We start from the raw sequence: 72,089 nt of genomic DNA on the forward strand, positions 1-72,089 counted from the left end.
CTCGTCTTATCCATGCTTTTTCTACAGTTTATTCGTTGCACATTTGAGAATTACCTGTTTTTGGTTTTCCACTCTCATTTTAACAAACAGATTAGATAGATAAGATTGTCTAACATTAATGATTTTTGAGACTTGAATCACCTACGCTTGGCCTCACAAGTATATGGATGAAACTGATTTGCACATCACCTTACCAAGTGTCTTCTAAAGATATTAATAGCTTTGCTATATTAAAATTTGGATGCAAATTGCATATATTACTGTAACTTATAAAATGGAACATAGAAAAAGTGTCATTCCGGCGTGCCAAGGTTGGGACTTATAATGTGTAAGACCCGTATCCTAGCCTGTACTATTCCGTAGGCTTCCGTAGTCATCCCGGTCGAATTCCGGCGACCTGCGATCGGTTATCGGCGTTTGCGCGCGACCCTGAGATGTGTCCTGTATGTCTGAGTCGGCTCGACCCGAGACTTATACCAGTGCAACCGCGCCGTTGCCGCGGTTCCGACGCCGCATCTCGCTCGCTGAGGCGATACCCATGCCAGGATATGTGGGCCTGCGTTCAGTTAGAGGAAAACGCCGCGCGTTGCAATCCCGAGAATCCGTCACATCAATCCCATCAATCACATCAATCAAGTACACATCACTCCCATCACTCACACCCATCCCCAAGTACAACCACCCCCCTTAAAGTCAACCCTCTCCCTTACACAAGTACACCTCATCACCATCACTTCTCTCTAACTCTCTCTCTCATTTTCCCAAGCATGGAACCATCCATGGCATTCCATGGGAGAAAAACTAGTGTGGCCCCCCTTCCTACCACCCAATCCAACCCTTGGATCATCATCTCAACCGTCGAAACTGTTCCCTTGGGGTTCTAAATTGCATAGGCGGAAGAAGGAATAGAAGATCAAAGGTGGGTGCTTCCTTCTCTTCCTCTCTCTCCCTCTCTCTATCATTTTGTGTGATGATGTGGCCATGTGGCCCACCCGGATGGATCCCATCATGAAGCATGTATTCTATCCAAGCCATATGTAGGTGGGATCCACTTTATATATGTGTTATATCCACAACATCCAGCCATTTGGTGGCCCCCATGTGGCACATTTGTAGGTGGGGTCCACCTTATATGTATGTGTTTCCCAAACCGTCGCTAGACGTGGCTGAAGAGTGAAGTGTGAACCGACGGGTACCGTCCAACCAATGAAAATACACATTAAATTTTGAATGTAAACTTTAGGGTGGGTTGCTCATGCAGGCCCCACCTTAAGGTAGGGCTTTGATCCACTCTGTCCATCATGTTTCCCACCTCATTTTAGGTGTTGAGCTGAAAAATGAGGCCAAACTGACTTACTGATGGGCCATACCATATCAAACAGTGTCTTTCACCGTTTAAATTCACTCGATTTTTCTTACACGCCAGAAGATGTCCAATATTGACTTGATGGACTTGTCATGGGCTGTAGAAATCAATGGGCGGGGTGGATTTTTCCGATGTGGGCCCCATGTATGAAAAACCTCGGAAAAATGAGATTTTCAAAAAAAAAAAAAAAAAAAGGGTGCAGCGCCTGCTGCTGCTGTGCAGCAGACGCTGCTGGCGTCAGCGTGAAAACGGGCAGGGACCCTATATTTGTCATCCAACCCGCTCATATGGTGGGCCACTTCCAACAGCGGGCCCCCTCTAAAAATCAGACTCATCCAATGCTCAGGTGGCCCACGTCAGAGAAAACAGTGGGATTGCACGTATACTATTGAAACCCATTTTGGGTCCACAGATGTTTTGGAATCAATATGAAATTCGTTTTTTTTTTACTCTTCATACAGTCTGTGGACCTTATCAACGGGTGGGATGGCGTATAGACGTTATAGTGGGCCCCATGTGGAACCGGTGATGTATATGTTTTGCTTTCACTGTCCACACCTGGACGGTGGGACCACCCCACGTGTGGGGCTGATGTGTGTGTGTGTGTATATATATATATATATATTATATTGTATATATTATAAATTTTGTATATAGATTTTATATTATATTATATTATATGTACATGATTGTGGGCCTTCATGGGACCCACCATAATGCATGTGTTGCATCCAAGCTGTCCATCCATTTTGAAAGCTCATTTCATGGCGTGAGCTAAAGAATGAGTCAGATCCATAGCTCATGTGGACCCCACCCTTGATGCATGTGTTGCATCCAAACCGTCCAACTATTTGGCAAGCTTGTCTTAACAGGCTTGAGACTAAAAAAAAAAAAAAAAGTCAGATCTAAAGTTTAAGTGGACCCCACCATTCAAGGTAGTGGACAATGACGTCCACCGCACAAAATTTCTAAGGGCCATAGGAGTTTCCTATTAAGCTGATATTTGTTCCACTTCATCTATCATTACGATAAATTATGAACATGTTGGATGGGAAACATATGTTATGGTGGACATTAGGAACTTAAATGGTGGAAATCATTACCACCACTTTTATTTGGGTGTGGCCCGTTTGATATACATGGGGCCCATTGGTGTGGCCCATTTGATGTACGTATGACCATGTGAGGGGGAGGCCATCTTGATGTGTTGTGGCCCGTCCAGTGGGGGCCCACCTTAATGTATAGGAGGCCCATGTTATGAGGCCCACTTTGATGTATTTTGTGGCCCAATTGTCGGGCCCACTTTGATGTATTTTGTGGCCCAATTGTCGGGCCCACTTTGATGTATTTTGTGGCCCATTTGTCGGGCCCACTTTGATGTATTCTGTGGCCCAATTGTCGGGCCCACTGTGATGTATTTTGTGGCCCATTTGTCGGGCCCACTTTGATGTATTTTGTGGTCCATTCGAGGTGCCCATCTTGATGCATGCACTCCTTATTCACATCGTCCAGCAGATACTGGACAGTGGGGCCCTCCCTATTATTCGTTTATTATATGTGTTGTATAAGCATACCGTCCATATGCAGTATGAGCCAGCACGATGTATTTATTTATCCACACCGCCCAAATCTCTGGACGTGGGATGTGGAACCCGTGCAACATATGTATTTCATTTCCTACATTCCATCTGTGTAAGGTCCACCTTGATGCATCCGTTGTACTCATGGATCCCTCATGATATATATAAGTTTTTATATCCATACTGTCCAACTATTTGGACGGGATGCACCAAGATGTATTTTTATCCACGTCATCCAGGGTAGGCAGCCCATTATGATATATATCAGGGCCCATGGGTTGAGGCCCATTGAGATGTATTCAAGGCCCTTGGGTTAAGGCCCATCGAAATGTATTTAGAGCCCATGAGCAGAGCCCACCTTATATATATTCCATCCTAACCGTCCAGATCATAGAGGACTAGCTTCGATGTATGTTTTGTCCACACCGTCTGTGGGACGAGTGACCCACTAGATGCATGCATGCTATATCCACACTAACCATCTAGTGGGGCCCATCTGCTGCATGTACAGGGCCTACCTATTGTGCATTTGTGCGACCATTTGATGCAACCCACTTGATGTGTACGAGGCCCATTAGTGCGGCCCATTGATGCAAGGCCTATTGAGACATGTATTGGGCCCATGACGCGTGATCCATTTGATGCGTATAAGACCCATGGGTAGGGCCCGCATGTTATGTATTTGAAGCCCATGAGCAGGACCCACCTGAGGTTTATATATGGGCCCCATTAATGTGGCCCACTTGTATTTGAGGCCCACGGGTTGCGGCCCATGGGTCGTGGCCCATTGTTATGTATACTCGGCCCATACGTCGTGGCCCATTGAGATGTGTTTTCGACCCATTTAGTAAGGCCATTGTGAAATGTTCCTGCTCATGTGATGAGGCCCATCGAGACGTATTTCTGGCTCATATGATGCGGCCCATAGCGATGTGCATTACGCCCATGTGATGCGACCCACTTGATTTATGAGACCATTCTGTAAGGTCATGGGCCTACTATATGTTTGGGCCTATGTGGGCCACTCGTTGGGAGCAATATTGATTAGATGTCCACACTGTGACCTTCCCTTAGGGCTTGATCGGCCGATTGCCTAATACCGATCGAGGCTGATTATTAATCGAGGCTGATTATCGATTCTGATTTGATCGGCCGATTGCATAATACCGATCGAGGCCGATTATGATTCGATGACGGTTATCGTGGCCGATTGACCGATTACCGATCGAGGCCGATTATTGTGGCCGATTACCGATTATGATTGTTGTGGTCGATTGACCGATTACCGATCGAGGCCGATTCCGATTATGATTGTCATGGCCGATTGACTGATTATCAATCGAGGCTGATTATCATGACCGATTACCGATTATGATTGTCATGGCCGATTGACCGATTATCGATCGAGGATGGTTATCGTGGCTGATTGACTGATTACCGATCGAGGCCGATTATTGTGGCCGATTACCGATTATGATTGTTGTGGTCGATTGACCGATTACCGATCGAGGCCGATTCCGATTATGATTATCATGGCCGATTGACTGATTATCAATCGAGGCTGATTATCGTGGCCGATTATTGATTATGATTGTCGCGGCTGATTGACCGATTATCGATCGAGGTCAATCATCGTGGCCGATTGTGGATTCCGATTGTGATGTATATTCTACCCGTGTTTGCGGCCCAATGTAATGTATATGTGGCTCGTATTTGAGGCCTGTTATAATGTGTATTTTGCTCGTGTTTAAGGCCTAATATGATGTATATGATGCCTATGCGATGAGGCCCATTGGGGTGCATTTGAAGACCAGGCTATGGAGCCCATTAGATGTATGTTATGCCCATGAGAAAGGCCCATTGTGATGTATTCATGGCCCAGGATGCCTGGCCCATTTGATGTATTCGAGACCCATGTGTAGGGCCCACACGTCATGTATTTGAGGCCCATGATCAGGGCCCGCCTGTTGTGTATATGTGGCCCTTGAGTAAGGCCCACTGTGTTGTATATCAGGCCTTTGTGTGAGGCCGTGGGCCCATTATGTGTTTGGCTCTATGTGGGTCATTCCTTAGGAGTAATGTTGGTTAAATGTCTACATTGTCGAGGTCGATTGTCGATGCCGGTTGTTAACACCGATTATGAGTATGTGACAGCATAGCATCATCATACATGCCCATACGCATCATCTGCATGTTTGTTATGAGATGTGGTTGACCATTGCATATATCATTGGACAGATTGTTATGAGACTCCCTGATAGGCGGAGGTTATCTCACATGAGTGCACAGTATGCGTACGATTGATGCATGACTGGATTGTATGACTCATGCATCTTGCATTGTGTGCCCTAGTGACATCAGGGCCGTAGCCTCCACAGACATATCATGGATGGTCAGATGGGACACCGGAAATATTTGGTTCTAACATACGAGCGTCATAGATATCTCTGGGTGAAAATTCCTAAACCTCCGAGGCCAGGAGACGCCCCAACGTCAAGACCGAGTGGATACATAAGCGCCTGAGTGCCGAATACCAGGAGGCTGCGTCTCCCACTGTGTCGTGGTCGGTTGGGAGGGGGTGTGGCCTTACCCGCCCGAGGGTAGGGGGCATTACTAGGCTGAGTTTGACCAGCTCGTGCATGGGTCCGCTATCGACATACCGGATAGGTATTGGCAGACTATTGGCCAGGCGGATAGTGAGGTTTCTTACGCTTACTTGGACTATGCTACTAGGAGAGAGACAGTGCCATTTGGAGCGTACTAAACCCCGGTGATGATCCCAGAGATGAACTGTACTGATATGTGGATTTAGTGAGTAGGAGTTGCATACTCATTCATGCATTCATTCATTCACTATCCACTCGGGTTGGTGGTGCGCAACTATTTGTTACGTGTGCCTTCGCAATGGCCAGGATTTCGGTTGGGGCACGCGACTAACTTGAGATCAGGAGTTTATCACATTGAGTCTGACTATCCAAATTTAGGTATGGGACTGGTTTGGATAGAAGTCCCTTGTGATGGACCCCAGAGCCTACGATACTACGTACTATCATCCCGACCTCACACTCCGGCATGGTCATTTCATTCACACCGCATATGGCATTTTGGGTTACTGCGTTTCTACATTTATATGGTCTAGATATGGCTGACGTTATTCATGAACTCTTCAGGAATTGTATATTGCATCGCATTCTTGGCATCTGACATTTGGCTTTTTATGACTCCTTATTTGCATAGCTATTCTATATTGCTTACTCTGTTATCGTATGATTTATGATCTTGTCAGTATTTCCGCTTACTTCGATAATTCATGATCTTGTCAATCTTTCTGCTTACTCTGGTAATGTACGATTTATGGATTACCACTATTTTCGGCATTGTATTGAATATTGGGCACTTACCTTGTGCACACACTTACACCACCCTCTAAGCTTTCTATAAGCTTATGTACGATAGATGCGTGCAGATGATGATATGTTGCAGCAGCATTGAGCTTGGGCATGCAGCGAACCTCTGGAGCTTCGATTTTTGATATATGTATCTTCCTTTCAGTATTGTACTCAACTGATTATATTAATGGATATGTGATGATGATGTTGCCTTTGTGATTTGGGTATGCTTGTGGTTATGCTTATTACGAGTTGAATGTACAAAAAAAAAAAAACCCTTCCTTGTAGCATTCCAGGATCGGAATCTAGCGTATGGACGCTAGGAGTCGAGAATGGGGTACTGCGGAGGCTGTCAGCACCAGATTCGGTGATCGAAAATTTTGTGAGCCTGGTTTTCGAGTTTGGGGCGTGACACAATGAAAAGGACAAAACCGTTGTTTCAATCTTATTCTCATGACTTTTTTTAGGGGTCGTTTGGATGCATGTAAAATCCTTAAGTTGCAAAAGGATTACAATTAACCATATTGCAGAGACTGTCCTGATACCTTTATTTGCCTGTAAAGGCTTTACAAGCTGTAAACACCGACAAAAAGCTATGTTTTAGATTATGGGTAAAGTTTTTAAGATTTGAAGATTTGAAAGTCATTAATGAAGATATCGGAGATGAGAGTCGAATCCACAAAATAGTTGATATACACTCATGGTATGTGGGGCCCACCTTAATGTGTATGGTACATCTAATATGAATATCAAGTGCTTCCCTTAATGCTCTCCTATGGCCTTAAAATTTTTTGTTGATTATCAAATGGATCACACGAGGCAAGGATGGGATGTCCATCATTAAAAACTTTCATGTTGCATTTGAGACCCTATAATATGGGTGGAGGACATTCAATCCATCCAGTGTGTGCATGCTTTAATGCTTTCTTAGGGCTTAAAAAAATCAAGTCATGCTTATAAAATTTGCAGATTTTGAAAAGTTTTATTGCCCAACCTCTGACATGAATGTCTACTTTATCCATTGTAAACATTTTACAAGCTAGCCAAACATATAATATATTTACTTATAAATAGATTATCATTTAAAGGTCAAATGAAATAACATATAAACCATTTACACCTAAAACTCTTATTTATTTATTTTCGTGTAAAGTGTTTACTACTTTAAACTTTTCACACATCCAAATGAGATTTCTGTCAACATAAGTTGCAGGCAATTCACCTCCTCGTGGTTCTCACAGCTCCACTTATTTCACAGCATAGATGCATGGAAATCTGAACTGTCCAAGTATCTGATGCAACTGTGAATCCAACATAATCCAAAAACTATGCTTAGCTGACCATTTACTATTTCCCTTCCAATTTGAACCACTGACTTTTACTGTTAACCCTTTATTTGATCATAGCCATCAATTGGAAGGTTAGGATTTCTCAATTAGTTTCATTTTAGAGATTGTTCCATCCACAATGTAACTTGTATTTGGAGCGCAAAAGCAACCTCAGAAACAAATCACACAATAATAGATAAATGCAATTAAAGCAGCCATAAAAAACACATGATTTTACATGAAAATATTACTTTCAGGAAAAAAAGTCATGGCGTAATGATGAGCTATCCACTATAAAAACGAATTAGAAGAGAGAATCAACTTATAAATGCAAAATTTTAAAATATCTCTTAAAAACCATAGCTCCTCTCTCCCTCTCATGTCCAAAACAACTCTTGTACATGATTTACCATAATTCTCATTGTTACAAACCCTTATATAGAGTTACAAATGAATTAGGAAACAAAATAGGTACTCACGCAAAATTGTACAAAACCGTTGATTGAACCTTTGATCGAACAAGACCGATCGACAGATTTTTAATCGATCGATGACATATGTTCAATCAATAAAACATACCAAAAAATATTCAAAGAGTAAGCATGTGTTTTCTGAATATGCTTGATCAATTGAGCTATGATGTTTGATCACTCGAACATGTCCAAAATTGATTGTTCAGAGACTTAACTAGAAAATTCAAAATTTGCTTGATCAATTGAGCAAGAGTTCAATTAATCAAACTCTCCTTTGCCAGTACAAATTAAAGACACCAATTTTCAACAACCCAAAATTTGAATGGCATGGATAGCTGCACAATATTACCCTATAATGTGATGCATCACCACTATTTCTTAAATGTGCTGAACTAGCATCGGACTGGAATGATATACAACAAGTGATCTGGTAGAGCATTCCCCATGGAAACTCTCCTACAACTTTTCTTATCATGGTGGGTGGGAGTACCAATGTAGTAGCATATGGCCAATTTGGTCGATGGGAATTAAATGGTATGGAATTGTATTAAATGTGATTAACACTATTATTGCACAATGATTGTATATCTTGAAATACCATGGCATTTGGGTCATCCAATCCCCATGTTTGGAATAAAATTCTTGCCATGGGAAAAGCATTGGATTAAGCAAATTTTTGTTTGGTGGATGATAGAATTGTAATCAATGAACCAAATTCACAGTGGATATTAGTCACTTGTACATGTATATAATTAGAATGTCGCGTGTAAAGGACATATATGATGAAAGGCATGGATAAAACACATGCATCAATGTGGGGCCCGTTGAGTGTAAAAAATTATATATTTTTCCCTCTTTATACATTGGTTTTATAAATATGATAGTGCTTAATCGATTTAATTATACATGTTTTCATGTACGAGGTGATTTTGAGAGCTTAAGGTAAAATTAATGTCAAAATGAAGATTCATACTCAAAAGATTACTAAATGAAGATTTGGAAATTTGAAAGTCATTAATGAAAAATTCACATGCCAAAGATCCAAGAAAACCAAGTAAGAAATGAAGAGAATTAAAGATTTGAAGTGAAGAAAATGAATCTTAAAATTGTCCTAAAAAAGCATATTCTGAAACTCTGAGTTTATTTTGAAAAACTGCACAGAGTGCGTAAATTTAAGGCGATTTAAACTCTGAGTTTATTTTGAAAAACTGCGCAGAGTACGTAAATTTGAGGCGTTTTTTAGATTTTTCCAACTCGGTGTGAAAGTTGGAATTCCATAACTATAAATAGGACTCCCTAAGATGCTCCAAAGCATCTTCTAGAGTTTGAAAAGGTCTCAAGGAACATATATAAGGGTGAAGCAGCCATCAAATAGTTTTTATTCTTCTCTAGTCTATTTTTCATGTTTTGTTTAAGAGATTTGGTTTCAATAATGTATATGGTTGGTTAAACCTTTTAACTAAGGCTAAGAGGAGAAGTTTGTAGCGTGTTTGGATGTTTATTTTGTTTTGATTATTGTTCTTATTGAACTTTATTGATTTCTAATTTAATATTAAGAGAATATTTTCAGTTTTCTATAATTTATTGTAACTTAAATTACAATAGATGTTGTGATAACTTTGTATATCTTCTTTTTCCTGTTTTGAAATATTGAGATTAGTAAATTCTGTTGTTCACCATCGTCTCCTAGACATAGTAGGGTGATGGAATCCCTTCCAATCATCACAATTCTTCCCCATTGAGAATTAGGTCAATTAAAAGTTCAGAATTGATTTAAATTGCTTTATCTTCCAATTTGATAGGATAAAACTCTAATTCCAATTGTGTTTCTTGAATCAAGTAAGGTAGCATCTTGATAGTTACAAGTAAATCCTTGGCACCATAGTTCCTACCTTTAAATTCATAAGTTTTAATCAACATTATTTATCATTACTTTTAATTATTCAGATTTCAATTTAGATCTTTTTTTAGTTTTAGTTCTAATTATTTTCAGAATACGTGTAAGTTTAATCCCTGTAGATTCGACATCGTTCTTGCCGAGTTATTACTACATCGCGACCCTACACTTGGGGATGTGAACAGGGCCCACATATATAGTGGATTTCAAAATTAACATGAGGATTGTTTAGCGCATGATATTATATGGGTTTAAGTGGTATGAGATAAAAAAAGTATAATTATTACATTTGACAAAGATTGTTTCTTATTACCATGGGATAACATGGCATAAATACAACTCCATGCCTTATTTGTATCATGGTGGTATTCCGTTGTTAGTTTGTTACCCATCAATTAAATATATCAATTATCATTTGGAATTACTGAGAATAGCATAAATGTGTTATATTCATTTATTTTGCAACTTCTTTTTATGGTATGGGCCAAAAAATGAGGCGAATCCAAAGTTTATGTGGACCACAACATAGAAAATAGTGGGATAATGACACCCACTGTTGAAATCTTCCTAGGGTCTACCGTCATATTTATTTGTCATCGAACTTGTTCATAAGGTCAAAAAGACTTAGATGAAGGGAAAACACAAATATTAGCTTGAACTAAAACTTCAGTAGTTCCCAAGAAGTTTCCAATGATAGGCGTTCAATCGCCACTGCTTTCTATGGTGAGGTCTACTTGAGCTTTAGATATACTTGATTTTTGGATCTCAAAAAATAGGTGGACAATATGGATATAGTCCATACATCATGGCGAGACCTACATAACTTGTTCACATGTACAAAAATTTTCAAAAAATTGGATGGAAGTTATCCTAATCCAATAGGGACCAAATGCAAATCTATTTAACTTAATTCTAGTCTTTCTCATTCTCCCCAAATGTAAGATGGAATTTACATGGTATCAAATGCAATTCCATCCCACTTAATACTCATCCCATCCTCCCAAATGTTGGATGGAATTTGCACCGACCAAATGTAATTCCATCCCAACTAATTCCATCTAATACTATGTGCAAACAAACTTACCCAGCCATCCCAACCTCTCTTTTCTACTATTCTAGCATCAACTTTGACTTTTTACTAGTCTTTTCTTTAATCATCAAAGCACGAATCACTCGATGGATGACTCTGATCACTGTCCTCGTGACACATGAGCAGTAGAAGGTAAGTTGATTGGTCCACCCACTAAAATTAAAATGAAATAGAATAAGATATTTTAGCATCTTGCAGTTTCATGTTTTCAGTTAATGAAAGAAAAAATTAGCACAGTAAATGCTTGGTTTTTATACATTTTTATTTTTGAACGGACAAAAACTTACGTTACAAAAGTAGATTTTTCAAGTATAAAAAGAAGATTTTGGACAAAAATACTCTTGATTTCCAGATAAAAGTAGTTGAAAAAGTAGGAATTTTTTTACGCGAGTAGAGATCTAGATTAGTAAGTATATTTTGTTAGGATAAAAAAGGAAGGTGGATGGAAGGACGCGTGTATGGTAAAAAATTAGCCGTCATGAAAAGAGGGGCCCATATTTCGGCCAGCGTAACCATTGAGAGCAGACCACTGAACCAGACCTTCTTAACCGTCTATCTGTAGGCTATTAATCGAAAGTTCGAGAATATTCTGTTAGTAGAATTTTGTGACTTAGTCCATCCACGGTAAGGCATGATAATCCAACGATCTGGATTATCTAATAATGGGCCCCACTTATCAGAAATAAGAACGCGTGTATAGATTATCCCTGGATTTCTCACTGCGATTTGCCGTTGTCCCATATACAAATCTCCGCAGTAACTGAGATTCTGTGGAATGAAGAGAGAGAGAGAGAGGAGAGAGAGAGAGATGCTTTCTTCTTCTTCTCCAACTCTTCCATGTCATCTTCCTCAGACCTTCTGCAAAAAGCAGAGGCTCTTCAATTCCCTTCCTTTGAAGAAACCATCGACCTCCTCCTGTTTGAGAATTGGAGTCCAAGAAATTGCAGAAATCGCCCAAAACAAGGCAAAATCCACCAAATCCATTTCCAAATATCCATAGAAGATTAGAAAAAAAATAACCCATTTTCTGATTTTCTTTCTCCGGGTTCTCGTTCTGAAGCTTTTGTTGAATTTCTATATCTGCAGGTCTTGGTTGCAGCTACTGTTGCTTCTGCAATTGGGCAACTATCCAAGCCTTTCACATCTGCTCTTTATGGCAATGGCGTCGATTTTAAGGCCGCTGTTCGGTCTGGCGGAATGCCATCAACCCATTCTGCTGTACTCTCAAAGCTCCCCTTTTCATTTCTACTTCTAGTTTGTTTTTGAATTTCATATTTTGTATGATTAGTTTCTTATAATTTATCTAATTGACTTGAAAGAGATAATGAATTTTGTGATTTGTGGTCTGGATCTTTGCACTGTATACACATATTTTCAATGCTGATAAGTGGGGCCAATGGTTTGGTATTCCAGACCATTGGTATGTCGATCCTACTGTGGATGGAGAATTGCATAAAAATACCCCACATTGGAAGATTCTGACGATTGTGGCAGAGGCCATCCACAGGGAGAGACATCTGACCGTTGGTTTGGATTGCTGAACCTTACTGCCCAACTTGTCCAAATTGAAAACCTGTAGACATTATCGAAGTATAATTTCCGCCAGAGAAATATTTTTTAGTCGGAAGGGGACAATTAATTACATTTAGATAGAAATTAGATTTCAATTGCTTAAGTTTATATAGCATCATTAGAGTGTGCACAAAGGATTAGAGAAGAAGAATTTATCCAGGTATCTTGTATAGAGGTTCTTCCCCTTGAATTGTCGTATATCAATGATACCTTTTTTTTCGATATTTATTTTGTATTCACATCAACCCTAGGGCCTATTACGAAGAAACGATGTGAAAAGAAAACAATTTCCCTTGATTTCACATTTTTTTCTCTTTCTGATTTGCAAAGAAAAGTGGATTCCACAGTCATCATTAACCTTTCCTACATTTGCTTCTTCTTTTTTTTCTGGCATGAGGTATGTGGTGACAGTTGTCTAATGAATATGGGATTTCAAATGAGTTTTCATTGCGAATCAAACATGACTTACCTTCTCATTATGAATACTAGATGATGTCTTTACTTGGGTCATTTCATCTTGATTAAACCAAGTGTTCGCAATTCAATTCACGTGCACATCCAAACGCATCCTTATCTCTAATTGATTTGCAATTTTAATGTACTAATCAATTTTGGGTTTTGATTGTTGGTATTTTTTGTCTTATTTCTTTGGACTGTTAGGGGGTTGTGGCAGCTGCAACTTCCCTTGGCCTAGAAAGGTAAGCAAAACTGTTCTTTCAAAGTTTTTAAGCATGGTTATGCTGTTTTGTAACGTATAAAAGCATTGTTATTGAGTATTTTTCGTGGTTGATGAATTGGTAAAAAGTGTAAATTTGTAAATTCTTTTGGTTGTATTGAATTATGGCTTCCACTAAAATGCAGGGGATTCTCGGACTCAATTTTCGGGATGTCTGTTGTTTTTGCTGCCATTGTCATGTATGATGCTCAGGTATATATATGATTTTTACTATATCTCCACGGGCAACACTATTTTCAGTTTCTTGCTCAGCTGAATACTGAGTTTGGTGACATGCCCATTTCTATCCTTGATAATGGGAATCTCAGCCCAGTTACTTCAGCCCTCTCTTCCAGTCTAGATGGACAATGAAGCCAAAAATAGAGAGAGAGAGAGAGAGAGAGAGAGAGAGAGAGGGCCCTTGCGAGTTGCAGCACTAACCTATCAAACTTTCCGAGCTACCGCAAAGTTGACCCCAAATATATGGGATGAGGCTAATGATGATGATGTGTGTTCTGTAGAATGGATAGGAAGTTGGAGTGAGAGTAAAAGGGGAGGAGCTACCGCAAAGTTGACCCCAAATATATGGGATGAGGCTAATGATGATGATGTGTGTTATGTAGAATAGATGGGAATTTGGAGTGAGAGTAAAAGGGGAGGAAAAGCCAAACTCCACCTGCTAGCAACTGCACCAGCTGGTCCCTTGCCCAAAGAAAGGAGGTTAGATGGCAAGTGGCACTATGATCAAGGAACTTTTGCCAAGCTACCATGAAGCAGACTCCAAATAGCTGGGACAATGATGATGATTCCTTGCAACAAATAGAAAGTTTGGAGTGAGCCAAGAAGAATATTCTTACTCAAAAATTTTGACTTCTCTTCTAAAAGAGAACGAAGGGAGAAGAAAAGGGGAAGTGAAATTTTTTATTTTCTTACCTCTTAGGGTGTCCATTTTGATTTGGAGAAGTTTGTTTGTAACCATGGCCTATTTATGATTTCTCCAAACTCGTGGATGCCATGTGTGTGTGTGTGTGCAGTCTATATACATCTTGCCAATTTCAATACAAGTGTCACTGTTTCTACCTCCCAAGAACCTTTGTCATCTCTCTATGTCCGAGCATCCAGCCACTCCAGTGATTTATTTCCCATCAGGCATCAATTCACATCAATCAACCAGACCTATTTCAAAAGTAATCAACTAGTTTCAGGAAATCTCTTTGATTTTGTGGATCTCTGATTAATGGCCGAAGAATTAGAGTTTCATATAATTCTTGAGAAGTCGCGCAAGTTTTTTGTCCGATCTTTTTATAGATATCTTGCCTCTAAGGGTGCAATTGTGGATCCGTGCCCTTCGAGTTTTGTTTGTGGTTATGGCGCTTCTCCTAAGCTGGCGGCTTTCGCGTGGTTGGTTAAGTAAGAACCTGATGGTCACCATCGACAATCTTCAAGAGAGGCCAATGTGCATCCCCGACATGTGCATGTGCTCCATGTGTTTTAGCAACACAAAATTGGTAAACCACTTGTTTATACATTGTCCAATAGCTAGATCCATTTGAGAGGGCTTCTTGGAGGTGTCCAAAATCCAGTGGGTTATGTTGGGCACTATTAAGGATATTTTCCTCGCTTGACATGGAGGTGGAATCGGAAGAGATGGAAAGAAGCTTTGGAGGCTATCCCTGTTGGTGGTTCTATGGTCTATTTGGGGAGAAAGAAACAATGTTGCTTTAGGGATAAGAACATTCCCATTTCCTTTTTAATTGGGAGGGCTCTGTCCTATGTTAAAGAGTGAGCTACTGGTCTGAATATTTTTGCAGATTGTATTCCCTAATTGGATTGGGGTTTATTTGTATCTTGGCACCTTTTGCACTCTGTTTTTAATAAAATCTTTGTTGCCTTTCATATATATATATATATATATATATAGTACTATGCGCTCGGCCTCACGATAAGCTCCCGTGAGGTCGAGCTGTGTGGGCCCCACCGTGATGTGTGTCGACCATCAACACCGTGCATTTGATGGGTCCCCTCCAAATTATGGGATATCCCAAAAATCAGCCGTATACGGAACTCAGGTGGGCCATACCATCTAAAATCATGTGAAGACACCGTTAAAACATATAAAAGCACTTGGTGCGACGCACATGAGTTTTGAATGTTGCTGAAACTTGGTCTGAACCCTCATCCAAGTGGGACTCACATAATGGATGGGCTGGATTTGCAAACCACATCTCAGTGGGTCCAAAAAATGATTATGAATGTTTTAATGGTGCACGGCCCCTCCCCACTTCTGTGTGTGGTGTGGCCCACACAAGTCATGGATTGACTTGATTTTTGAGACCTAGGCCCACGTTGGAATGGTGCATCTGACTGATGGGGTAGATGTTCAAAACGCATCATGGTGGGGCCCACACAGCTCGACCTCATGGGACGGTCTTGTCAGCTCGAGCACATAGTACCTTTTCCCTATATATATATATATATATATATATATATACACACACACACACACACACACACACACACACACACACACATATATATATGTAGCCAATTTAGGGATAATCGGGTAATCATTGCTTTGCTTGCCTTTCTGTCCACTTTTGCTCCAAGGAACCTACCATGTCTTTGCTTTGGATCAAATACAATTCCCAGAGAGTTTGGGTTTTAAGATAACTCAGCAAGGCAATATCTTAATTCACCACGATTTCAGAAAATCTGTGATAGTTCAGAACTGATTTTTGAAATGTTTGGACGTGGCCTAATTTTGAAATGATTGTTTCCCTTTTGGGTTGTGTTATAACTTGCAGGGGGTGAGAAGGGAAGTGGGCATCCATGCAAAGGTACTCAACACCATACTACTAAGGAACCAAGAGAACCCGACTCCCTGTAATATGGAAGAAGAGGTTCTTGCTCCTCTCCTCCCTCTATCAGAGAAGACAGGTTCCTATAAGCCTAATTCTATGGCTCCTTCCCCTCCGATCCATAGATTGAAAGATGCTACAAGTAAACCCAGTATGGTCTCATCTAGTCTAGTGGCAGATGGCAAAGAGGGGTTGAAGAAGGCTAACGACGATTATTTTCCATTGAAAGAGTCTGTGGGGCATACAGAGGTACAAGTTTTAGTTGGGGCCTTGTTAGGTTTTCTTGTAAGCTTAATAGTTGATGTAATATTGTAATTTATAATTATTATCTAAGTTTCAATGTAATCAATATTCATTACGAAATCAAGATCAATTTAAAAAAAAAAAAAAGAGAGAGAGAAAATCTAGAATGCTGAATGCATGTCGCCTCTTTCACTTTAACTGTTAGTCTCTTTTTGTACATTTGGTGAATGCGTGCAGGATCCGAATGCAGGGCAGACCTCTGGTTGTCCATCCCTCTTAAACGACAATTTAAAATCAGATTATTTAAAATCAGATTATTCTAGTCATTTGATCAATGAATAGGATAATAAAGGGTCTGTATGGATCATAATAGAGGTCCAATAATGCATGTTGGGAGAAAGATGAAGGGTTGAGAGAGATGAGTAAAGGTCAAAGAAAGGGATGTCAGGGGAGTTATATGAATAATGCATCATGTTGTATTATTTTTTCCAGATGCACATTGGAACCACATTGTAAAAAGAAAAAGAAAAAGATTTTAAAAAAAAAAAAGAAGAAAAGAAGACAACAGTGTCATTAGGAAAAATATTTTCAGACAAAATTAGATTTCTGAAACTTAGTTTTCATAATTTACTTTCTATAGAAATCTTTTTCAAATAGATGACTGGCTCCCGAACATGGCTTTGCCAGATACATACAGCTTTGGGGGTGAAGCCTGTAAAATTACTAGATGGCTTGGATCTTCCATATATCAGCCAAATGTTTGAAAATCCGGTCATTGGAAGGGAAAGAAAATGACTTCAGTTTGTTTTGCCCACATTTTTTTTTTTTTTTTCTATCTTCTGAAATACATGGGAGTTTTAAACGTTGAAACGGCTACAAGAGCTCTTTTTGGTCTTTTGTTTTTTTTTTTTTTTTTTTATGTTAACATCGTTTTGCTGGTCATAGTTACAAAGAAGCAAAAGACTATATAGTGGCCTAAATGTTGAACTGGGAGACCGATTCAAGTCTGCCATTGCGTGTCTAGTGGCAATCACCAATTTAGAGCCGGGCATCGAGTTGAGTCTGACCGAGTTAGGGCTGATCCGACCCAATTTAGTTTTGAAATAGACCTGACCCGAACTCGACCCGACTCAGTACCAAGTCCAACATGCCTGACCTAATCCGAGTCCAGGTCTGGCCTGGACTAATCTGGACTGAGTACAACCTGGTCACAAGTACCAGGTCGGGTCAAGTCGGCACCGAGTCGAGTCAGGTCAGTGCAACGGGTATCCACAGGCTGAAATCACAACTTAAAACCTAGGTGAACCTGCTGCCTCTCCATCAACTACACGACATCTCATATCTAAAACGTCAAATTTATGGTTTATATACGAGTCGGGTTTCGGATCGAGTCGAGTCAGTACTGTACATTGAGCCGAGTCGAGTCAAGGTAGGTCAAGCTTGGCTTGGCTCGTCCATGCTCTCCTTGAGCTCAAGCTTGGCCTCGAGCTTACCATCGGAGCTTGGCTTGTTTGTCAAACCTTTTGAGTCGAGCTTAAGGCGAGCTAGTGGATCGAGTTGAGGTGAGCTTACCTCGAGTCGAGTCGAGTCTGCTCCCAACCCGCACCTAACTCAACCCAGCACCCAACCTACACCTGACTCAACCTAGCAATCCGACTGTTCACAACCCCAAGTGTAGGGTCGCGATGTAATAATAATCTCAATAAGACCGAGGTCGAATCCACAGGGACTGAAACTAGTACGTTTCTGAAATTAACTAGAAGAAGATGTGAAACTAATTCTGAAGTATTTGAGAGAGTAATTGTAAATAGAGTAATTAAAACTAAGAATTTAAAGGTGGGAACTAGGGTGCCAAGGATTCACTTGTAGTGATCAGGGAGCCCTCTTACTTGATTCAAGTAACATAATTGGAATTGGAGTCTTATCTTATCTAATTGGATAATATATCCATAAAACCAAATCTGAACTTTCATTGATCTAATTCTCAGAGGAGAATTGTGATACTTGAAAGGGATTCTATCACCAAACCATGCCCATGGAACGATGGCCGATAATAAGATTTACCAATCCCACAATATCAAAGTAAGGAAAAGAAGATACTCAAACCTATTGCATATCTACTGTAATTTAAGTCACAATAAATCATTAAAAACTGAAAGTATTCCTTTAAAATCAAATTAGAATCAAAGAAGGTTCAACATAAACATGAATTAAATCAAGAGAAACATCCCATCACGCTACAAGCTTCACCTCTTAGCCCTAGCCAAGAGGTTTAGTCAACCATAGACATGATTGGACTAAAGTCTCTTAAGAAAAACATGAAAACTACTAATGAAGAAGAAGAAAAACTCTTAGCGACGGCTTCTCCACCCTTTTGCTCCACTCCTTAAACCCTAGAAGATGCCTAGGAACATCCTAGGGAGTCCAATTTATAGTTGTGGAACTCCAACTTTCACAACTAGTTGGAAAACTCTTGAAACTGCCTCAAATTTACGCAATTTGCTAAAATAGACTTCACTCTGCGTAGTTTTCCAAAATAGACTTCACTCTGCGCAATTTCACAAAATGACCCAGAGTTTTAGAATATGCTTTTTCAGGACGATTTCATGATTCTTTTTCTTCATTTTAAATCTTTGATTCTCTTTATTCCTCACTTGATTTTCTTGGATCTTTGACATGTGAATTCTTCAATCTTGATCTCCTAAGATTCATCCATTACCTTAGTGATTCTTGGGCATCAAATTCATGCTCTTAACACCCTTTTCAATCCAAGCTCTTAAATTCACCTTACAACATAAACATGAGTAAAATAGAACATTAAGCATTATCATGTTCATAAAACCAAGATATAAATGGATAATAATATGCAATATTTAACCCTCAACACAATTCCCAACCCGCATTTTGCTAGTCCCAAGCAAAGTATGCGAAAAATATTTCGAAAACCACAGGATAATTTCTATAAGCTCAAGTGGTTTAAAAAAACAATACAGATAATAGAATTCTAAAATACATCAATGTTGTGCATTACCTTCTCCTAAACTCTAGCACTCGGTAATTTTCATAATCAAGTTCAAATCATTAATCCTCCAATTAGAACAATTCCAAACATTGAGTTTCATGCGTGAAGGTTCAATTCTTCACTTTCATGATAACATTGATAATTAAAAGAGCATTTAGGACAACCAAAACCTAAACCGAAACTTGCCTTACAGTTCATCTTTTAATTCCCTCTTTTATTCCTCCAGCTTTTGATTTTTCTATCTATAGCTTTCACATTATGTCAACCTTTTTAAAGATCTTTAATAGGTGGCCTTTTCGAAGACAGCTATTTTTTAACTGGGTATTATTATTATTTAAAAAAAAAAAACGTGATGGACAAATTCCCCAGGTGGGTTCCTTTCATGTTAAATAATCACCAAGTTAACAATTCAATGTTAATCGAAGCTTTAATGTGACTGCTAGATGTGGCATATGAAATCATAACTCGATCAATGTTTAAAACTTGTACTCATGGATTAATAACTCGAACATAAGTTTGAAATCTTCGAGTAATTGAATCTAAGGGATATAAATCATCAACATTAAGCATCTTATACTTCTATTTTTAAAAAAAATTAATTTTCTGTACTTCTTTTTTCCGTAATTTTTTCTCAAAGACTAAGAGAACAACTGATTAGGTAACCTAATCCCCCATCCCCAACATAAAATTTACATTATCCTCGATGTAAAAGAAATGAGCATATAATGCAAGAGAGGCAACGAAAAGAAAAAAGCAAGTGATGGAAAGATAGTACTTGAAGAAGGAATTTTAAGGCTTTTCCAATGATCTCAGTATGAAAATGAGTTATCACAAAAGACTCAAACAAATAATAAGCAAACTATCCTAAACAGCGAAAAACAGTAAACCTAACTACACCTCCGTCAGACTAGAAAGTCAATCCTGGTAAACAGGATCATTTAGAGGTATGGACGTCCTGTGAATCAAAATTTCAACAAATGGCTTTAAACGGTGTCCATGCACTTTAAAATCATTGTCATTGTTAGGATTCTGAATCTCGATAGCCCCATGAGGATAGACATTAGTAACAATGAAAGGGTCAGTCCAACGAGATCTGAATTTACTCGGAAAGAGATATAATCGAGAATTGTACAAAGGACCTTCTGACCTGGTGTGAATGATTTCTGAATAATGTATTAGTCATGAAACACCTTCATTCTGTCCTTGTAAATTCTCAAGTTCTCGTATGCATCGTTTCGGATTTCCTCAAGTTCATTCAATTGAAGTTTGCGCAGCGAACCAGCATTGTTCAAATTAAAGTTCAGATTTTTAATCGCCCAATAGGCCCTATGTTCCAACTCCACAGGTAAGTGGCAAGTCTTCTTATAGACAAGTCTAAAGGGAGATATTCCAATAGGAGTCTTAAATGTAGTACGGTGAGCCCATAAAGCATCGGTCAAACGGATTAACCAATCCTTGCGGTCAGGGTTAACCGTTTTTTCCAGTATGTGTTTAATTTTCCTATTGAAAATCTTAGCTTGTCCACTTGTTTGTGAGTGGTATGGAGTGCTCACTTTATGAGAAATGCTATATTTCTTCATTAAATTTGTGAATGACTTATTGCAAAAGTATGATCCTCCATCACTAATGATAGCTTGAGACGTTCCGAACCAGGAAAGGATGTTTTCTTTTAACAATTTAATGACGGTTTGATGGTCATTGTTCCGGCATGGGATCGCTTTGACCCATTTAGTAACAGTCTACTGCTAGCAAAATATATAAATTTCCGAATGATTGGGGGAATGGTCCCATGAAATCGATGCACCAGCAATCAAATGATTCTATAATAAGAATGGGGTTTAAAGGCATCATATTTCTACGGGACAATGCTCTCAATTTCTGACAACGCTCACAAACTTTGCAAAACTCACAAGTATCCCTAAATATAGTGGGCCAATAAAAGCCGCACTGCAGAATTTTGGCCGTGGTCTTTTTAGCAGAAAAGTGACCACCACAAGCCTGCGAGTGACGAAAGGAGATAACACTTTGGTGTTCATTGTTTGGCACACATCTCCTTAAGATTTGGTCTAGGCAATATTTGAATAAATATGGATCATCTCAGAAGAATTTACGTACCTCAGCAAAGAATTTCTTTTCATCTTGCGCAATCCAATGTATCGGCGTAGAACCTGTGGCAAGATAATTAGTAATATCCTGGAACCAAGGTGATTGAGAGACTAAACAATTGTTCGTCAAGGAACATATCATTTATACATGTCGTCTCAAGGGAATCAGAGAGATCAAGGCGGGAAAGGTAGTTAGCCACTACATTTGCTACTCTCTTTTTATCTTTTATTCCTAAATCAAATTCCTGGAGTAAAAAGATTCATCTTATCAAGCGGTGCTTAGCATCATTCTTAGAAAGAAGATACTTAAGTGTCGTATGATCTGTGTAGATGATGATCTTGGATCCAATCAGGTAGGACCTAAATTTGTCCAAAGCAAATACTACGGCTAAGAGTTCATTTTCCGTAATAGTATAATTCACTTAGGCATGATTTAAATTTCTACTTGCATAATGTATAACGTAAGACCTCTTATCTTTTCTCTGAGCTAATACCGCCCCAAGAGCATACTTGGATGCATCATACATTAGTTCAAAAGGGATGCTCTACTCGGGTGTTTGCATGATAGCAGTACACCAAAATCGTCATTTAGGAACGGTTTGAAATAGTTCCTAAATGCTTCAGAACGGTTTATAACTGTTCCTAAATGAGGCGTCGCAAAAAACAGGAACGGTTCAGAACCGTTTTGGGTACCGTTTCAAATTTTAGAGACAATTTAGGAACGGTTTTAAACCTTTCTTAATGTTGCCAATGGTCAACTTTTAGGACAATTTTAGGAATAATTTTAAACCCTTTGAATGATTACTTGTATGAGAGAGAGTGGGGTATGTAATCTACTTGTATTGCATGCCAGATAATTTCACAAATAGAAGAAAGAGAATAGAATGATTCACACTAATCTTTTCCCTCGTCTCTCTTTTCAAGTACACACTTCAATTTCAATTTCAATTTCCAATTTCAATCCAACCTCATTTCATTTCTAGGCTTCTATAATCCAACAATTCCTGTTTTGAGTCCTAGGAACCCACTAAAGCTACAATCCTTGCTCTTTTGCAAACCCAAGCTACATGCAAAGCAAAGGCTCCTCCCTCTCTTCAATCACTCAGCTGGCTGCTCGTATGAAGGTGGGCTGATGCACAACTCCAAGTTAAGGTACGGGCACCGGTGCGACTGCTCTTGGCTCATGGATCAGTCGGTGGGTGGAGGGATCACCTCCACGGCTAAACAACTTCCTCTTAATATGCTTGTTCCATCCTCCCTGGAAGCCTTCCTACTATCAGTGACCACCTGTTCCAACAGACCATAATCAATCTCCAGCTGGGCCTTAATGGATAAAAGAAGAAGATATCTACAGCTAGAGTACCACTACAAGCATACATATTTTAATGGATGGTTACCAATTGATAGATTAAGGTGATTTTAGATATATGCTTCATTCACAATCGGACACACAATTTGGATGGTTTAGATATATGCTTCCATAACTTGTCATGCTTGGGTTAAGAGATTGGATCGTGCGTCCTGTTTCTAAGCTCACACGTGGGGCCTATGGTTCATTGATCACCAATCAGTCAATTAAAAATTCCTAAGGTTGGAATCATTCTGTCAGATTGATATTTGGAGTATGCTCCATTCCCAATTGGGCTAATCTGTATTGATGCAATATTGCCAAGAATGTATCCATACTTAATTGACTATTCAAGTATACACAGTAATCTGTGGAGGAAAAATAAACAGTTCTAATAACTGCAAGGTCACCCACCTGTCTAATGATGTCATTGAGACCGGTACAGAGCCCTCCACAAGTAACAATTCCAGCTTATACTTCTTCAGGCTCAAAGTATATTTGCTTACGTGGTCCGGCACTGTGGACCCTAGTGTAAGATGAGAATCACTAATCAATAGCAGAGCAGAACATAAGACTAACCAAAACAATAAATGATATCATGAATTTCAGTGAGAATGCTCCACCATTCTACCTAATCAAAACAAAAGGGTAGTTCACTGCACATTATATGGTACTAAACCATTCACAGAAAGCATAGTTTAAAAGCCCGAAAACTCGACTCCATTTGATGTTCATTCAGGTCAGATCAACTCAAGACTCAACCCAACTCAACTCAGTATTTAATTATTATAAACTATTATATTCATAATTATAAATAATATTTTAAATAGAGTTTAATATAAGTATTATAAAATAAGAAATCTAACAACATTAGAGGGTGTTATCTGTCACAGAGGTCATGAATTCAATTTTCGTCCCCCGTGTATTTTTAGTTTCCAACAACCTCCACAGCCGAGTGACTCAGCTCGAAACCTCACCTAACTGAGTTGGCTCAGCTAAGTTACATGCTGGGCCTGGGGCAGAGCCATCAACCCTACCTCCACTTCACAGGGTGCCCTGAAAAAGTCATACTGATGGGATCATCTACAGAAAATTCTGATGGCAATGAGTCCAAATGCAACTAGGTGCTTGAAAGTGTTTCTGTATACTTGGCCTGGGAGATCATTTCTTGCATTGCAAACTGTAAAATAGGAGTTTCCAGCACAATTTTTAGGCTTCCCCTACTTTATGGTGGAAAGTATCTTGGACAGCTAAACAATATTAACCTCCCATAGCTCTTGCCTACAGCAGTAGAAAAGTTTCCAAGAGTAATTTCACATAGAGAACTGCTAAACTAGCATGTAGGCTTAATCTAAATCTCATGACAATCCATACAATGAAAGGGTTGACCTACCAGAGATGAACTTGTTCCAACCACAAAGCTTTGATCCATTACGCTGCATAACAGACCCAGAGACAATAAGAACCAATTGTGGAGATGTTCTTCACTGAAACATTGAATTCATTACAGACTTAACAGTAATCACAAATAAATAAGATGATTTTCTTTATTTTACCACTATTGCTCCTATTCTTTGCAAAAAGGAGTGCAATGTTCCTGCAAAAGCAACCTGTATTGAGAATTCCAACAGAAAATTTAAGCAAAATAACACACCATCTGTTTTGGAAACAAAGATCTAAATATGTTAGATGCAATACTTAAGCCAATTTTTTAACTCATAAAATAACAAAAAACCGCCTGAAATGCATTATCAGGCCAGCTGTAGAAGAACTTAGCAAGAGGCCCAACATTGACTGTCAGAGGTGGCCTAAGTGAAATGGTTGGAGCAGGAAGCCAAACAAGCATAAAATCTGCAATATGGCTATTACCTAAGAAGCGTCACTAAGAAAAACTGAATAACATATTAAAAGCGATGTAACCTTTGATGATCCTAAATATAGCAGATGGTAGTGAGAATATGCCAATGGACTTTGTGTATCAGGTGTTATCGAAGTTGACAAATAGAAGAGCATGTCCTGATTAGAAAGACTATTGCAAGATCAATCAGCAAGATGGGAGAAGCACCTGCATGACTTGCATGCAGCATTCAACTTTCTAGAAAATTTGTAATTTGCCCTTAGTTGTTGTAACTCAACTTTAAGTCCATGGACATACATCTATGTGCATGTGATGTAAGACAAATTAAAAAGTCAAACATTGTCATTACCTGAGAACTTTGGAGCATCAAAGTCGGTTGTTGCTTAGGGAACTGAGTTGGAAGGAGAAAGTGCACCTACAATAATAACACAAAATGTTGCTCAAAGGAACATTAAAAGCCAGGATAACAGGTCAACATGACTGCTTATGGATCAAAAGGCACAGAGATGAAAATTTCAGATTAAAAGTACAGGAAAACACCACTAGCAAAGATGAGAAGAAAGCACCTCAGAATCAGGAAGAATAACGAAAGCTAAAAGATTTTTGCCTGTAAGCACTAGTATAAGCAACTCATACAATCACATGATTCTTAGCAACTTAAAACTAACTAAACTGCAAATAATAGGCAAAAAAAAAAGAGTTAATATTACTAAAGGAGATGAATTAGGCAACTAAAATAGAAGAATCACGTCTTTTGTAAGGTTAAGACAAGTAAAACAGCATTGGAAAATCAATAGTCAACACAACCAAAGCAATTTTCAATTGAAAAGCAAAAACAAAATCTTTATTTTTATTTTTTTTCCCTAGGTAAGTTTTTCTCCATCCTAAGACCTCAATGTTAAAGCACAAAGCACGTTCCATCGAGATACAGGCATGAACCCCCAACACCATACCTTGTAAGTGAAACAATTTCATTCATGGATTAATTTATTCTAGTAAACTCCACCAGGTCCAATGCATCAGCAAGTCCCTAGTTCAGTTAAAGGAGGGTTGATGGCAGATGTGCACTCAGTCATTGAACTTTTGTAAGTGAAACAATTTCATGCATGCAACACAAAATTTTGTGTGACTCTCACTGTCGAGTTGTTGCGAGTCTTTCTGGTTGAATGTGAACTCCTGCATCTAAGCTTTCCTGTTGCAAGCAACAGATTGGATGGCACCACACTCCAATCCTTTTCCCTTCTGGGATATGGCCTATCCACATGGATGCATTAGCCACTAAGGCAGCAACAGAGATGAGCATATTTCTACCTCTTCTACGTGTCAGGGAATCTAAACATAGCACAAACACAGTAACATGGTAACCAGGGCTAAAATATACTTGTCAGAATGCTGAAATTACTACCAAAACAGAAACAGCAATTGAAGACAAAAGAAGAAAATCAATAGGTTGAAAGAAAAAGAAAAAAAAAAAAAACACTCTATAGTTTAAACTAAATAATCAAAGTCTAACAAAGAAGAATGAAATAATCAAAGTCTACGTCATGCTTTGGGACTCTAGCCAATTTTTCTAATCAAAGAAAGTTCAGCACAATTCAACTCATCAGAATCATTTTTCTTAATGGAAAAATGTGAATTAGACCAAAGATGCTGACAGATGTTCTCATGATAGAATTGAAATGGGAGTAACAGGAATCATTATTTCAGCTCTCATTTATCAGAAGTTTTGTAACATACTGAAGTAATTAAGTTCAAATTACCATTTCAAGGACCTTTCTCAGCATTAGACCACAGAGAATTAAAAACTCAAAAGATGGTAGTAACTTGCCTCGCATTCAATTTCCTCATGAATGTTTCTCTCCCTGTCAACCGGATGTTGACAAGCAGCCCTCAAGATGACAGTAACTTGCCTCACATTCAATTTCCTCAAGTATCGCTTTGACAAACCTGACAGCATATAATCATTCATTAACAACTCCATTCTCTTTCGCCTCGTTTTAATCTGCCTCAGCCTGTTCCATCTCATTATAAGGAATCACCCACGTTCAAAGGGAAATCTTTTGATAAATCACTCTTGACAATGTTCAAAGGCTGTTATAACAATTTTTAGATCTTTTCTAAAATGCTAATTATCCAAAGAAAAGATGTCTCTTCGACTATGACTTGCAGATATAATTCTTTTTACACAACCCAAAAACCATAAGCAGAACTCTATTTTCTCACAACCATAGGCTATAGCCATCGAATAGAATTATACACAACCCAAAAACCATAAGCAGAACTCTAGTTTATCACAACCATAGGCTACAGCCATCAAATTTTATCATTCTCTCCACTTTCCTTTGGAAATGATGAAACTGAAACATGACTATTTTGAAGATGTTGGCACCTACTCCTCAAACCTTTGACTTAGAGGTTAAGAAACCATCACATGGACATAATTCAAGTTCAAATACTCACTGTTCAAAGTTCAATGGATAGAATAGCACAGATCCTGAAAGAACATCTTGCTAAATACTCACTGTTCAAAGTTCAAATAATATTTTCCAATACGCAGAACCGAAAACATTTCCAGCATTGTTATATGAGGAACAAAACAAATAACAGAAAATGTTAAAAATAGAGTGAAGTCATCTACTTACCTGGACATAATTCATTAGTGACAGAGTCTTCCGTAACATAAGGCATACAACAACCTAAAGCAGAAAACAATGCATTAGCAAACTCAATTTACTCAGCAAGACGACTAATTGTGACACTGTAAGAACAGCACTGCACAAGGAGAAGACACTGAGATACAAAATTCCCAATACCTTACTGATATATCCAGCTAGCAAGGCACTATGAGGACGATTCGGTTCCAGATAGGAGAAAAGCATGTTCATCAGCTGCACTAAAATGACTCAACCAAATGTGGCCGGTGGCAAGGAAGGTTTGGCGCAGGGCATCTCTTTTTGAAGTTCAAACTGATGATTGGGACTGCTCCTGTTCTGTTCTTTGGGACCCAATCCATTCTGATTGTGCTGTACCTCAGGAGCTAGCAACCAGGGAAGTTATGGGGCATCTGAAATACATAGAGCTGCTGAGGCACCAACTGGCTGGCAAAGAGCAGAAGCAAACTCAATGGTTCTGAGTAGCGACGAACTTAAGCTACTAGTGTAACATTAAACATGCCGATGACCCATGAAATCATGTAAGTATGCGCACATCTCGCCGTTTAATGTATAATGTATGTTTTGTTCCCATCAGTTAAAAGGCTGCATATCATGTATAGTATCTTTTTTGTCTATCTATCCAATCACCCACATATCTTATACCGCTGGATCTTTTCTTGCAGTTCAGGTGTTTGTGGAAATGCCTCAATGACGAACTCGGCTCGATCTTGGCTCGAACTTGGCCCGAGCTGTTGACCGAACCGAGCCAAGCTGGCCAGTCAGGCTCGAGGACTGAGCCAAGCGGAGTTCGAGCTGAGGTCAGCCAGTGTTCGAGCCGAGTCGAGTTGAGGCCAGCTCAACTCGGTTCGACTCGATGTACACCCCTAGATGTTGCTTCTCTCCCTCAGGGGCGGGAAATCCACGGGTTCAGCTGGAGACATGGATTCGAGTCTCAAAACAAGGTGAAAACCGCTCTGATCGATATGTATGCTAAGAGCAGGTGGGTCAGGGTTGCTCGGGTTTTGTTTGAACGCCTTGCTGAGAAAAGGGTCATCTCTTGGAATGCCATGATATTGGGCTACGGAATGCATGGCCACGCCAAAGAAGTTCTCTCATTGTTTGAGGAAATGAAGGCAACAGCTCAACCAAACCATATCACGTTTATTGGAGTTCTTTCTGCATGCAGCCATAGAGGTTTGATGGACGAAGGATGGTGTTACTTCAATTCAATGGTGACGCATTACTTGATAAAACCAACAGTTCAACATTATACTTGCATGGTCGACCTCCTCGGCCACTCTGGTCGACTAAATGAAGCATATGATCTCATCATGGGTACTCGAAACCCTTGACTCCTCAGAGTCTACCACCAGAGCAAGAGTAAGGACCCAAAGTGCATTAGATATGAAGGATCTCATATACCAGAGCATTAAACAATCTCTCTCTCTCTCTCTGACATAGGCCTTTCCAACCAACCAAGGCAAACTTGCATATAAATTATCGTCTTTATTTCTTTCTCCAAAATAGAAGAATCACAATAGTGGAGATTTAGCACTTGTGTCTCTTTCCAAAGAGAATTATAGGAATTTTTGCTGACGCAAGATTCCCTACATGTTCCCATTATCCAAACCGTTTACATGATGGCCCCTCCATGGATGGTTCTAGGCTACAACCCCAAAAATAAAAATAAAAATCTGTGCGTTGAATACTTCAAGGCTTTGATTGTTGTACTATTTTCCTCAAAACATGGACAATCTGATTAACCATCTTTTTGTGGGTCATTTGATCAAAAGGTTAGGATCTTCCAATCTTGATGAGTTTCAAGGCGGCTCCCATCAGATGTGCTTGTAATCGGATCAACAGTAGGATCGCCAAACCATTGCCCCGCATGCACAGAATCACTCCCTCCATTTCAAGTCGTTTGGTGATGAGCAGGACCCTATGGCTCCTCCAATTGCAATCGCACTTGCGGCTCACATGTGCCAATGTGGAACACAAGCAATATCCAAGCCAACCAACAGGCCTATGCCATGGCCTAAAAATTAGGACAATCAGCTCATCAAAGACGTTAACCAATAATCCACATTTAAGATACGCGGACACACCAGCTGGCAGACAAGCCAGATATCCTGAACAGACAATCTCAGCGAGGCCCACCTCATGAGCAGCTCAGATCTTGCATCACATGCTACACTAGCGCTTGTGGCAGCTGATTGCACCTCTCTTCACATTTCCCTTCAATTTGTTTACCAATAATCTCCACAGGAACAAGCACCATGTCTAAAATGATGATACCGATTCACATCCCTGACTATGATTTCCCTATCAACTATCTTGGAGATGAACTTGATGGCAGTGTGGCAATCGTCGCAGACTCGAAGGTTTTTGGTCACCAGAAGCCTTGTCCCCGGCGCCGTATTGATGAGCCCAAACACAATTGCCAGCCTCTCACTGTGACTCCACACCATATTCATCTTCTCATCATTGTCCACATCATGAAAAACAGGCCCGGTATCTGGCACATAGCCAGCTTCCTTCACGAGCCCTCGCAACCTCTCTAGCTCTGCGTAAATGCCATCCGATTGAGGATGGGATACATCTCCGGCAAGAAACGCATGCACCTTGTTCTTCACTTCAATCCAGCTACAAGCAATGCTCTTCTTCAATCCTCTCTCCTTCATCAGCTTCCTTACGTCGGCAACACCTTCCCATTTCCCGGCTTGCGCATATATGTTCGACAGAATCACGTAATTGCCTGCATCTTCAGGCTCCAGATCAATCAGCCTCTGCAATGCCTTCTCACCCAATTCCACATTTCCATGAATCTTGCATGAATTCAGCAATGAACCCCATATGCCAGAATCAGGATTCATTGCCATTCCCATGATGAGATCGTATGCTTCATCTAGTCGACCAGAGTGACCGAGGAGGTCGACCATGCAAGTATAATGCTGAACTGCTGGTTTTATCGAGTAATGCGTCACCATTGAATTGAAGTAACACCATCCTTCGTCTATCAAACCTCCATGGCTGCACGCAGAAAGAACTCCAACAAACGTGATATGGTCTGGCTGAGCTGCTGCCTTCATTTCCTCAAACAATGAGAGAGCTTTGCTGGCGTGGCCATGCATTCCGTAGCCCGATATCATGGCATTCCAAGAGATGACCCTTTTCTCAGCAAGGCGTTCAAACAAAACCCGAGCAACCCTGACCCACCCGCTCTTAGCATACATATCGATCAGAGCGGTTTTCACCTTGTCTTGAGACTCGAATCCATGTCTCCAGCTGAACCCGTGGATTTCCCGCCCCTGAGGGAGAGCAGCAACATCCGATGAAGCTGAGATCACCGTCACAAGTGTCGCAGTGGTTGGCCTGAAACCTATCCTAGCCATTTCACGGCACAGAGAGAGCGCTTCAGCAGGATGGCTATTTTGAGAGTAAGCAGCAATCATGGAGTTCCAAAGTACCACATCTCTGCTGGAAATTCTATCAAAGACCTCCCGTGCGTTATTGACACACCCGCACTTCGCATACATGTCGACTAGAGCAGCACCTACAAAGACGTCAGACTCCCACCCCGTCTGTACCACATGTTCGTGAATGTCTCTTCCTTCTCGAATTGCAGAGAGGGCCGAGCAGGCCTTGAGGACGAATGGGAAAGTGAAGTTGTCTGGTTTGAGACCATAATCCAGAATCTGGTAGTAAAGGGAGAGGGCAACTTCGTGGGGCCCATTCCAGGCGTACCCACGAATGAGAACGTTCCATAGGAAGATATTTCCTTTGGGAATTTTATCAAACAATAGGTGGGCGTAGGGCAGTGAGTTGCAAACAGAGTACAGATTGACAAGCTTTGTGCCCAAGATGGGATCGGAGCCAAGACCTAAGAGGAGGATATGGGCGTGGAGCTGTTTTCCGGGCTCGATCGATTTCCGATTGATGCAGGACTGGAGGAGAGAGGAGTAGTAGGAAGTGTCGTTGGGATTGTCAGAAGAAATGGGTTTCCGTGCAAAGGAGTGGAATTTGGAATTTGGGTTTGCTGTACAAGGAAAGAAAATGACGGGGAGATATGGAGAATGAAGCAATCTTCGCCATACGGAGGAAAGCATAGTCGGGAAGGAGAGTGGAAATCTCATTGGCGTGTTTGGGATTCAAAAACGAGTGCGACTTGGCAGCGACCCCCGAGCTAGCCATGTGACTCACTACGTGAGTGGAACCCTGACCATAAGGCCCACCTCGATGTATGCATTATATATCCACGCCGTCCATCTGTTTTTGCAGCTTATTTTAGGGTATGATGCCAAATACGAAGCAGATATAGGTTTCAGGTGGACCACCACACACTAAACAGTGGTCGTTGAACTCTCACCATTAAAAACTTCCTAGGGTCCACCGTAATGTTTGTTGACCATCCAACCTGTCGATAAGGTCACATAGACCTGGATGAAAGGAAAACGCCAAATATCAGCTTGATCCAAAACTTTTGTGGCCCGTAAAAGGATTGTAACGGTCAATAACCACTGCTTCCTGTGGTGTTGTACACCTGAAATTTGTATCTACTTATTTTTTGGACCATAACTGGCAAAATAGATGGACGGCGTGAATATACAATGCATAAATCGAGGTGGGCCCTATGGTCAGATCCCATCCACATTGCTGGCTCCGGGTCTTAGCCAGCACTCTTAAAAAAACACAGCCCTGACCGGTGAATGGCGTGGATTTCTCAACAGTGTTCTATAACGGTACGTTTGGTCATAGGAAAGTGTCCATTACTCCCTCATAGCTAAGGGTTTGAAAGTCTATGCCCTTTTTTCTCAAGTGGGGCGCATGTTTCACTTATCCAGACCATTGATCTGATGGGCTCCAAGGTGAGTACCCATTTCCTAATCTATGGATTGGAGATACTAGTCATCTCTGGGTTTTCCCCCATCAGACGTGTCATACTGCATATTTTTCTCAACTAGACCAAATAGAAGGTTAAGATCTTCCATTAGAGAACATTTCGGGCAAGGTACCTCAGTTTGGACATCAGATCAGTGGTCTAGATGAAACCATAGGCCCCACTTGTAGGACCGAAGGACACCTCAGATCTTTCGGTCCAGGATCATGTTTAGCATTTTTTTTTCCCAAGAACCTTTTCCATAGCATAAGCTTATACAAGGTTCTCCCAACAGTAATTTTTGGTCACATCTCCATGATGGCCCACCAGATTGGCAGTCCAGATCAGCAGGATCATTAAAATATGTGGACGATGGTCATGAGAGCTGGGCACGGGACCACTCGACTTGTCAAACACGACTCGTCCGACTCGTTCAGACCCGACTCAATCCAAACCGAGTGGTTGAGTCAATCCGAACTCAAACTGAGTCGAGTTCGGGTCACCCGGTAACTCAACTCGACTCGACCCAAAATCTGAGGGGGTGTGTGTGTGCGTATCTTTAAATAAATAAATAAATAATTTTAAAAAAAATATAAAAAAACCCACAATGAAACATCCAAATTTGTCACTGGATCCAAGCAAAATCCGACCTGATTTCTCTCTCCAGGCCTGCGAGCGTGTAATGCAACTAGAGTTGATGCTTTGGCCCTTGAAGAAGTGCTGATCTTTTTGGCCATGGTGGTTCAATGAAGCTTTGCTTTCTGGCCATGGTGTCTCATTGAATCTTTACATGCTTTGGCCCTTGAAGAAGTGCTGGTCTTTTGCCATGGTGGTTCACTGATGCTTTACTTTCTGGCCATGGTATCTCATTGAAGCTTTACTTTAAGGCCATGGTGTCTCATTGAAGCTTTACTTTCGCTTTAGATGAAGCCACCATATATAACCTCCAGGTTAAACATTTCACACTTCATTCAACCATATGTTGGAACCAACAAATTGGGCTACACCTCTTCAGCTGAAGGAGGGTTACGCGGTCTTTCATCCACATGGGATGGGATGGGATGGCATATTTATTTCTTGTTTTTGCTGAAAACATTTAATGGATATAGACAACGCACACGGAATCCGCAGGAAATGGAATGCGACCTAACCGGTCAGCTCAACCCAAACCCAAATAAGGATTTAGGGTTTGAGTCAACCCATTTCTTATGTGGGTTGGGTTTGGGTTGTGTTACGTCCAACCAAAATTAAATGGGTTGAGGTTGGGTTTACCAGACTGAACCTTGAGGGGTCATGAATATGATCCACCCGTTCTTCCTCGCCGAAGGCTAATTATATACATGTATTATACACTTTGATATAAATGTAAGTTTAGAAACACTAAACTTGAATATAACTATTGTAGTTTGGTTTTAGTAAGGATTTGATTTTATATTAATTAAGAGTTCCAAATTATAGTTGATATTTGTAGAGGGTTTTTTTTTTTACAAAATGAGAATCTTTTTTAATTTAATTTATTTATGTTTTTTAATAAAAATGGGTCAAGTGAGTGAGTTTTGGGTTGACCTACTCAGGTTGGGATTTCCAACCTGTTTAATAAATAAGTAGGGTTTGAGCTGGACCCATCCTCATCCTCGCTTTGACCCAAATTAACCCGATCCAACCCATTGCCACCCCAAAAAACACAAGAAAAATGTCCATTTAGTATGCAATGTAGTTTTCTATGGATTCTTGTAGACGTGAAAAGTCAACAGTGGAATAGTCGCTCTATTTCCTTTGGGGAGTTGGAAATGGATCCCGGTACCATTTGCAGGCCCCATTTATTTCCAAGTTTCTTGCAGATTAACTTGGAAATGGGAACTGATTTTATGCCAATCTTTTTCACAAATGGTGTCAATGTCGGATTCAGCCAATACCGTTTCCACTTCCACTTCAAACGTAAGCATGAAACAACGAGGAAGCAAGACGAAGAGGAAGAAGATGCGCCCGTGCCATTCTCTGTCCTTAGCTTCATTCCATGTACATGCTCTTCTACCTGTTGTTTCTTTTGTTTCCATTACCAAAAAAAAAAAAAAAAATCATCTATCAACACTCAGGGGCTGTTTGATTTTTAATTTCCCTGGTAAATACATGAAAATAAGTAATAATTACTTACTCCACCTGTTTGAAATTGGCTGGGAATTGCGTTTCGAAAATCGGTCCATAAAAACTCTGTTATTACTGATTTAAATATGTGGGGCCCATCATGATATATGTGAGTTATCCACACCATCCATCCTTTTTAAAAATGCATTTAAAGGCATGAGCCCAAAAATTAGGAAAATCAAAAGCTCAAGTGGACCACACCTTGGGAAACAATGATCATTAAGACATCAACGGTTGAAAGCTGATTTCTCCCTAGGGCCCACATTGATGTTTATTTGTCATCCAACCTATTCATAAGGTCACACTGTCATGGATCAAGGGGAAACAAAAATATCAGTTTGATCCAAAACTTCTGTGGTCCTCAAGAAGCTTTCAATGTTAGGAGTTCAATTCCCATTGTTTCCTGTCGTGTGGTCCACTTGATCTTTGGATCTGCCTCATTTTTCAGCTCATGCCCTAAAATGAGTTGACTAATAAAGGGATGGACGGTGTGGATAAGACACAAACATCATGGAAGGCCCCACAATCTAACATTTTTCTCCTCGGGTGACGTGAGGAGTGCTATAAATGAAAGGTGGCTGTCAACATCACCTTAAAAATCCAACCAGAAATACAAAGGAAAATAATTATTACCCATTTACCTTGAATTACCACTGTAATTGGAAAATCAAACAGCCCCTTCTGATTGAAAAGGAACATTTGGAGTCTCACCTACCTAATTTTAATCATTGCCTACACCAATTAGGAGGCATGAAGAATAGCACTGGCTGCCAAATAATAAGAAACAAACATTCTGTTCTACAATCGAATAAGGGAATTTATGTGGGTAAAGGGAAAACCAATCACCGCTATCCTTTCCTGCCTTCCTGCCCCTTTCCGAAGGCATTCCTTCACTTTTCAGGTCCTTTCATTGCTAATAATCGTCACAACCTACAGACCTTCAAGAATTTGAATTGCTGCGTGCATCCTTGAGGCTCTACAGGAAAATAAATATAAGTTTGCTTAGCAATTTTGAAGCCATAAAAAGTATGAATAGCTTCACCAACATTGAGGGTAATATGGTGGAATCAAACCAGCCGTTTGAAGGATCTCCCGGATGTAGTTTTCTTTGATTTCTCCATTTCTGGCTTCGCACGATCAAGAGCCTGATGCATATGGTAGAAATAGGGAAGAATGCCTTGTCAAGGTGCTTTCATAACAAGCGAACCATTTCTTAAAATAGTAACGACTCACAAGAGAACCAAAAAAGGTGAGAGAACCATTATGATTATGCAATTAAACACAACTTCAAAACTCAAAGAGCTAGTAAGGCTGCTTTTGGATCCACAAGGAAATTGCATTGCAAACCCTCATATTAATGTACAAGAAATGACAAAGGTTGATGGTACTTCCTTGAATTCAAGAGGAAGAATCCCTCCAATTGCAGTTGCATAACTTACATCCCTTTCAGGTCCAACTTGAAAGTGACGTAATTGCAATTTGGAGCCTAGATCATCAATGTTAATGCAAAGGAATGGTAATATCCACTTCATCACACTGACTGTGATTTGATTCAGTGAGAAGGTAACATTTTAGGGATCTACAATGAGAATAGGGATTGGTTTCTACAGTAACATATAGGGAAGCTCATTGCACAATCTTTGCATTCAGACACATCAACACTCAAAAACCAATCAATCTGGACCAATCTGGACCGTCCATTCAGTCCAACTCACAGCCACTCTTTATGGGCCACCTCGCAACATAAGAAATTTCCAAGAGGTGCCTGTTCCAAAGACAGGATGGATGGGATCATCAGATCATTCACAGCAGCCTGTTAAGAGTGGGTTAGACTGGATGGACAGTTCACATAGATGGATTGGAGTGCCCGAGTATCTCAAATGCAAAGATGATACGAGGAGCTTTCCTCTACTTGAGTTTCCTCAGTATGTCTCTTGCATGATAACTTTGTATACACAGAACAGAAATGGATTTCATCTCTTATATTGGCAACCCAGATTCTGGAGTAAGAACTATTAAGCAAAATGGAAAGAAAACCTGAGCGAGTAGCTGATGGTGTCAAAGAAATTACCTGAATAAGTGACTCAACACGGCGCCTCATTCTGGTATGCATGAAACCTTCTGAACACTGTATGTGAAGACGCAAAGGGCTGAGATCAAAGCTTTTACAAATATGAAATCTCTCTAACGCCCTTTTTTACTTGAATGATATTTAATCAAAAAGGGGAAATGGAGACTCCACATGCTAGCATACATGCATAAATATAAAAGCTTGGCAGGTGAAAGGACATTTAAGGGCGCTGACTTGTGCTAATGGCAGACTTACCATGGGCCATGATGAAAGCAACAAGGAAGATGCAAATTGTGATGAACAAAGCTGCATGGGGGGTCACAATACAAACTCACCTTTACATGATAACTAACATACGCATGAAACGTCAATAAACTCCAAACAGTTCTGTCCAGTTTTCTGCCTTCAACATGGCGTGGGAAAATCACTGCAGAAACAAGGGAGTATTAGAAGAGGATCTCAACAGAGGAAAACAAAAGGAGCTTCGGTTCCAGGTTCCAGCATTACCAAAAGTAACAAATCCAGCATTTGCAGTTAATGCTTGACTAGGGGCTCCTCTTAACTCCAGAGGAGGAGATGGAGACCACTGACATGGAGGGGCCATATTAAGTCCAGCGGTGCGCCTTGCCTCAACAAATTCCTGAACAGTGATTTTACCTTATCAGCCTAAATTTTAGAGTACAAAACAACTGACCAAAGTATAGGCAGAACGACTATATCCTAGATTTGAATATTGAGAAATTTAAACTTCAGGAAATTAAAGATACCTCTTTTACTCTTTCAAACATATTATCAAAGAAAGCCAAGCTATGAGATTTTTAAGAATCAATTTTTGAGATGAAGATGATTCAGATTTCATTGTAGTGCCAAAATAAAAAATCATGTCCAGTGTGTTTCTCTAGAATATGAGCATTGAGGTGGATAAAATTGAAGAAGTAATTGTTTTACCTGCAAGAAGGATGTCGCCAGAACAATATCAATGGAGTCCTTAAATCTCATGGGAAATACCACAGTTACCTTTTCAGCCTGCCATAAAACAGGGTGTTGTTAATCCAGTACATATTAATGACTTCTGGTAGAGTAATTAAAATGAAAATGTAGTTTCACATGTCTCAAATATGTAGTGAGAACCTCATAAAATATTCAGTGTGTTGTTAATCCAGTACATATTAATGACTTCTGGTAGAGTAATTAAAACGAAAAGGTAGTTTAACATGTCTCAAATTTATAGTGAGAACCTCATAAAAAGTTCTATAAATATCTCGAAATTTTATTAAAAAGAAATGGAAAGAGAATCAGAATAGCACAAACATGCAACAAAAACGAAACCCACAGAAAACCAAAAGTGTACAACACAATACCGCCCCAAACCCACCCTGCTTAAACACAACTATCAATACATAAAAAATCCCATGAGACACCATCCTTCACCAAGGAGTCAGCACCGGCATTTGCTTCTCTATGGACATGCGAGAACAAAATGATCATGTTTGCACATAAATCAATAACCTCCATCATAATATTTTCAACCAACAATTGGCAATGACCAGTCTAAGACTATCTATCTGATTGAATTATCAAATCACCTTCAACAATAAGATCTGTCACTTGGCGACCAATTAGGCCTGGCAATGGGCCGGCTTGGGCCTGGATTTTGAACTGGTAGGGCCAGGCCTATTCAAATTTTTAATTCTGCTGGGCCCAGGCCTGGTCCATTGCCAGTCTTATGGCCAATGATGATTTTCATAGCTTCAAGCACAGAAGCCGCCTCCACAAAATTGGAATCTTGAACACCAACTGGACCCAAAAAAGAAATAATATAGTTACCAACTTACCAAGATGATCACCAAGTGTCCTGCGTATCCCAGCTGGCCCTGGATACCCCATCGAAGTTCCGCTTAAACCAACCCACAACGGAGGACGCCATCGACTTCACTTTGACTGACCCAGACCGGTTCTAATGACCTCTTGCCAATTTGATTTTAGCATTTGACACGTGATTCCATGCAATCTCCCAATGACTTTGAGACACTACCTTGGAAAATTCAGGCATTTCTTTCCAGCCATATGCACCAAAGGGCATAACGGATTGCTGTCTTCCACAACAAATTCTCATGGGCAATATGCCACAGTTCCACCAGCTTGAAAACATATCCTTCACCAACCCAAGGATCACCCACATAATTTCAAAACGATCAAAGATTGCTGCCTCTATCTTCGAGGCAAAATGGCGATACAACAAAAAATGGGGAATATTCTCCTTATGAGCATGACACAGTGAGCACCTGTTTGGTAAGAGATGAGTCCCCCATTTTTTAAGTGGTCCAGTGTAAGAATTTTGTCCAGAGTGCTGTCCAACAAAACACATTCGCCTTACCCAACTGGAGAAGACCTTTTTCCAATTTATCAAGAAAGGAATTCACCAAGAAGATGCCATTAGATTGCAGCTCCCACATTCTTCTATTGCTTCTTCCACCGCCATCCACCAGTCATTGCCTCAAGCAATTTAGTTTTAAACATTTGGTCTAGCATTGGATCTCGTCCTCTAGGAGATTGCTCTGAAACACCAGCCCAAGAACACTTTCCCCCACTTCTTTGGAAGAAAATTTGGACCATTGCTCCTTTCTCACAATAAAAAATGAGACACAGACTTCCTGCATAAAGGGTGTCTCCCTGCACCAACAATCTGCCCAAAAACCAACTCTTATCCCCCATCCTGATTTTGTATCTAACACACTAGCCAAAATCAGCCTCAACTATCGATACAGCCCTCCAAATAAAGGAGGCCCTTCTATGATTGGCAAAATTGATTCCCCAACCATTCTGTATCACTCCATATATCGCTGCTAAAACATTCTTCCACAGAGCACACTCCGTATGTCCGTTGAGCCACCCCCATTTCCCAAACAGGCCCAATTACCTGCCTAAGTGACCTTATAGCCAAACCACCATTCTCTTAGATATGCACATCCTCCTGGCTGTCATCCTTGTCATTCCATAGAAATTTCTCTTGAAGTGTCTCAAGCTGATCCGCAACATGGGCTGAGGATTTGAACAAAGACCTCAGATACACAGGCATGTTTGCGAGAGCACACTTGAACAGGGTCATCCTAAAGCGCAATGTAAGGTCCAGTACTTCCACGAGGCTTTCTCTCAAATCTTTCCACCACATCGGAACTGCCTGAAGGGGTCTGCCAACACATAACAGAATTCCCAAATGCTTTGATGAAGATATTCTGCGCAGCATCCTAAGCACAGAAGTAATGTGAGTGGCTTGTTGTGCTCCAAGTTCAAGCCATTAATACTACTTTTAACCATATTCAGTGTTCGAATTATCTCCGATATAATCTTTATCTTCAGCTCAGCAATACCGATAACACTGGTAGCGATACCGATAACGCTAGTAGTATCAGAAATTTCAGGTATTAGCAATGTATCGCTAAGTATTACCAATGTATCAATATCGCTAATGTAATCGCCAATATTTTCAACTATATAAATTCTAGGTGTCACTTGTATTGCCAATGCATCAATATCGCCAATGTATCGCCAATATTTTCAACTGTGTAAATTTTAGGTAATGCTTGTATCATAAGTGTATCGAGGATATTTCAATAATATCGCCAACGTATTGATATCATCAAATTTTTATTTATTAGAAAAAAAAAATTATTTCAATTTTTTTTATGGGCACATGGTTATATGTAGTGTTCAATTTGTCGTTGATAATATTGATAATGTCTCGATATTATCGATATCGCAACATGCGTGATCACAATCACCTAAATCCCACCTGCACATCGGTGCCCAGACTACCTCCTCCCCAACTACCGAAAAACATCTAGCTACCCTCAACCCCTCCTCAACCAAGATCCCCTCCCTTTGAAACATGCATTGCTGACGACAACGATGAGATGATGATGATGGAGACGACAACGAGCCAACGACTGTAGCAACGATGGAAACGTATCCAGATGGCACTACGCGTCAGAGGAACAGATCGGAAATGGACTCGTGGACGAAGGTCACTAACAGAAATGGAAAAGAAAAGGTGAGAGGAAAAACAAAATACAGATCTATAGAAAGCTACCCCACTCTCTATGCCAAAGGATATCCTAAGGGATGGCTGCCAATCAACATTTCACGAGTATTCGGTCGCGCAGGGGTGGTCATGGACGTGATAATGCCAAGGGATTGAGCAACCGGGCAATACGGAGGCTTTGCTCTGATCAGGATGAGCTCAGAAGAAGATCTTTTTAATGCAATTCAAACACTGAATGGAGAGAGCTTCGGTGGCAAAAAGATGCTGGTGCAGAGGGCGAGATACGAACCGAACGCAGCTCCATAAATCTCAAGCCATCCTCCTCCGCGGTCCAGTCAAAGACACAGAAGAATACAATCCTTCTGGTCTCTGCAAATAACACTCCGCTAACAGAAGGTCGGTCGTTCAGAGATGCTGTTCTTCACCCCCATGGTCCGACAAAGCCCCAAGACAAGCAAAAAGGAAATGACATCAATAAGAAAAAAGGTCGAACCAGGAAAGAGAAGAAGGATAACTCCGAGCCCCCATCCTCTCCAGAAACGAAATACATGCTGACCATCGATCAGCAAGTTCTGCACAACTCGATGAAGGAACTGCAAGATTCGATCGTGCTGCTCATAAAAGAAGGAACATCCATACCCCAAGCCAAAAAGTGGATCGATGAATGCAGCAGAATCCAACCCGATATGTATTCCATCAGACCCATTAGATATAATGAACTGTGGATCAAAGGAAACTCAGGTGTTAATCTGGACATCCTGATCATCGCAGGCTCGGTATTCACGGACGGACCGATCTCCAATGCGAAGCGATGGAATGAGTTCTCCCTATTTGGGACGGAAGATGTTTGGATCCTCGTTTGGGGGATCCCCCTAGAGCTCTGGGTGGAGGACTTCTTCATGTCGGTGGCCTCCCTCTTAGGCTCCTTCATAGAAATCGATTCAAAGACTAAGAGCGGAGAAGAAATGGTTGTCTTGAGAATGAGGATTAGAAAACAAAAGGGGAGTCCATTACCTCACCAGATCACGGTGCTGGTAGACAACAGAAGCATCATCCTTCCTCTGGAAACGGAATTAAAAGATTCCACCGCTCCGAGATAGGGTGACCTATGGAGATTGAGGGAATCTCTGCCCCCGGAAGCCACAGGACCGGCGATGGAAGGAGCATGGTCTCAGTACTACAGCGGAGTACCGAACACCAGTCCCACCACTGCAGCAGAAGCTATCAATGCGACAGCCACCCGCCTACATCTCCGGGCGACACGTGGCTCCCATCATGCAGCTGGCGACCCGTATCCCAAGGTTGTTCATCTCCAAGCGCCACGTACCCCTCCAGCAGCTATAAAAATCCCAAATCCCGAGCTGATCCTTCATCCAGCGGCGGGGATTGTGACACGTGCCAACACCATGCAGGAAACGTCAGCACCTCGAGCTACTGAACGGGCGCGCTGTGCGACAGAGAGGCTGCCACGTAATCTCGTGATATCCCAGGCTTCAGTGCTATCACCATTGCGCTTCGTTCGGGCGCCATGTGTTGCCAGACACTCCAGCGTGCGATCTTTCCAGGTCGGGTCCCGAACCGAATGACGGGGCGATCGCTCCTCTCGACTCACAGTCAAAGGTTTCACTATCGTGCTTCGTTCAGGCACTAGGTGTTGCTTATCCAGACCCTTCAGCGCTCAACCCTCCCTGGTTGGAACCCAAACCGAATGACGTAGCGATCACTCCTCTCGACTCGCACATCTATCCCAAGACGGGATCCGAACCTAATTTCAGGGCGGAGCCTAATAGCAATCGAGTTAGGGACGATTTCTCAGTTCCTGTTTCTTCCTTGCAAGATCATGCAGACCTCACCCCGCCCCCGCCCCCCCCCCCCCCCCCCCCAAAAAAAAAAAAAAAAAACCTAGATCTCAATCTTTTGCTTATCTCGGCGCAATGATGCGATGATAGTATGATCCCAGCTCCCTCTTAATCCAAAGATCATCAGAGTCCTTGGATCATCCCCCACCCCATCCATACCTCCAACTTCCAACAGTTGAATCTCTTTAATGTGGGTATGCCAAGCAATGATGTGGTCCTCTTCGACTCCTGCTCAAGGGGGAGCACGGACGATGATGACTACTCGGATAACCAATCTCCCTCCTCTTTCCATTCGCCTTCCCATCCCTCTACCCAGTTCAATTGGTCTGATCACAACCTCGTTTCTCTCTTTCAAGATGATCCGGAAGAGGAAATCATCGAAGTAGAGACCTTACAAATCAAAGATGGGTTCACAGGCCTCCAGGAAGACGCTTTAGACATGAAGAAGTTCGCTGAAGAGAGTAAGGCTAAACTCGTTGATGTAATCCACAAGAAGAAATGGATCAGGGATGCCATGGGCCATGTAGGCAGCGTTAAGATTGTCCTTCGGGGACTGTCTAGAAGACTCCATCGCCTTATTCCACTGCGTTGAAACCCGTGGGAAACCCCTCTCAACGTCAAGATCTCCCAGAAAGCGGCTATCCAGATCGTGCAGTTCCAGAGAGCTTCAGTGGCTAGAAACGAGTTTGGGGAATTCTGTTTCTATTTTCTCTGAAGCAGGGCGGCAGATAACCCGGGGCAGTTCAGTTTACTCATGAAGGGAGTGGGCTCAAAGCAAAAGAGACAGATTATAAAAGATTCATGTGGGAGAAACAACACTCAAATGATATGCCTCCAGGAAACAAAAGTGCAAAATTTCGACGATCGGCTGATGCGCTCCCTCTAGAAGGCAAAGGACGTCAAATGGGCCTCCCTAGAGGCTAACGGTTCAGCTGGTGGTATTCTAGTGGCCTGGATTTCCTCTTGTTGGGTACTCCAACAGAGCTGGTCAGGAAGTTTTTCGTTGTCTGTCATTTTGAAGGACATTGCAACGGGTTCCTCTGTGCTCATTTGTTCTATGTATGGCCCCTCAGTAGAAGTTGAAAGGAAAAATCTATGGGAAGAGTTGACTGCTTCCAGACAGAGATTTCCAGGCCCTTGCCGCTTCGCAGGTGACTTCAATATTATCAGATATGCAGATGAAAAGTCCGTAGGTTCAAGAATTAGCCCAACAATGAAAGCTTTCTCTGATTGGATCGACGACAATGCCCTAATGGATCTTCCTTTGCTCAGGTCTAGGTTTACTTGGACCAATGGGAGATTAAACCCTATTCTGTCAAGATTGGACCGATTCCTATTCTCCTGAATGGATGGATCAATTTCCTCCTGCCTTCCAGTTTATTCTCCCAAGAACTACCTCCGACCACTGGCCGATCATCCTCTCTATTGAGGAACTCAATTGGGGCCCTAAGCCGTTCAGGTTCGACATTTCGTGGCATGAAATTCCAGGATTCTACAAAATGGTTTCTGATTGGAGGAACGGCCTTCAGGTTCAAGGTTTTGCAGGTTACAGACTCAGTTCCAAGCTCAGGCTTCTAAAAGACAAATTAAAGCAGTGGAAGCAAAAAAGAATGGAGCATTAGAGAACGTGAAATGGAAACGATTATATCAGAGATTCAGTCGATCGACTCGCAAGCTGAAGAAATCTCGATAATAACACCAATGTTAGCTAGGAGAATTCAGCTAATCCAGAGCCTCTCCGCCAGAGTTCTTGAGAGTGAAATCTCTTGGAAGCAAAAAATCTCGCGCTAAATGGATTAAAGAAGGTGATAAAAATTCGAAATTCTTCCACAGGCTAGCCAGTATGCAGTCCAATGCCAACAAGATCGACAGCATCTTAATCAATGGCTCTCGTACTGAAGACCAACATACGATTGAGATGAAGGCTATTTCCCATTTCAGCAACTTGCTCAAAGGCGACTCTTAGGACAAACCCCGTCTTGATAACCTCCAGGTGAACTCTTTATCCCCTGCTGATGCTCAATCTCTGGAATCCTCCTCCTCAGCGGAAGAGGTGAAAGCAGCCATTGATTCTCTTCATGGTGAAAAGGCTCCCAGCCCTGACGGGTTTCCTATTCGCTTCTTCCACCACTTTTGGGAGACCATAAAAGCGGACGTTATGAATTTTCTGATGGAATTCCATGACAGAAGCAGGCTCTCTAAAGACCTCGAGTCTTCCTTCATAGCCCTCATTCCCAAATTCATGGGTGTTGCCTCCTTCAACGAGTTTAGACCAATCAGCTTAATCGGAGGCCGTTATAAAATTCTGGTGAAGGTGCTGGCTACCCACCTAAAGAAGGTGATTGGCTCGATCATCTCCTCAAATCAATGTGCGTTTATCCCGGGCAGACAGATCGTCGACTGTGCTCTAATAGCCAAAGAATGTCTTCACTCTTCCAGATCTGGCTCGAAAAGCATCTTATGCAGCCTAAATGTCGAAAAGGCCTATGATCACGTCGACTGGGATTTCCTCCTCTATATGCTGAAGCGAATGGGGTTTGGAGACAGATGGAGCAGGTGGATAGCTGAATGCATAGGCTCTCCCTTCTCAGTTCTTCTTAATGGCTCTCCGAAAGGCTACTTCAAGAGCCATAGGGGCCTTAGACAAGGTGACCCCCTATCCCCCTTTCTCTTTCTCATTGTGGGCGAGGCCCCATCCAGGATGCTTCAAAAAGGCCAGGAAGAAGGTATCCTAAGTGGCATCAGCATGGAAGGCATGCTCAGTCCGATTTCGCACGTCCAATATGCTGATGACATCCTCATCTTCTCAGAGGCTTCCACTGTCAAGATGGACAACCTTCGTACTGCTATTCGCTGCTTCGAGGTAGTTTCTGGATGCTTCAAAAAGGCCAAATCGCTGACGACATCCTCATCATGGAAGGCATGCTCAGTGGGATTTCGCGCGTCCAATTCGCTGACGACATCCTCATCTTCTCAGAGGCTTCCACTGTCAAGATGGACAACCTTCGTACTGCTATTCGCTGCTTCAAGGTGGTTTCTAGACAAAGAGTCAACATGGCCAAATCAAAGATTTACGGGGTCAACTTGGACGAAGAAGAGGCACATGTCTTCGCGACTCGTTTTGGCTGTTGCGCAGACTCTTTCCCGACCTCTTACGTCGGCCTTCCGCTTTGCATTGGCTCGCCTCCTAAATCGGTATGGAACAAAGTGATTCTTACGTTTGAGAAATTTCTCGCCAAATGGCAATGTTGTTTTCTATCGTTAGGCGGTCGCTTAACTCTCATCAAGTCCGCTCTCTCCAATCTTCCCATCTACTACATGTCCTTATTTAGATGCCCGTCTTCTGTTTTGGCCTCTATCGACAAACTAAGACGTGATTTCTTATGTCATGGAAAAGAGGACAAGAAGAGATTTCATCTCATGGGCTGGAAGCAAGTCTGCAAGCATCCAAGAGAGGGTGGAGCAGGTATTAAAGACCTCAAGCAGATGAATAGGGCCCTTCTCGGAAAGTGGATATGGAGGTTAGGTTCGGAAAATGGCAGTCCGTGGAACACCATTATCAAGTGCAAGTATGGCAGCTCGTTCGGGGGATGGTGGACTAACACTTTGTCAGCTTACAAGGCCTCGACCATCTGGAAAGGCATTCTCCGCCTCCAAAATGAGGTTCTCAAAGGTGTTGATTATGAGCTAGGCAAAGGCGATATGATCAGATTTTGGAAGTATCCATTGATACGAGATAAACCTCTCAAAGACGTCTTCCCGTCAATTTTTCGGTTAGCTCCCAATCAAGACATCAGCATAGCCGACTGTTACTCTTCAAAAGAGGGTAAATCAAATTGGAATGTTCGTTGTAGAAGAAATCTTGAAGACTGGGAGATTCTCAACCTCATCAATCTGCTGGACTACATCTACAATTCCAATCCTAATCCTGAGGCTGCTGACAGAATCATATGGAGAATGGAGAAGTCCTCTACCTTCTCGGTCAAATCTTTCTATAATCAGATTCTTTCCCTTCTGATATCCACAGCCAAAACGATTCAACATGGCCAAATCAAAGATTTACGAGGTCAACTTGGACAAAGAAGAGGCACACGTCTTCGCGACTCGTTTTGGCTGTTGCGCAGACTCTTTCCCGACCTCTTACGTCGGCCTTCCGCTTTGCATTGGCTCGCCTCCTAAATCGGTATGGAACAAAAGTGATTCTTACGTTTGAGAAATTTCTCGCCAAATGGCAATGTCGTTTTCTATCGTTAGGCGGTCGCTTAACTCTCATCAAGTCCGCTCTCTCCAATCTTCTCATCTACTACATGTCCTTATTTAGATGCCCGTCTTCTGTTTTGACCTCTATCGACAAACTAAGACGCAATTTCTTATGTCACGGAAAAGAGGACAAGAAGAGATTTCATCTCATGGGCTGGAAGCAAGTCTACAAGCATCTAAGAGAGGGTGGAGCAGGTATTAAAGACCTCAAGCAGATGAATAGGGCCCTTCTCGGAAAGTGGATATGGAGGTTAGGTTCAGAAAATGGCAGTCTGTGGAACACCATTATCAAGTGCAAGTATGACAGCTCGTTCAAGGGATGGTGGACTAACACTTCGTCAGCTTAGGGCCTCGACCATCTGAAAAGGCATTCTCTGCCTCCAAAATGAGGTTCTCAAAGGTGTTGGTTATGAGCTAGGCAAAGGCGATAGGATCAGATTTTGGAAGTATCCATTGATACGAGATAAACCTCTCAAAGACGTCTTCCCGTCAATTTTTCGGTTAGCTCCCAATCAAGACATCAGCGTAGCCGACTGTTACTCTTCAAAAGAGGGTAAATCAGATTGGAATGTTCGCTGTAGAAGAAATCTTGAAGACTAGGAGATTCCCAACCTCATCAATCTACTGGACTACATCTACAATTCTAATCCTAATCCCGAGGCTGCTGACAGAATCATCTGGAGAATGGAGAAGTCCTCTACCTTCTCGGTCAAATCTTTCTATAATCAGATTCTTCCCCTTCTGATATCCACCCCGCGAAAATAGTGGCTTTTGCCTGGCTGGTTGCTAATAAGATCCTGACTATTGACAACTTCGGGAAAAGAGGGAAGGTTCTTCCCAATATATGCCTCTGTTGTATGAAGAATGCGGAGTCGATCGACCACTTACTGTTAAACTGCCCCTTTATCTCTCATGTATGGGCTGAGTTTGCAAGATGGTTTCACATCAACAAGTGCATATCAGGTTCTGTGGACCTCCTCCTCAAAGCTTGGCACGGCTTCAGGTTTGGGAAAAACAAGACGCAGATATGGAGAATGGTTATCCTCGCTACGTGGTGGTCCATATAGGTTGAAAGAAACGATAGGTGCTTCAGAAACTCCTCTGCCGAGCCAGTAATCTTCAAAGCAAAAAATCTGGTGATCGAATGGGCTATGTACGTTGATTCCTTAAGGGAAGTAGATTTTTCTTTTCTTGTTGCTTAATGGCTCCCACTATCTCAGCATAGCCCTTTCTGTTGTTTTTTATTTTTTCTATGTTCCTTTCTCTGCTATTTTTTGTTCCCTCCTTCCTTTTAATGCAAAATCGTTGCTTTTCAAAAAAAAAAACATGCGTGATCACAATCTTTCGTTTCCTTTCCAATTGTTAATGATTTTTTGGTGAAATATCATGTATTGTTGATATTTTGCAATATTGATGGATGTTTGGATGGAAGGTTGGATGGTTAAATAGGCCGGATGGGATGGTTGGATTGATTTCTTGCAACAGCACATGCTTTTAAGGCCTCATTAAATGGAAACTTGTTATATATGCAATTTTTTTTACTTCTAAATATGCAAATATGTAAATTTTAACATCTCCTAAAGTTTCACTAAAAATTCCACCGTTTTTCCCATGTTTCCCCGCATTTCTGGTTATCAGCAATATTATTGCCGATATCGATATTGTTTCCGTATCCCTAGCTAGCGAAACTTGTAGCGATACCGATACTTTGAACACTGACCATATTAACCCCTATCCCGAAACAATCTCATTACTAGAAGAATATCCATATGCATTAGAGCGTCTCAGACTGATTTGCTAACAAGTTATAATGTATCACCAGCATGCTTTACGTATACCAAAAACATCAACAGATCCCACTCTCAATCCTCAATAAGGCCAAGGGCCAATGCCCTTTGACAAAACCAAATTAAATAAATAAATAAATAAAAGAGGAGAATCTTGTTTAGCATGCGCACCTCTTTCCTGGAGATCAAACCACAAAATTTCTTCACAGATGCAATGGAAAATAAAAATAAAGGGTTGTGGATTGATATCCAACAGCATACTAGCCACTACGCCAGTAATCGCAACATTTCCCTGCTCTTGGTTTATCGCAGGCAATATATGCCCAAAGGAAATCAACTCATGCTTTAAATAGGAGGGAAATAATTTAACTAAAAACAAGCATCATAACTCTTCATAAAAGAATCGTTTCATGCTTATATACTTATTCTCAAAGCAAAGGGAACCTAATATAATCCTAACCTTCCATTGTTTCTATTCTTATCCATATCAAATACAACATTACAATGACCAAAATATCTCTTAATCCTGTCACAACCATACATGACTTTTGAAAACTTCCTATAATTCAAACATTATTAAAACTGAATAATCTTGGGCTCATTTGAAAGATAACTGGGTAGGCTTTCAAATGAGACCAATTCAAAGTCATCCAAAGTTTGATGCAAGAAAAATGGCACACAAAATAAGTGATGAATGTACTAAAGGATACTCGCTCAACTAACTTTAACTCCAACAACTAAGGAAATGACTACAGATGTGCTCCATAGTGCATTTTATTTTTTTTATTTTTTGGAGACACAGGGTGTCCCCACCTCTTTTTGAAGTGAGACTAATCCCTGCAGATCTACGCAATCACCCACAACCACGTGTATCAGGTAAAGCCAAGGAGGGGAATCGAACCCTCGCTTTAATTCTAACCATAGTGCATATTAGGAGCGTTGATCTTCCATTAGATCAATCTAGAGCCTCAAAGTGGTTCAAATCTTCAATCTAGACTGCTAGATGGCCCAAATCCTTGATCCCGGATAGGCCCAATCTTTGACCAGCCAACTTGTGCGGCTCGGATGCATCACCTCCACAAGCATGCAACTTAAAACATCTGCAATGATTGTGAACAAAAAGGGAGATATCAAACCACCCTGACAACCACTCCAGCTGCTTTTGAAGAACCCAATAGGAATGCCATTGATCAAAATAAAAAACTACATAAAGGGGGGCAAGATAAGCCATCTCCACCTATACCCAAACCTATTCTGACCATAACATCACTGAGGAACTCCCAATCTACAAAGTGATAAGCTTTCTACATGTCCACTTTCAAAATGAATCCCTTATGGGCTTTCTTTACAGTATTCATCAAAATCTTCACAAGCAATCAAAGGGCCATATAAGATACTTCCACCTGCAATGAGCACTTTTCTCAAGCAATATAATATTGCCAATCGCTAACAAAATCTATCTGCCAACGATTTTGTACAGACTACCAAGAAGGATAAAGGACGGATATCCAGCACCTCTTCAGCTCCATCCTTTTAGGGATCAAGCAATAAAAGATGTGCTCTTTCATAGAATGCATCAAATACTTCAACTAAGACTTCTTTAATAATGCCCTGATAAAACTGATAGAAGGCAAGCATGACTCATCCAGCCAAGGGGCTCAATCTCCTCTTGCATCGAAGACTTCGATCTCGTCAAGACGGAAATGAACCTCTAGTTTTGCCACCTCAACGAGGGAAATTGAATCAAAGACAAATTGAATGAGTGTTGGTCCTCTGCACTTGCTTTTGTCTTCTTACCTATATAAATGGAAGCACCCGCCCTAACCAAAGAAATATAATTGCCATGTATTCTGCCACTTGTGATTTGCAGGAGTATGTATCATTTGTCGCTAGATTTTTCCAGCATATTTGTTCCATCTTCAGGATTGATTCCAATTTCAACTGCATCTCTTCCTTCTTCATGATCTTGCTAGCAGATTGATGCAGGACAATTAACCAATTACTCTAAAAGCTCGAATTGATAGAGCATGGCGAATTAATCCCTTTATCTCATAGCCCAGGCCCCACATCTCATGGGTTAGGACCTCGGTCAAACCCCCCTCGTAGGCCCCAAATCACATGGGTACCGCCTCACACGAGCCACCCAAATCACACAGGTGGGGCCCGCCTCACACGGGCCGCCCACCCCGAGTGTGTCCCCGCATCCCACAGGCTACCCCACTTGAGCCCAGTGTGAAAATGCCCCTGCATTACAGATATTTCGCGGCTTCTCTTCTCTATCAATTGAGTTATTTTCCTGGATAATCTACTCTTTTGAATTATTAATATCCCTAGGAGTTTACTCATTCCACACTTTCAACTTTCCTTTTGAGTAATCTGAGCTTGTCTGTGAACTTTCTGCCTGTTCTTCCTTCTTCCTGGAAAGAATCCCACCACCCTTTTCTTTTAGAACAGAAAATCTGGATGTCCCATCAACATATTTTCAAACATGAACAGTTTTGGGCCCCATGAATCCAAAACTGCAGAGAAAAGGACCGGTCTATATGAGCGGCATCAGCTTCTCTAACATTCTTTTGACTGACACCCAGGAAGAATCTTTCCCAATTTGCATCAATGAGAAATCTAACTGGCACATAGCCAGAGTTTCCTGGTTATTTGACCGTGTGAATTTATCTCCTTGAAGCAGCAAATCAAGCAATTCTCATTTTTTTAAATGAATCCAAGAAACCCCTCACGCTTGTTGTAATTGGAGACCCTCCTCTCTTCTCATGCACAAATCTAATCACCTTGAAGTCCCCTCCAGAGCACCATGGATATTCTAGCACCCAGGGATATCTAGCACCGTTCAGAAATCAGGTCACAAGTTGGAATCATTTGGGACATAAACTAACAAGAGCCCACAACAAAAACTACCAGTTACAGTTTTAAAGATGATAGATATGGACCACTTCCCTTAAATGACAACAACCTTCGAAATAACCATCGGATTCCATACATTCGAATTCCCCAGACCTCCCAATAGCATTGACACATTCCCAATAATGCTGTCAAAAGCTCCCCAAAATAGCACGCATTGCCTCCCTCTTGGTTTCCTGCAGCATAAGAACATCAATTTTTTATCCATAAAAACAATTTGCTTCTTTTGATGAAGTCCTTGATTGCCAGCTTCCAAGAGTCAGTGCCCATCCGCCTAACATTCCAAGATGCAACAATTATTTTATAATAATTGCCATCCAATTCCCAACTTCCCGTCCTGCACCTTTGCCCTTGTTGTGGGTAACATGAGTTTGTGACTTACTGCCAAGATCAAGTTAACCAACTCACTCGATCCCTTTTGTTTCTTTTCTCATCATGTACCCCCACAAAATCTGCTTACTCCCAACCCCAGTCTTCAATTCTTTTGAGGATAGCCTGAGAGTTTCTTCCTCAACATCAATATCTACCCCCAACATTCTTGCAACCTTTCGCAGATTTTGTTAAACCCCAGGAAGGCCAAGGTTATTTGCGTCCAGCCCATCAGCACTATGATAATATTTCCCTATAGCTGTACTTAATACCACATTTTCTGCTTTTGCATCATCAACCCATACCTCTCTAATAGAAAAAGCCATCGTGCAATGTTTTTTTTTTTTCAAAGATAACGGGATTATATTTTAAATATATATATATATATATATATATATATATAGAGAGAGAGAGAGAGAGAGAGAGAGAGAGAGAGAAGATTACATAGAGAAGGCATCTGCTGAGATAGCAGAAAAGCCGAAAAACCTACAAACCTAAGAACAGAAGGTCATAATCCTTAAGCCCAGAAACATTAACCACACATTCTATAATCATCTTTTTGGCTCTAGAACATACTGCTTGAGACGAGGATTGTTTATCATTAAAACATTTGTCGTTCCTCTCCTCCCAAACTGACCACCAAATAGCAAGGAGAGCCATTCTCCAGATACGATTTCTGTTTTTGCCCAACTTGAAACCATGCCAGTAGCTAGCATGTTTGAGGAGGAACCCGGGATACATCCACTGATATTGAATCTGCTGAAAAAATCCGACCAAATCTGAGCAATAAACGGGCAGTGGAGCAGCAGGTGATTGACCGATTCTTCATCCTTCATGCAACATAAGCACACGTTGACGAGCTGCATGCCTCCCTTTCTCAAATTATCGATAGTAAGGATCCGGTTTTTCCCAACCAGACAGCTGAAACAAATAAATTTGGGGGGGCAGGATATTTCCAGATGAAAGGAAAGGCGGGGCTCGCTGAACTGGGAGGGTGAAGAAGGAGGGGGTAAAAAGCCATCGTGCAATGTGTCAGAGCATCAGCAGTAACATTACAAGTTTACAACCAACCACAGACATGACAACATAATCTGGTCACTAATGATCTCCTTCCATCATAGAACTGGAAATATTCTGTTTCTGAGTTTTTATGTGAGATGTCACCCTCTCTTTTTTTCTTCTGCGGCCAAGGGTGCGACCAGATTAACTGTTCTTTCTGCCAAAATCTGCAGGATTGATGATCTTTCCGCCAATGCTTAAAGCAACATCAGAGAGTTTTGGAGAAGCCTATCTATTTTCAAGTGCAAATAAGCATACATCCACCTCCCTATCAGAGGCTAAGATTCAAAGGAATCAGAAGATGTGATCTGAAGATGGGCTTTGAGATTTGATCTGCTTCTATAGCATGTGTGATGTGCCAACCTTCGGCTGATCATCAAACATACTCCCTAAGCATAGCTCTGGCAGACGGCCTGCTGCTTTATCAGACGAATTAGACTTCTTCCCAAGTCTCCCAGCAGTAGAGGCCAGCTGGATTGTAGTACTCTCCTTCATTTTAAAATTTTGAAGACCAGAGTTCAACTCAGCCCACATTAGACCCCACTACAGGACTGTGGCCACAAATGTAGATGGCCATGTGGACTGCCATCAAGGTCACAAAGTTGCTCTCGCTGCCACATAGGCCATGAGAAGCCTCAAATAACATCAAATTTGTAAACTTGCAAGAAACCACAGATCATTTATGCTATCACAGATTACTTGTCATGCTCTACATTGCACATGTATTGGCATAACTAATGGAATCAGACATGGCTAAGGAGCATATGACTCCAGAGGCAAAGACCCCAAAAAAGAGGATCCATTCAGCCACATTTTTAATCAATTAAAAAAAGTTTGTGTTTAAATATAATAGGGTTATAATCAGCAGGAATATGGCAGCTACAATGGGTCAAATGAATGTATGTTGTTTATATCCACATAAGAACTCCCTATTGAGTGCAGAGGGTAGAACAAAATTTTCATAGTAGATCGAGATTCATGTCAGATGTATAACTTAGAGAAAACTGAAAAAGAGGAAACTGGGCCACACCAAAATCCATTTGAGTTTTATACTTCTCCAGTTTACATCATATCTGTAGTTGAGAGGCAGGTTGTTTAATTTAAAAGCTGAAACTGAGCTAAATTACAGAGCTTCACAACTAAAAGAGCTTGGTTCAGGCAGGCAGCAGGCCCAACAATGAAATAAGACTACGACTTCTCAAAAAAAAAGTAAAGAAGAGAGCAAGAAAATTTGAACCAGCACATGCACGACTAACTTTTTTCAAACATACAAACTAACACTTTTTCCCCTGTTCCTATAAATAATAAAATGGTTATGTGAGCAGATACAGAAGAAAGTTGATGAAATATTTCTTTGAATAAGAAAGGGACAATCATTTAAAGCATGACTGATAAGATAAGGAGTGGTTGTACCTGAGGAACGAGAAAAAATGACTCCTTAGGCCGGTGGACAAGAGCAACTAGTCGATCTACATCTGGAGCAACTTTCCTGTTGGCAAGATGCTTCAAGATAACTCGTAGTGGTGCTCCTAATACCACTTCTCGCACAGAAGCAATCTTTACTAAAAGAGCATGCCGTAGATCTGCGTAATTACAAAAATACAAGTGTTAAAAACAGCATGATAAACAGATCAGGAAAGAAACATCATAAGGGAATTTATTTATTTTTTTGTGAAGTGTATAAACATCATAAGTTTCAAGAGAAAAAATCAGATAAACCCCAGAGTTCGATATAATACTACAGTGGGATGTAAAAGTTTCAACATGTTGCTTGAGGGTCATCATATGTAAAAGTTTGCTTCCAGAATCTGAACCAAGCTTATACTCAAAAAATCAATATAACTGTACTTAAAAAAGAAATAATCATACAGAGATTAGGAGTCCACCTTTTTGGCAGATGAACCAAAGTTCTAATCAGCAGTCAATGGAACTGTACTAACAAAGGAAAGCAACATGGTGCTTTCAGGTAAAAATTCTCCATATCCAATGTTTTCTGAAAATGGAGTGCTGGTCCGCTTAAAGTGGGAAGGAGCGCTCTTTGGAGACTCAGTTCCTTCGCTGCTTGTTAGGGATTTGGAAGGAGATGAATGATAGGATCTTCAATAGTAAGGAATCTCCAATTTATCCACTCGTTGGTAGGCCTCTGTTATGGATTGGCACTTGCAAGGAAGAGTTCATCGGACTTCTCATTTCAGACTTGAAGAGATATTGGGAACATTCATAGAGAGCAGTCAAAGATCAAATCAACGCAGTACCCACCTCCTGATTTATCTGAGCTTAATTCTGATGGTTCTTGTAGGTGTAATCCGTGATGATAAACGTGCTATTTGTAAGAATTTTAGTGGTGCGCTCAGCAAGGGTTCTGACATGGTCGCAGCAAAACCTTTCAGAGATGGCCATAGGATTTCTCTTCTTTCTTCTCTGGAATTGTTATTTGGGTTGGTTCTAGGAACATTATCAGTTGGGCATCAGTGGCCGGATCTGAATGGTAGCTCTCTTTTTTTAACATTAATCAGCTTTCCTAATTCCTTCTCGGGGTTAAATGCTTCATTTAACCATGTCAGCAGAGGTGCCAATGTCATTGTGGTTTCTCTTGCAAGAGGGGAGTAGGAAGCAGATCTTGTTATATGTGATTTGTGGCCCCTTGACGCAATGTGCCTTCCTCTTTAATGGATGAGGAAAAAGCAGTGGTTGCAGGTCCCCTTTTGAAATCTGAATCACGGGTATTCAAATGTTGCTGTGGTGACTAAAAGCCCTTACATTGCTTACTAATTCCAAAACCCCTTCTAGATAATAAAAGTTTTACACTGGGTAACAAGTTGGAACAGGTAAAAAGTAACAACATGCAATAAACTACTTTAGAGGCCAGCTTTCCTGTTCATGATAAACAGGGTACTTCCTCGTTGTGCACCTAGTTTGCACATGTGGGCCCATGGTCAGTTTATCCAAGTCATTGATGGATCATGCCCAAAAAAGATCCCAAATTGGAAGATACTAACCACCAAATCTTTGCTCCTTCCACTGAATGCAGATTGTTGGTGCATTTCCTCTAAACCCTGTGTTTTCATGCCAATGATGGAAAGGTTGCAGTTGAAAGGACCTTTTTTTCTTTTCTTTTTCTTTTCTTTTTTTTTTTTTTTTTTTTTTGTGGGGGGGGATGGTTCATCGGTGACGAGGACCATCAGATCAATGGCCTGGATAATCCGACCATGGGCCACACATGTACAAACCATCTACCCAACAGGGAAGTTCCATGTTAGTCACAACAGGGAGCTCAGACTTGTTACTTTATAACAAGAATGAAGCAGGTGATATTGAAACGTAAAGAAAATCAACCACTCAAGCATGTTCAAAGCCAAACACATCGACATTTTAGAAAAAGAAAAAAGATATTTCCAAATGTCTGCTAGTTTGACATGAAATGATTGGCGACTATGAGATTTGTCAAAAGATAGAAAATCTGCACAGAAGAAAAAGTAGAAACCAATTGAATGAGGAAGAAGATCAATGATCATGTTGAAAATGTTTGAAGGATCTGATTGTATACACTTCTGATTAGCCATAGCAATCTCATAATGACCTTGGGAAAGGAACTTGCTGAACCTTCATCTGGTGGCAGTTTTGCTAAATTGAGCTTCATTGTAAGGTTATATCCATCTTTTGGAGGATCAAGAATCTGCACAAGCACACCGTATGCTGCCTTGATGGCGTCTATGGAACCAAAAGGAAGCCCATTAAAGAAAACAGTTTCTGGAGGTGGTGCAGGTAATGACACAGATAGCAGCATGGACAGCGGATGCTTCGTTGAGAACTGCAAGGTAGGATTTTTGTAAGTGAAACATGATGAACTCTTGTTTTATTTCTGAATTGCATTAATAAAACCAAGATAACTGTTGTACAGAACTCAATCTATTACAAGTTTCTAAGATCCATGTTTACAATGTCCTACCATATCCTTGGAAAAGAAGAAGAATAAGAGTGCCGTAGAATTACCTGTATATGGTAGCGAACATCACCAAATTCAACGGCATTACAATCTAGTTCAACTGCTTTCTCTTGACTGAAACATTAATGCATTAAAAAGAAAATTAAAAAAAAAAAAAAACATATCAGCGTGAAATGCAAGTTAGTTACAATGACAAAGGCAGATTTACAGGTCAAATTTCATCAGTAATTAAGAATCTTTTTTTTTCAATATAGTAAGAAATGAAATTCATAACAACAACCAAGGGTGTATTTCAGTTGCTCTATTGATTTATAAGTATGTCATTCTCAAGTTGTACTTTAAAAAAATATATATATATCGTTATGTGTAATTTGAGGGCAACATCCTCACTATGAAAACAAGGAAATGCCCCTACAATCCGGTCATCTCTCTTGATTGAGCTGGATGAATTCACTGGTGCATCCAAATGCAGCCTAAACTACTTATTGGATTTAAGCTGCTACAGATTGCATTGTTCAAAATCAATAACCACAGCAAGAAGTGATTTTAATGTGCATCTATTTACACCGAAGACCCAAGTATAAAGAAGCAATGACCACGATACATGAGGGAGCGCATGAAGCCACTGATTCATTTATCAAGTTAAGATATGCCCCATTGGTAACTTGGCACTACCCTTATTCTAAATGTCAAGCATAGAAGAAAATCGAGGCAGACAATTGCACGCTTTCTCTTTGTTAATAGCCCATCAAACTATTAGTCACCAAATTATTAACATGACACATCAAGAGACTGTACCCAAAAGATGGGACACAAAAAAAGGAAGCAAGAGATGTGAGTTTTGTTTTGATCAGTAATAAAATAAAGAAACTCTTAAGCTTGTGAAGTATGGAAATGAGGAATGCAACCATTACATGGTGCATCTAATCCTCAGCACTATCACATTATTCAATGGGCTTCACAATCACCCAGAAGATCATGGGCCTTGCACCTGATCCTGTGGATCATGATTTCATTGTGGTGATGAGGGTAGAACTGTTGCATACAGTGGCTGGTGCGACTTACCAGAATGCAGCGGCCCCAAATCACCATCCAAATCCTACTCTCCTCACGTGCAAGAAATCAGGCCGATTCATAAGGCGGGTCCTTCTGTGCATGCCCACGACCAGAAATTCAGGTTAAACCAGTCATCAGGTGGGCAACGTGTACATCAAGTGTGGATCAGTCATCAATTTTGTGAGCATTCATTTCCTCATACACGTTGTGGCCCACCTGATGACCAAACAGCCATGGATCATACAGTGGGGCCCATTAGATGAATGATCCCATATATCACGTACATGGGGGAGTAGGATTCGGACTGCAAGCAGGAATTTATTTTCTCTACCGCTAAATACACATGCATAAAATCATCAAAGCTACAATCAGCTGCCGAATTGTGCAATAAACAAGGCAGGAGACTAAAACCCTAGCTCTAAATTAATATAAATGGGGGCATAATAGTCAAATCCATTCCCAAAATACCACCGTGTCCTAAAATCTATTATTTAAAGAAACAGAAAGGGATCTATTTTGTACTACGAAACGGGAAAATGGGTGAAAATGAATTTCTGAGCTGCTAATTAGTGGAAATTAAGAATGGATTAAGGAACTCTAATTAGAAAGAGATGAACAAGGGCAACAACGGAAATTGGAAAAAATGAAGAGAGAGAGCGAGCGAGAGAGAGAGAGAGAGAGAGACCTTTGGAGGCGATTGAGCAAGATCTGGAGGAGAAATCTGGAGGGCGACTGCAGCAGTATCATTGCGAGCGAGAGAAACCGAGATGCTTTGCGTTTCTTCTACGCAGAGAGAGATGAAAGGCGACTGATGGATTGATTTTCTTGGAATGAATGACCGAGACTACCCACGGATTGATTTTTTCTTATTACGACGGTCTTGCGGCTGTTGCCTCGTTGGTATTTTGGAATTTTGAGGAGGGAGAAATGCTCTGGCAGAGTATGCCGATTGATACGCAGGCACTCGGAACTTGTACATATGTCGTGCATTAGCGCTATTCAAACCGACTAAACTGTCGAACTCGAAGTATCCAACTCTTATAATTAAAATAAGAGTACTTGAACAATCCTAACCTCTGATTCGTGGACACCTTTTTTGTTGAGTTAGGACCATTAGATGCTTTGATTTTAAACCGTCCAGAAAATTTCCACTATTCTGATAGTCAGGTAATTAAATAAGCTGAATTTTCCTTTTCTCAGGATTCAATTACGATGAAACAGTTTAATTGAATTAATTATATGCCAAGTATGCAATTTCTTAAATAATTTCCAAGCGCATGCATATCAACCGTGGCACACCGCAAAGTACCGAAATTTTTATTCTTTAAGGGGTTGATAGCTATTACCAGGACTCGGCCCTCTGATCGTCCCTTCTGCACCGGTACCACTACGTCATGATCGAGGCCGTTCATCAAGAAGCTGCGACCGTAGATGGTCTCTGTGGGCAAAATATAAATCAACGGAGATCTCATCATCCGTACGAAAATGATCAGAAGAGTAGTTTCTAACGCGCCCCACTATGAATGGAGTGGATTTAAGGCACGTACATCAAGGTAGGCCTCACAGTCAGGTGATCCACCCACCACGGTGGACCCGGAGATCCACTGAAGCCGCACCCTTGGTATCCGTCGTTGAATATTAGTGGGACCTTCTAAACGGTCCAGATCATTACGTCATGGGGCAGAAGAATCTAGCCTCCCTAAATAGAAACGCCTTCCGATTGACCATCTGAGGTAAGCCGATTCCACGCTCGTGTACGGGTCAGCACGTTCACAAAGCTGGCGCGTGTTCTGAACATTTACTCATCAGACCCGAGGTGTAAATTTCCTCGACTAACAATCATGGCCCTGCCTTTAAAAAACAAAAATGAAAATGTTTTGGACTGGTTGGACATCTTTTGGACGGTTAAAAATGAAATTATCCTATGCTCCTATTTCACTGAATAAGTGTCCATGAATTATAGGTTAGAATTATATGACAAATATCATTTTTGGACTCTAACTTTGGGCTGTTTTGTTTTGGAATTACAACAATAAATGATTATTTATGCTTGTAACTGAATGGTGACCTTATTTACATTTGAGTACAATGATTTTGTTGCATTGCCTATTTTATTATTAAATTACTGATATTACTTTTTCTTTTCTACGTGCCCGTTGGTTTTTTCAATTATAAAAGTAAATGGTCATAAATGGCCATGATTATTTGCTCGGGTAGGCTTGTGGTCACATCACTTACATTTTACTTTATCATTGATTTTACTATATTTTTTGTTTCACTTTAAAATAATTATTTTATGATATAAAATTGTAATAATTATATTTTATTTTACCTCTTTCATTTACAAGTATATTTAACACTTGATTTACAAACCAATTTTTTCTTCGAACAAATATGTGAAAATAATAGTGGTGGTTGATTAATGTTGCATTGTATGAGAAATTGAAAATTCAAATAAGCCCTTTATCTACGTCAGAATTTTGATTTACAGGCTATAATTCGTATTTAAAAAAACACATGAAAATAGTAATGATTATTTATTGACTCTGCATTTCATGTGAAATTTGAAAAGCCAACCATAACCCTTACTTTTGCTTGGACTATAGGAAACCAAGGAGCAAATGAGTAAAGGAAAACATCAAATACAAAGAAAATCATTAAAAATAAATCCTCAAATGAATTGTTCTTTTTAGCGCAAATATCCATGCAAATGAAGAATGGCCAATGATGGAAAAAAAAAAAAAAACCAAACCACTATATATCTCCGTTTCTTAGCTTCTTAGTTCCGAGGGAAAGAAAAAGAATGTTTTTTTGTGAGGGAATATGAGGAAAGTGAAATCAATTTCCCCAATTTTCATCATTTGCAAGTGAGGAAAGCTGTCACATCCAAAGAAATTGATTCCCTTATTTTAATTACTTTTTTTTTAAATTTCTATCGAGCCAAAGGCAATTACTAAATGCTTGGTGTGTATCAGGCATCATATGTAGCATGGCACCAAATAACTCTCCATTAATATATTATTAGTCTTGGGACTCTAACCTCGGTTTAAAGTTGTACACGAGTCAAGTTAGCTCAGTCAGCTCACTTGACCTGGACTCAGAAAAGCTTGACTCACGTCAATTCAAGATTAGATTTGAACTAGTTTTTGGAGCTTCAAAAAATTTCAAGCCGAATTCAAGGCTACTCGAGCTTGACTCAACTCGAATCAACTCGGATCAAATCAGCTCGGTGACTTGGTTATTTTGATATTGATGCTACTTGTCCAATGTTTGATAAAATGGCCCAACGAAGTGTTGTTTCAAATTGCGTACATTCTCCACAGGATCAATTGGTGGCAATGAAGGAATGGAAACAAAACAAATCCCTACAAAAAAAAAACTTTACATTATAAAATTACCCTCATATCTTGATTTTGATTTTGCTTGCTGAGTATTTGATAAAATACCTGTAAAGTGTTGTTATTGTTGTACATTATATGAGAAATCGAAAATACATTCTCTGTGTTTGAGAAAATGTTACACAGGCTCGAATTGGCCTGAGCTGTTGATCGAACAAATAGAGCCGGCCAAATAAGTTCAAGGACCGAGCCAAGCCGAGTTCAAGCTAGGGTCAACTATTGTCCGAGCCAAGCCAAGCCAAGTTGTGCCAAGCTCGACTCGGTTTGACGTATGTACAACTCTACTCAATTTTATTGAATAGTGAACAAAAGCTTAACTTGACCTCAAACAAAATCCCCTCTATGATGTTGATGCAGGTCAGGGTGCAAATGGGTCAGGTCAACCCGACATGTCATTGGACCTGACATGTTAAGAGAATTCGGGTCTAAAAAACGATTGAACTAATAGAGTAAGTCTAAGTCCAAAAGTCAAACCCTAGTCATTAAATATGTCAGGCTAAAGTCCTCTCCAAATCAACCTGGCCCACCCTAATTTCTAAATGGGTTTAGTTTGGAACATTTTTAAATTGGACATAACTCAAGCCTAGACCCAACATAGATCCTCTAAAATAGTTAGTTAATATAAACATATAGAAGTGTTAATTAATTAATACTAGTTTGGAGAGTGAAAGATTAGAATCCCTTTGATGGGATATAGCAGCCATCTAAAACCATCCTAAGTTAGAATTCGAAGTATGTGTTTTAGGTTTTGGGGGAAATTACACTTGATATTTTATTGATGTGAAAGCTCACTTGTAATTTTTGTACCAAACTAATGGAATATATGGGTCAGATCCAAGTCTCCTATACCAGTTCTGACCTATAAATAAATAGATTAGCTTCTTTTCTTTTTTCCATTAGTTCTGATGTGACCTTATTCAAATTTTAGTAGGTTAGCTCTAAGGTAAGATTCTGACCCAATTATTAAATAAGTTGAGTCTTTAAGCCCCCTTACCTGACATTTCACTCTAAATTTACTCGATTGTGCCAAAATGGGAGGCTAGCTGATGTTTTTTGTTTTCAGCCATCCGTTTCATGGTCCATTGTGGCCCAATGGACAATGGAGAGACCTTAAATCTTGACTCATGGATTTTGAATGGATGGCGCATACTCCATCGACTGAACAATTGGACTTTAGTCATATGAAATGTGTCTCATGTGGCAGTTCACAAGGGTGGTTTTGTATGCATGTAAAATGAGCTAAATTCAACTGATATTTATCTTACCCATGCAATTAGCAGTTAGATAGTCATGAACTTAGTAATAAAGCATCATTTGAGTAATAAATGTTTGTTTTATTAACCATCTAAGAACACATTATTCAATATAGGGGACACCCCGCGACCCATCGCACCCAATGAGAGCTTCACAGTTTTTTCGCTAGCCAAGTTAACTACAACATATGGTCCCACACTTTCTTGTTAAAATGGCACTCATGTTAGCAATTGGCACCTTTAAAATGATAGGCCTGACCAGGAATGACCTTTCTCAAAAAATAGGCTGATCTGTTTATTGGGTGGACCACACTTCTATGTTTAGAGGAGCAATTGATTGTCCATTGATTCCAACCAAGTGACCCATCCATAAGCAGGCTGTCCTGATTTTCGTGTCAGGTGATCTTCATGGTGAAGTGTATCATTGGAATTGTACTGATTTCTTACATAAATGGCATGTTTGCAGAGAAAGATAGCCATACCTCTCTAGCTGGCGGTTAGTACCATTCTTCTCTACCATTTGAGCAGTGCACTTCTTGACACGAACTCTCATCCTTTTTATTCATTTTTCTCGCATTATATTTCTTTCTTTCTTTTTTCTTATAATTTGGAAGGAAGTCATTAAATGCATATGTAGATTCGGTGGTGAAATGATGGTGAGATTTGATTTCTCGGCCCTTCTGTTGTCAGAGATAGCCCGTCCTTTCTAAGACATTGCAGCAGCTCATCTCTAACAACATGGAGCCCCACCAGCCACAGAAGTAGGTGATGAACTCATCTGTCCATTAAATGCATGGTAACAACCAAGATACCTTTTCTATAAGAAGCCGGAACACCACGTCAGATCTGTGGGGCTCACCTTGTTGTGCATGCAAATCCACAAATCCACCTTGTACGTCAGGTGGGCCACCCTGTTTGTCAATGGGGCCCAAAATCTAACCAATCAACAATTCAAGTGGCTGCACCACATGGAAAGACAGAAAGGAATATTGGCCATACGTTCTTGCAATGGACCCACCGTAATGTTTATGCTCCACCTAACTAGTTCATGGAGCCACGGTAGAAAAAGGGGATAATCCAAAAATAAGCTTCATGTAGGCCATATGTCACGTGCACTGTACATCACATGGTTCTATTACTAGTTGTTTTATTCATATCTATACAATGGTCCTGCCTGAGGGAATGTATTTATAATGGAAAAGCAAATCCTAACAAATATTTGATGAAAAAAATAAGACAAATACATTTAATGAAAGTGTTAAACCAAGTGTTTTCATTTGGGTTTATATACTCACCTCTCTTCTTCTTGCCTTATTCATCCGTTTTCATTTGTGGACAATTGTCATATTTTTTTCTTAATCATTTAATAGGCCCAATCATGAATGGTACCAACTCCAAAAGTCTTTAATGCATATTTGAATTCAAGGAATCATGGAAAAGAATCTATTTTCATTTGATTACTCTTGTAATTATGTTGTAACACACTTATGTTTAATTGTAATGATAATTTTGCTATATTATTTGTTTCACCTAAAAATGAAGCCAATCTTATAATTGGGTGGTGTGCCAAGTTCCATTGTATGTTAATGTCACCAAGTTCCGCAAGCCCCACTATGTGTGTGTTCTATTAACACCGTTCATCCATCTTGCGACTAGCTACCCTTTAAGTTGTGGACCCAAAAATGAGGTAGATCCAAAGCTCATGGGCCACACCACATAAAGTAGTGTGAACAATGACGCCCAACGTTGAAAACTTCTTAGGACCTACTATGATGTTTATTTGGCATTCAACCATAAGATCGAATAGACATGATAAATGAAAAACACAAATATTAACTTGATCCGAAGCTTCCATTGTCCCTAAAAAGTTTTCAGTTGTCCAAGCTCACTCCCCATTGCTTTACATGGTGTGCTCCACTTGAACTTTGGATATACTTCTGTTTTGTGCTCACGACCTAAAATAATGAAACTTGGTGACTTATAAGTCAGTGGTGTGTAGCACACGCAACTCACTTCTTTTATAATATAAAAATGTAATGATTATAATTTACTTTACTTACTTATTTAATTCTTGATGGACTAGTTATAATTTTTTTAAAAAAAATTACTTAAAAATAATAATAATCATTTACTCAATATTCATAGAAAATTAGAAAACCAACAAACCCGTCAATTAAATTAAAATTCAAAATATGGTGCCAGTCATGATTTGGATTGAAAATCTAGATTCCAATCCATAGCCCAAAATCCAAGCTGCAAAATGACCCCTTGTTAAAATGACCGAATGGGCATTTCATTTCACTTCCCGGCGTGGAAGAATAAACCAGACCTCCGGACCTCTAGTTGGTAGGGCAGGGAAGAACAAACCATCCAGTAAGCTAACTTACGTAGCGAGCATCAAAGAAACCTTATGATGCGGCCCACTTTTTCTACGGCTTGGATGCTACTACGCCCTACACGAAAGTGTCACTTTGGCGGAAAATAAAAACACTGTATCATCATCCCTCTACTAGAAGACCACGATCCAAGAAGAACGAAGAGAACTGAGAAAAAGAGGAAAGAGAGAATAGAAATGGAAGACGTGCTGACGGAGCAACCACCTCCTTCGAGATTCTTTCTAGAAGACCTCAACAACTTCGCTCCTCCTTCCCCTCCTCTCCCTTCCCCTCTCCTTATCTTCTCCAAAAACCCTAACCCTAATCCCGATCTGCGCCCCTCTCTCCTTATAATCGCCATCTCTCCCCCATCGCTCTCCCTCTTCCACCATCTCCCCAAAACCCTAATCGGAACCCTAATCCTCCCGGAAATCCCCCTCTCTGGCAACTGCATCCGCCCTTCCCTCCGCGACCGCTCCTCCCACGTCTTCTCCCTCCATCGATCTCCCTCCACGCTTCTTGTATCCGTACAGTACTCCGTCCCCGCTGACAGGTCTTACGTCGTCGCCAGATCTCTCCTCACAGAGATCCGCCCGGAAACCGTTGTCGTCTTCGATTCGATCCAGAGTCGGAACTTCCGCGGCAAGCTCCCCATTGATGAGACCTTCGCGTTCAAGCTCGAGACGTCCAAGCAGAGGGCAGCAGATCCGACGGTTAGGGGCTTGGAGTATTTTCCTTCAGGGAGCGTGATCGATGGCCTGGCTGCGGCGGTTCTCGCCCGTTGCCAGATTGAAAAGATCAAGGGGACTCTGTGTGTTTCGTGGCCCGAATCGGGGAATTCGGCTGTGGTGCTGCTGAGATGTTTGATGAAAGACGTGTTACCTGATTTAGAATTCGTCTGCGATTCGGGTTCTGATCAGATCAGAGATGGCCGCATTGATTCGGAATTGTATACGTGAGGTATGTTTATTTTTCTGTAATTTGGAGTTCATTTGAGAAGGAAAAGCTAGGGCCGTTGCTGCTAGCTGAAGAAGTGATTTGTGAGCTATGGTGGCCATTCATCAGGTGGACTGTGCGTGCTTAGAAAAATGGACAATTAGAAAAAGATGGCCAGCAGTGAAATGAGTGGCCACCTGATGAGTGGCAGTGTGGCACAAATCCCTCACACAGGTGCCATGAGTCGCTTCTTCATCAATCCTTTCCTTTTCTGCATTTCTCATTATAAAAGCGCATCATTTTGTTTTGGTTTCCATTTTCATGAATTTCTTCCTTTGATATATACAATTGCAGATCTGAAAATTTTCACCAATTTGCCCAAGATCAAGAATGTTCATATTGTGACCCCATCATGGACAGGCGACGGTGAACCAGAGCTAAGGTGATTGATGATCATATGCCATCAAATTAGAGGATTTTTGCATGTTCCATGTGAATTGCTTGTCTCTCTCTTTTGCTTTCATCTCTTTCCGTTCGGCTTCCTCATGCCTGATGAGTTTTTTTTTTTTTTTGGGATCCACCTGATGAATGCCTTTAGATTGAGTCGACCAACAAGTTAACACAATATATAACTGTAGCTGATAGCTGGGCCATGATACTTGCACTGCATGGGCAATGGTGGCAGAGTCGTTTCCAGATGAGAACTTTGATGCTCTGGTATAGGGTGATGGTTGATATGCAGCACTTATAAATTACTAGAAATTGATGTGGAATGCAAATGATTAATTTAAACTGCTAGATCGTGGGTCCCAAGTTAGATGCATGATGAACCAAAAATTATGATTATTTCATTAGCTGACCATCCGATTGGTGAATGATGGTTAAAAATGAAAATGTCCAATGGTCGCATTTCAACAAACAAGTGTCCACAGGACAGATGTTAGTATTGTTCAACGAGTCCAAGACCTAGCGACAGCAAGCCCCCCTCGTCTACTCAGATTAATTTTAGTTAATGTATACAAAGTATCGAGCTTGGGAACAGCCAGAGTATCAAATAACTCTCCTTTCAAGATAGAGTGATTACGTTGTGTTTGGTATTGGATAGTTTGCATGACATTTACATATTTAAAGCCAACATGCTTGGTTGCATCAAACTCCCTGTGTAAATGTATTCATTTTCACACTTGCCCATTTGCATATATAAATCGCCTCCAGAATGAGGAAACTCCAATGTAAATTGGCCCCTTTGTTTTTACCACCTTAATGCCCCACATGATGGACAATTCACATCAATTCTTAGACCTCTAGGATACTAAATATAGATTGTCGATTTCATGAAACCACTAATCTGATTATTTGAGGGGATTGGCAATTAGAGGTCGGCCTCACGTACTGGACAGCATATATCACTGATCAGACTTTCCCTAGTGTAATCAATATGAATTGTATATTTTAATATGCATTGCATAATGGCTAGCAGCATCCGAGCAAAGTGACTTGAGGGGGATGTGCTATCAATGATTTCCATTTTGGTATGGCAGATGTATTGCACCTGTGGGAGATGGAAACATACCGGGTGTTTCATGGGAAATATTGGATGTATCGCAAAATGCTTTGCCATTTTTTAGAAACGTTGGAGAATTTTTCTAATTTTTCTATGAAACTTCAGAGATGTTACAAAAAATCAATACACACTTAGAAATCAAAAGATCACAAAAAACAAGCGTATATAATAGGTTTCCTTTGAATAGGGTCTTAAATTATGCGTTATATGACAGAAATGATGCAACTATATTAAAAAAATCAATTCATATCATTTATAAATCTAATAAGGGTGAGGCATGTATGAAAATACAAGCAAATTCCTCCATTTTTACCAAATTTCCAAGTCGGTGGTTGAAATTCATGATTGAACATGCAAAACATGAAAAAACATGGATTTTCATTTTGTTTCTGTTTGATTCCAAGTGATTTACTTTTTTAAAAAAAAAGATAAGAAAGAAAAAGGAATCAAATTTATTTATTTTTAAGTCACCATTCCAAATCAGGCTGACCCACTGTCCAATCTTGATCGATAGAATATTTTGGATTTTTTGAGGAAAAGGGGAAGAATGGTCGAGATTGGTGTCACTGTGTCAGTATTTTGATAATATTGATGATACATTTGAATGTATTGTTGATACAATTTTATATATGTCAACAATAATTTGAAAATATTGAATTGTATCAATGATGATTTGTATTTCAGTGGTGTTTCATATCACTGTGTTGTGATACTGATATATTGGCTGATATTATCGATAACACAAACACTGCCATTAAGGTGTTGTCTCCCACATGATGGATGACTTATATGAGAACAGCCATTTTTTCAGGTACATATTTGGAATGCAGGGTTTTTTTGCCAATGTATGTAGTTGGGCAAACAAATGCAAGAAAATAGGCAGAGAAAGAAACGTAGGTCACTACGTACATGGTGAAGTATCTAAATATGCAAATGGATGCCAGTAAAATGCATTACCTTATAAACCATAGGACGTGCACGATTATATCCATTTTTGGGGCACATAGCTTCAACAGAAACAGATTTTTGCACCTTTATGTAAAAGTGCAAACAAACATAAGAAAATGAGTTGTAAAGAAAAAAATAATTACCAAAAACGCAAATGTGGTATAAACTGCTTACACCGTAAAAGTATTTAAATATGCAAATAGCTTCCAAGAGAATATTTTGTAAACCAAGTTTAATTTCACTCAAACGTGTAAAATTCTTGGCAGATAAAGCTACTTGGCGATTAGGATAATTTTTGACTTGGTGTGGCCCGTTTGTCACATTGGCGTTGGCCTTCAATACTCGCAAGTGAATCGTTGAGGAGATTGATCCGAGGTGCAAAATTGTGCTACTCACGAGGTAGGACTGCTGTGTTGAAGATCCAAAAAATGAAAGTCGTCTTACCTTCTCAGGTGCCATCCATTTGAATATTTAACTAGAACATTGGCCAGCTTGTTTTCCCATTATATCCATTTATCTTGTATATGTGTGGCCTACCAGTCGGGTGGAGTTGCCCAATTCTTTGGCAAGGGTTTTTTTATGTATCCTACCTTGTGAATGGCGCAGATCTCTCATTGGTACAGGGTTCACGTTCCAATCTTTCCTGCATGCGAATTTTCATCTATCTGAAGCAGTGGCATTTGCACAACTAAAGGGTCATTGCATCATTTGTGCCCTCACGAATTCCCAGTATTTCCTGGTGCAGCCCACTTTCGTTTTGGAGCTGCCTTATTCTTGGGCTCATCTCCTAACATGAGCTGGTGGCAAATCTGATGGACTGAGTGAATGTCACACAGACGCTGCTGCAGTGGGCCCCACAGCTTTCATCTACAGTCACTTCTTGTAGGTGGGGGTCCTTCGCTAATAATGCCTCCATGAGTAGCGCAAAATTCAGGAGTCACCATTCCCCGCTGGACTGCTGAAGGTGACGGTGGATGGAACCATTTTCATTCATTCATGACACCCCAATACCAGTATCACTGCATTCCCTTGAGAAGCTGACATTGAAGATGTGATTCGAGCCACATGTGCCAATGTGTCAGATGTGTGAGGCTTTCGGTGATGTTGACATGTGTGGCCCAAGACAGCTACTCGTGTGAACCAATGGCCCAATATACCAGAGAACAGAGCTCTATGCACTCTGCACTTCATGAAGAACGCCTCATAATACATTCTTTAGATGGATATGGTTTATGAGCATTGTAAGTCTGATTGTTGTGCATCTGAATCTTTCAATTTAGCTGAACTGAATGACCATGCGGACAAGATGAAAGATTGCTCATAACAAAGTGGCAAATAGCCTCATACAAAAATGATACTTGGCAATCCAACTCTTCCATTTCTGACTCCCCCAAATAAACTGTTGAGCAGTACAAGTGTTCATACTGGATATCGACTATATTCCCAAAAACAATCTAGTGGAGCACCTTAATTGCATTTGGACTCGTTGGCATCCACATCACTTATCTGGACCAACTGCTGGGTGCAGTCCAGGTGTTCATCCGATACTGATGCAAAAAACACAACAATATGTGGTCACAAACATCCATGACTGGACCTATTTTCTGCAAATGATCTTGGCCATCCATTCTTGTACGCCACTAATTTAGTGCTTTGAACCTCTCATCTAATTCCATATTGGTGTTGTGGATTCTGGTGAATACAAACACAACCAGGTGCATGGAAAGGTTTCATCCAACTTCTCACCTTACCTATTCGGGAGTTTGGGAGATGATAAGGTAACAGCTATAGATAGTCTAGCTGTTGCGGACATGCAGAATCTTTCCTAACAGGATTCATGAACAATGGCTCACCAATTGTACAAACTACAATCACTAGGCTCAGCCATTTCTGATCGTTTTGGCTCGCCTCAACACATCACGAAATATGTGGTCTACCACAGATAAGGCCGGTCAAATTGGGTAAATTTTAACTAGGAAAAGAATAGGCCAAAAAGGATAATAATAATACTAATAAAAATCACAAATCCCAGGGATTGTGAGGGTACTGAGGATACTAACATGTCAGAATTTTACAGCTCCTTAATTCCTAGAAGCATAAAAGGGGCGGTCATTTTTCTTCTGCTGTTCTGCAGCTGCGGCAGCATTCTCCACCACTAGACAGCAGTTTCAGGATCCCTCTCTTCACCTCCAGACGCACTTTGTGCTGCAGCCATGGCCACCACCTCTCCTGGTGGTGGGTGATCAAACCTGCAGGTCGAGCCGTACTTGCACGTGCCAGTTTTCATGTAGAATGGACATATAATTGCACCCTGCAACATCACTTTTTCATCAGACTTCTGCTCCTTTTCCTCTAATACTGTTCCATCATATATATAAAGATAACCTAATAAACCATTTCACTGAAAATATGACATGGTTCTAAGCTAGAAGGAAAAAATCAAACTGATCACCAATGCAAATAAATTTGCATTGCTTTTCTTGTGAGACTCCAAGCTAATTGACACAACAGCATTCAGGATATTGTGATCTAGTCTCTGCAGAGTAAGCAGCTAAATATATACCAGACTCAGGTTATCTCTTTTTCATTACCTTTAGTCACTTGGGAAAGCAGCTCACAAATCCACAAATAGATGGAATGGCATACATGTCAAGCACACAAGTGATGCATCAAGCAAATGCATTCCCTTCATGCGATGATGAAGCCCAGAAGCAAAAGATGCATTATTTAGCTGTGCCAACAAGGCATGCATAGAACATATAGAACCTCATCCATGACATTTCTGGGAACCAAAACCAAAAACAGTGAGGGCATAAAGGTTTCACAAGCCGCCATAAAAGATTAGGGGAAGCAGTAAAGGAATAAGGGTGGGAACGAAGATGCCAGGGCTACACAGCTGCACACCTGTACTGTTCAGGTGTGGTATAGGATCTCAAATGCCACACTTGTTGGTGCAGACCAGAAGATAGAGAAGAAACACAGACTTAAGAATGTGTATAGAGTTTTTCTACAATTTTATTATGCATTGACTAGGCTGAGATGATAGGACAGAATGGGTTCTTGCCACCCTGCCCAATGTGGATGAGCTTGGAGTGGGGTATTATCTCCTCTGAGGAATCTGTTTGAACTGGGGAAGTAGATTCATCCAACAAGGCTGAGATGCAATTGGCAACAAAATACTGCCAATGAGCCTTTTCTATTCCATATTATAATAACAGCAACTGAATCATCTGCAGATATTGCCAAACATGATTCCAATAGTTTCTACAAGAGAACAGGAACGACATAGTCCTTTCTAAAATCAAGCAAACAAATTGGTTGGAAGACATACCACTCTTCTCGGGAGGCCAGCAAGAGTCAGCTTCACATTTTGTTGAAGGGTGTGCTTCATCATTGATGGTGTTGGTTCTGACTGATCGATGGGGTGATGGAACTTGCATCTTTCACCAAATTTGCACTCCCCAGTTTTCATATAGAACTTTGTACCACTCAAATGAAAGAAGAAAATCATTATGAGTAAAGTATACAAGTTCTTAAAGGCAGATGTAAATGCTAGAGGAAGGTACATAACTTTCACAGGTGGTTGAAATAAATAAAACAAAAATGTATGCAATGAATTGCAGACAATAATTCATGCTGAGAGGTGCAGATAAATTCTATAACCTATAGACGAATCCATAGCCAAAAAATAAAAAAGGATATAGACTTAAAAATTGTCATATGGGATTTTG

General features: G+C 40.6%; 6 protein-coding genes across 7 annotated transcripts in view; 3 read left to right on the plus strand and 3 right to left on the minus strand.

The window, feature by feature from the left end:
- Window positions 1-11,899: 11,899 nt before the first annotated feature.
- On the plus strand, window positions 11,900-16,672 carry LOC131245541 (uncharacterized). Its single transcript, XM_058245070.1, has 5 exons — window positions 11,900-12,087; window positions 12,210-12,341; window positions 13,356-13,393; window positions 13,557-13,623; window positions 16,215-16,672. Exons 1-5 carry the CDS (start codon window positions 11,932-11,934, stop codon window positions 16,581-16,583), a joined length of 762 nt encoding a protein of 253 aa, XP_058101053.1. The 5' UTR covers window positions 11,900-11,931; the 3' UTR covers window positions 16,584-16,672.
- A 12,312-nt stretch (window positions 16,673-28,984) lies between these two features.
- Window positions 28,985-31,736, minus strand: LOC131245542 (pentatricopeptide repeat-containing protein CRR2, chloroplastic-like). The gene has a single exon (XM_058245071.1). The coding sequence runs from the start codon at window positions 31,629-31,631 to the stop codon at window positions 29,745-29,747; it is 1,887 nt and encodes a 628-aa protein (XP_058101054.1). The 5' UTR covers window positions 31,632-31,736; the 3' UTR covers window positions 28,985-29,744.
- Window positions 31,737-35,233: 3,497 nt separating this feature from the next.
- LOC131245543 (actin-related protein 2/3 complex subunit 2A) lies at window positions 35,234-58,779 on the minus strand. The gene is made up of 10 exons (XM_058245072.1): window positions 58,570-58,779; window positions 56,876-56,942; window positions 56,486-56,693; window positions 54,296-54,465; window positions 37,539-37,616; window positions 37,098-37,230; window positions 36,926-37,017; window positions 36,591-36,647; window positions 35,593-35,664; window positions 35,234-35,495 (listed from the first exon to the last, which is right to left on the minus strand). The coding sequence occupies exons 1-10, from the start codon at window positions 58,629-58,631 to the stop codon at window positions 35,460-35,462; spliced, it is 975 nt and encodes a 324-aa protein (XP_058101055.1). The 5' UTR covers window positions 58,632-58,779; the 3' UTR covers window positions 35,234-35,459.
- Window positions 58,780-65,064: 6,285 nt separating this feature from the next.
- On the plus strand, window positions 65,065-66,343 carry LOC131245545 (uncharacterized). Its single transcript, XM_058245075.1, has 2 exons — window positions 65,065-65,870; window positions 66,201-66,343. Exon 1 carries the CDS (start codon window positions 65,108-65,110, stop codon window positions 65,867-65,869), a length of 762 nt encoding a protein of 253 aa, XP_058101058.1. The 5' UTR covers window positions 65,065-65,107; the 3' UTR covers window position 65,870; window positions 66,201-66,343.
- On the plus strand, window positions 65,871-69,717 carry LOC131245546 (uncharacterized). Its single transcript, XM_058245076.1, has 2 exons — window positions 65,871-66,288; window positions 68,965-69,717. Exons 1-2 carry the CDS (start codon window positions 66,017-66,019, stop codon window positions 69,152-69,154), a joined length of 462 nt encoding a protein of 153 aa, XP_058101059.1. The 5' UTR covers window positions 65,871-66,016; the 3' UTR covers window positions 69,155-69,717.
- A 638-nt stretch (window positions 69,718-70,355) lies between these two features.
- Window positions 70,356-72,089, minus strand: part of LOC131245544 (zinc finger CCCH domain-containing protein 37-like) — a 17,935-nt gene continuing 16,201 nt past the window's right edge. For both annotated transcript variants that reach the window (XM_058245074.1, XM_058245073.1), the window contains exons 11-12: window positions 71,690-71,836; window positions 70,356-70,669 (exon numbers count right to left, since the gene is read on the minus strand). In XM_058245074.1, coding sequence (XP_058101057.1) covers window positions 70,514-70,669; window positions 71,690-71,836 — 303 coding nt within the window. In that variant the 3' untranslated portion in view covers window positions 70,356-70,513. The remainder of the gene's footprint in view (window positions 70,670-71,689; window positions 71,837-72,089) is intronic.

The sequence above is a fragment of the Magnolia sinica genome, chromosome 5 (assembly GCF_029962835.1).
Source record: "Magnolia sinica isolate HGM2019 chromosome 5, MsV1, whole genome shotgun sequence".
Taxonomy (NCBI): domain Eukaryota; kingdom Viridiplantae; phylum Streptophyta; class Magnoliopsida; order Magnoliales; family Magnoliaceae; genus Magnolia; species Magnolia sinica.

Coding starts and splice junctions, on each gene's coding strand:
- LOC131245543 (XM_058245072.1), bottom strand. CDS start 58,631: ATGATACTGCTGCAGTCGCCCTCCAGATTTCTCCTCCAGATCTTGCTC. Junction 56,694..56,875: donor ATGTTCGCTACCATATACAG/GTAATTCTACGG, acceptor CCTACCTTGCAG/TTCTCAACGAAGCATCCGCT. Junction 37,617..54,295: donor CATTTTTTCTCGTTCCTCAG/GTACAACCACTC, acceptor GTTTTATGGCAG/GCTGAAAAGGTAACTGTGGT.
- LOC131245541 (XM_058245070.1), top strand. CDS start 11,932: ATGCTTTCTTCTTCTTCTCCAACTCTTCCATGTCATCTTCCTCAGACC. Junction 12,088..12,209: donor CAGAAATCGCCCAAAACAAG/GCAAAATCCACC, acceptor CTATATCTGCAG/GTCTTGGTTGCAGCTACTGT. Junction 13,624..16,214: donor TTGTCATGTATGATGCTCAG/GTATATATATGA, acceptor TATAACTTGCAG/GGGGTGAGAAGGGAAGTGGG.
- LOC131245542 (XM_058245071.1), bottom strand. CDS start 31,631: ATGAGATTTCCACTCTCCTTCCCGACTATGCTTTCCTCCGTATGGCGA.
- LOC131245545 (XM_058245075.1), top strand. CDS start 65,108: ATGGAAGACGTGCTGACGGAGCAACCACCTCCTTCGAGATTCTTTCTA.
- LOC131245546 (XM_058245076.1), top strand. CDS start 66,017: ATGGCCAGCAGTGAAATGAGTGGCCACCTGATGAGTGGCAGTGTGGCA. Junction 66,289..68,964: donor GACGGTGAACCAGAGCTAAG/GTGATTGATGAT, acceptor TGAATGGCGCAG/ATCTCTCATTGGTACAGGGT.